The sequence below is a fragment of the Rosa rugosa genome, chromosome 6 (assembly GCF_958449725.1).
Source record: "Rosa rugosa chromosome 6, drRosRugo1.1, whole genome shotgun sequence".
NCBI classification, from domain to species: Eukaryota; Viridiplantae; Streptophyta; class Magnoliopsida; order Rosales; family Rosaceae; genus Rosa; species Rosa rugosa.
Window position 1 is genome coordinate 24,146,201 of NC_084825.1, and position 71,752 is coordinate 24,217,952.

Here is a 71,752-nt window from a genome sequence, read left to right on the forward strand (position 1 = left end):
CAGAGGTCTAACCAAAATAAGGGAAGGAGGGGGCGGGGGGAAAGAGAAAGAGAGAGAGACTTACGTGTGTGACTGGAGGCGAGTTGCAGGGAGCCCCGGTTAGCCGGAACGGAATTTGAAAGAGAATTCCGACAGTGAATTCTGAGGGGAGAGAGAGAGAGAGCAGATCGGAGAGGGATGAGTGAGGGGAGAGAGAGCGTTGTGAAGGAGAGATATTGAGGGGTTTATTAATTTGATTAAGGACAAAATTGTCATTTTGCTTCAAATTGGGTTAGTGAGAATAAAAATTTGTTGCTGGGATAAGTGGAACAATTTTAGCTAATTTTGGTGCTTTGGGTCAAGAACCCATCAAATAAATGTGAGTACAATCAAAGCTTAGAACATCCCTAAGCATATGAGGAATAACATCAGTCCAGTTTATACTATCACTCGATTTATAAGCTTCACTTGCAAGCATGTGCGTTGCTACATTTGCAGTTCGAGGTGTATGAGAGATAACTACACCGTGTCTATTGTGGAGCCAAACTCTGATATCATCAATCAGATTGCCATGCTCCAAGTCTTGATACTCTTCCATGTGAATTTTTGAGATAGCCACGAGGCAATCAGTCTCAATGTGACAATTTGTAATCTACTTGGCTTGCAACAGTTCAAGGCTAGCTTTGAGGGCTAATCAAGTGCATTTTTTCCATTGGGTAAAACCCGCGGGTAATATACCCACCCAACAACCAAAATGGGTATTACCCATGATACCCATTACCCGGTTTATATTTCGCGGGTATTTCCATACCCACCTATCGGGTAAATGGGTACCCAACTACCCATCATCTGATTCCTTGATTTCTAATCTTAATTAAGAAAAATAAAATTTTGTGATTTTTTTTTTTTTTTTTGGATTATGACCACCGTTCATATCGTTCTAGCTCGACGGCAACCACGTCCTCAACACCGCTCTCGCCACTGGCCAGAACACTGACCCCAACGAGACTGCAGGCACCACGCTGGAGTCACTGTGGTCGGATCCGGATGGGCTCATAGGATTGTATCCTCGGCCAAACACCGAAATCGGGCTCGTCGGACTGTATCCTCGGCCAAACAACGAAACCGTCTCTGATTTCTTCTCCGGCCTGAGGTGGTGGTGATGATGCTCCTCGATCGAGTCGCCTCAGCTGCCGACGACGTCGTCTTCCGCCAAGAGTACTTGGAGTGCGCCGCGCGCCGCGATTATCTCGTCCTCCTCTGCCTTGAACACCCGGTGCTCTACCTCCGGGTTGAACCCGTACCACTCGAACCAGAGAAGAAAAGTGTCGAGAACGACGAGGGTGGCACTGTGGCCTTGGAGAGCAACGGAGCGACCAGAATGGTCGAAATGGTCGATTCTCGGACCTTCGATATGAGCTCCCCAGGGGCCGGCGATGCCTCCGACCATGTGTAGGACGCTGGAGCCGGCGAAGTCGATGACTCCGGAAAATTGTATAAAAAAAAAAAAAAAAATTGTGTAGGAAGTTTGGATATAAAAAGAAAAAAGTTTAATAAGTTATATGGGTATGGGTACCTGCAGATATACCCATACCTGAGTGGGTATCTAACACCCATCACCCATTTACCCATGGATAATTTATTGCTACCCATACCCGAATATTTTTACCCAAATGGAATGGGTACCCGTGAGTACCCATACCCGTGGGTTTTTATGCCATCCCCAAGGGCTAAAAACTGAATATGATGAGCAAAAGCCGCAATGCAATGACCTTGATCATCTCGGAGGACACCACCAACTCCTCCTTTAGTTCGACTTGGCAAAAATGCTCCTTCAACATTAAGCTTCAGATAGCCTGGTTTAGGGGGAGACCACCATGTTTTTTGCTTTACTTTAGGCTGTATAGACTGTTGGCCTTGAGCTAGCTGGTAATCATGGTACCAAGCCATTGTACTACAAACTATATCTTGTGCAGTTTGAGCAGAATTAGACCAAAGGGTCGCATTTCTGTTCTTCCAGATTCCCCAAAGTACCACAAGCAACTTTTAAAAAACCTCAGCCTTGAGATTTATTGCTTGCTCAAGCATCCATTCCTTAAAATTGAAAATGGGAGAGACAAGAGGTTGAAGGTTGAATGGTTCTCCTGATAAATGTTAGCAGCAAGTGGACATGCACAAAAGACATAAGCAACATCTTCATATTGGTGAGAGCAGGAGATACATTTCAACTCACCTTGGTAACCTTTTGAAATAAGTTTCACTCGATCGAGTAGGTAACAGGTTCTAACAAGCTCTCCATACACAGTTTAACACCTTTCCCGGTACCTTAGACTTCCACAGTCCTTTTCACAAAGGTTCGTACAAGTCACCATTTGAAGTTGAGGCTAAAACACTACCCATCACCAAACTTCTTGCTAACCAGTAGGCTGTTTTTACAGAATAACAACCTTGCTCTGGCTTCCATACAATTCTATCCTGTAGCACTCTACGACTCAAAGGGAGGCTTAGAATTTTTGTAGCAATGTGTTGTGGGAACAAATTAGTAACAGTAGCCTCTATCCAAATTATCGAGGTAGAATCAATTAATTCAGATACTTTAGTGAACTCACAGTTGGGAGGCTTGCTGATCATGTAATTTGGGTAGTCCAGAATCCACTTGTCAATCTAGAGATCTATCTGTGTTCCATCACCGACTTGCCAATGTACCCTTGCAGTTAGGACCGGTCTACTTTGTAGAATACTCCGCCAAGAGAATGAAGGTTGATCATCTAAAGTAGCATTGCAGAACGAACACTGAGGGTGATATCTTGCTTTATATATCTGAGCAATAAGAGAGGTTGGGTTCTTGATCAATCTCCAACCTTGTTTTGCAAGCCTTGCAAGATTATAAGCATGCAAATTCTTGAAGCCTAGACCTCCCTTATGTTTTGTAAGACACATAATCTTTCCCAACTGCGCCAGTGAATTTTCTTTTTGTTTTCCTCATCACCCCAGAAGAAGCCTGCACACAACTGATGAATGTCGTCACATAATGTCTTGGGTGGTAAGTAACAATTCGTAGTGTACAAAGGCATGGTTTATGCCACTGCTTTGATTACAACCTCCTTGCCAACAGAGCTCAGCAACTTGGACTTCTATCCAACAAGTTTTTTGGTTAGCTTCTCTTTAATATAAGCAAAGATTGCTGTATTGGATTTGCCAACTCTCATAGGCAAACCAAGGTATCTGTCATGCTCATTCACCTTGTTCAAGGTAATTTCCAATAATTTCCATATCTGTATTAAATCAAATCCCATAATATAGATCCACTTTTCGGGATGACATGTAAGACCATTAACCTAACCATTTTTTAGGAAAAATTCATGCAAAAATCCTCGATCTTGAGCTAATTATAATCTTCCTTCACATGCCAACCTATGCCTTTACTGCAAAAATTCACTGATGATATTCATACAATCCAAACATAAAAAAAATAAAGCAACAGAATCTGGGATATCAAAATCATATAGTAATTTAATTCCAATGATAACTGATATTCATGCATGCTCTGCAAAATCATGTCAGCAAATTCCATTTGCCTTCTTTTGCTCTTTCACAGACTATATAAACAAACCCATAGTACCACAAATTAATGTCACAAAAGAAGTTCTCTAATTAGCCATGGCAGCCTTAGCAACAACAGCATTTGCACTATTCCTTCTTTGTGTCTCTAATTTCTCTTCAGTCTCTGCCAAAGGAGGCTTCACCATTGACCTAATTCACCGCGATTCGCCACGCTCTCCCTTCTACAACCCTGCAGAAACTCCATCCCAACGCTTGGAGAATGCCTTTCGCCGTTCCTTCGGCCGACTCAGCCATTTTAAGCCAACAACTTCCCTCTTCTGTAGCTCAGCCTAACCAGGCCGAGTCCACTATAATCAACAACCGTGGTGAGTACCTCATGGAGTTGTCAATTGGAACACCACCGGTTTCGTTCAAGGCCATTGCCGACACCGGCAGTGACCTCATCTGGACGCAGTGCAAGCCTTGTGTTGATTGCTACACGCAAACCGATCCTCTTTTCGACCCTTCCAAATCGTCTACTTACAAAACCGTTCCTTGCTCTTCAAACCAATGTATTGAGTTAAAGGGCAGGTGCTCCGCCGAGGGGAGTGGTTCGGGTTCGGCTTGCCAATACAAAGTGAACTATGGTGATCTGTCTTACACAATCGGAGACATTGCCGTGGACACTTTAACCCTAGCTTCCACTACCGGGAGAAATGTTTCTTTCCCGAATACAATAATCGGGTGTGGTCACAACAATGATGGAACCTTTGACAAGAATGGGTCTGGCATAGTTGGGCTTGGAGGTGGTGACGAGTCACTCATTACTCAATTGGGTACTTCTATAGATGGAAAGTTTTCATATTGCTTGATCCCTTTTGCCTCGGAAGGTGACCAAACAAGCAAGTTGAACTTTGGTGACAATGCTGTGGTTTCCGGATCTGGCGTTCTTTCCACTCCCATTGTCAAAGATCAAACCCGAAAAACCTTCTTCTTCTTGACATTGGACGCTATAAGCGTCGACAACACAAAAATTCCCTTCTCATCCTCAATTTCAGGCTCTGGTGAGGGCAACATTATAATCGACTCCGGCACCACACTAACCATACTATAGCAGTCCTTCTACTCGAAGCTAGAAGAAGCAGTTGGCAAGGTTGTCGGCGGGGTGCGCGTGATCGATCCTCTGATTGGAATACCTCTTTGCTTTAAGGTGAGTCTATCCCAGGATTTTAAGGTCCCAAATATTACTGTACATTTCACCGGCGCTGATGTGAAGTTGGAGCAGCAGAACACTTTTGTTAGGGTGAGCGATGATACTGTGTGCTTTGCCTTTGCTCCGGCGCAGAGTCTTTCGATCTATGGGAACCTGGCCCAAGCGGGTTTCTTGGTGGGATATGACCTTAAGGGCAAGGCTGTGTCCTTCAAGCCAAGTGACTGCACCAAGTTCTAATTTGTATTTAAATGTTGCATTTCCTTTGGCTTAGTTAATTAGTGGTGTTCTGTGTCCAGAATAATAAGATTATTGCTTTTCATTTGATGAATATATTATTTCGCCCTCGTCGCTTTCCTCAAAAAAAAAAAAAAAAAAATCTCTAGTTTATAACATATACATTATTTTGGAATAAATATGTTGAGCAAAACAAAATAAAAGAACAAGACCAAAACTAAAATAAATAAAGATCATTCTAAATGTACCCAGCAAATCTCTTAATACACTCATCAATTAGTTTTTTTTTTAAATATATTAATTAACTTTCCCAAAATACCCATGTATTCACTACCCAGCAACAAAAAATCTAAATTTCTGATCTTTGTGAATCCAATCCCACCAAGCCTCCGGGTCAACTTCATTTTGATCGAGTATTCATCACATTGAAATACGACTCACAAATTCAACGGGTTCATGAAAAATTCATGTGATTATAGGCCCTTTATTCTTGCTCTATGTTTAAAAAACCGTACAGAATTCATCTGTTGTGGAGGATGAATAGTAAAGGTTTTGATAAACTAAAAGATAATTATTATTAGCATGCAAACTCAGCAGCACAACTATTCTATAAATTACTTTCAACAAATGTTTGCTTCTACTAAGTGTCGGTTTTTTTTTTTAAATATTCTTACTCACCCAACTAAAAATATTAGATCAAAGAAAAAATCACTATAATTAATGGTAAATTCACCCAACCAATTGCCCTTGCTATGAATTACTATATCTGATAAAAGCCAAAAAGGTCGACTTTTGCTCTGCTAGGGTTTTCTTCGTAGCTAAAAGAATGATCGAGATTGGTGCAGCGATGGTGGCGGAGGGGATGGTGGTGTCTCTCGCCTTGTCGGAGGAGGCCGTAGTGAGCTTGGTTGGGGGTGGGGATGCGATCTGCGACCCATTTTTTTACCTGTATGGACGTCTACTAACCAAGAAGCCGGTGGCTATTCCGCCATTCTCGGCAGCGATGTCTGGAATATGGAGGATGAATGAAGGGGTCCTAACCAGTGAAGAGGAGGGGGGGTCTTCGTATTCCAATTCAAGGAGCAGGAGGTGAAGCACTGTGTTCTTCATGGAGGCCCTTGGTACTACAGCAACTTGATGTTATTGCTGGTAGATTACGATGGTGTTGGGGATCTGGCAGAGGTGCCTCTGTACTTTCTAGAGGTGTGGGTGGCGGTGACGGGTCTGAGAATGGCCATGCGCAACGATCGGGCTCTCACCCGGCTTGGCAACATGTTGGGTACTTTTATCAAGGCTGATCAAGGGGCGTTGCGACGTGAGGAAGCCACCCAAAGAATCAAGTTGATCCACGATGTGCGCCATCGCATCTGGGCTAGGCATAGGGTATGCTTCTCGCTAGAGATTTCGGTGGAACTCGAATTCCAGTATGAAAAATGCCGTGGGATTTGCAAGCCGAGTGTGACCGGAAGCTGGTGATGACAGCGACGGCGGTGGAGGAACCGAGTCTGGTTGTGGAACTGCTGGAGTCCAGTTTGGCTGAGATGGACCCGGTGCTGGTTTCTGGTGCCGTGCAGGTTGAGGCAACGCAGACGGTGAGGATGAGAAGAAATCTAGCCCAGATTTTTGGCGGGAAACCCTAAATTTAAATTAGGGTTGACTGTTGGGCTGGGTTTAACTAAGGCTATTGGGCCAGTTTGTGCTGTTGGGTCCGGTTTGACTAATGCTGCGGAGTTGACTAGTGCTGTTGGGCTGGGCTCTGGATCAGTTGAACTTGAAGGAGCCGCTGGTCTTTTTGGCCACCTATCTAGGGTTTTGGGTGTGAGAAAACTTTGTGAGGAGGAGTGGCTCAAGTAGGGCTGGGTTCGGTACGGTACCGGCCCTTCAAGGCCAAAACCACCTACCGTACCAGAACTTATTGGTACACAAAATGAAGTACCATTACCAGCCACAAAAGTCGGTATACCAACTTCTCGGTATCGGTTGGTTGGGCCTCCAACCGAGTTTAAGATTGGGCCAGCTTTCAGCTACAACCCAAATGAATGATACATTTCATCACTTAGTCAGTTACAGTTCATAATTCATATCATCACTTAATCACTTCAGATTGGGCCTCCATCAGTTCATCACTTCATAATTCATATCATCACTTAGTCAGTTACAGTTCATCTCATCATCAGTTCATACTATCACTTACAGTTCACACATACGAATGAATGATACAATAACAAAGCGGACAATAGTTGAAAACAAAGTATTCAAAGACTCAAATTTGAAATTTCATCTCATCGTCACTGCATATTTGCTTGTTGTGCTCCCTGCCTCACTCAAAGAGTCAAAGTTTCTGCAAATCCATTTTAGTTGAAAATGATAATTAAAGGGGAAGCTGGTCTAATATTATTAAGATCAAAGTGCAGCTGATGAACTTACTTTAACTCAACTTCTGGCATGTTATGCCTTTCAACTTCTTGACAAGGAAAATTCTGCAGGTGGCATACATCACAAGCCATTCAACAGGCATGATAAGAAGAAGACTTTTTGTGAGTGACAGATATATAGACATAGATATATAGATATAGATAGTACCTGCAGGCACATTGCAACATCTAGAGTGTTGCGTATGCAGGTCAAGTACAATCTCAAAGTGTTTGCTTGAGACCAAAAACACAATCAAAATCACTACCCATTACTGGAATCAGGTGAATTAAGTTCATTCCAGCCACAAGTTGAGAGTAAGATGTAAAAAGATGAAAGCTTTATCAAACAGGACTATGGGGAAACAAAGGAGATTGTACCGCCAACATGAAGAACAATCTGAAATGGAAAAGAGAGAAAAGAGTAAATGGGATAGATCGGATGATAAACTGCCTTTTTAAAGAACAATCTTGAGCAACCAGACAACTTAAAATTAAGACCAGTAATTCCTGTCAAATTAATAAAATCTTCAGCTATGAAACCCAATACATAAAAATCAAAGATAGACCCAATCAATACATAAAGACACAATCTTTTTATAGAGAGAAGAATAGAGAGACTGACTCTGCTCAAGAACACTGCCTTTGGGCTTCTTTGCTGGAGTCTTTGATTTGGGTTTCTTACTGCAGCAATTGTTCAGCTACTTTGAATCGAATCGATTTGACCTGAAATGAAATCGAATGGGTCGAACGATTCGATTCTTGGAACAGTTAGAGAGGCTCAGAACCTCACTCGAGTTCAAGAGAGAGAGAGAGACTGAGGGAGACAGGGAGTGGTCGAGAGAGGGACTGAGGGATTAGGGATTAGGGTTTGGACCAAGAGTTTGAGAGAGAGGCATTAGTCTCGCTCGGGTTCGAGAGAGAGAGAGAGAGAGAGAGAGAGAGAGAGACGAGGTGAGTCGAGAGAGGCAGACTGGCAGAGACTGAGAGAGGGTCTGAGGGAATGGGATTAGGGTTTGCAAAGTTTTAATCTAACGGTTGTTAGTTAATATGGAATAAAATCAACGGTTATGATTAATTATATAAAAAATATTTAAAATAATTAAATATTATATTAAATACGTGGTACGGTACGGTATACCGTATTTCTTTAAAATTTCATACCATTACCGTACCAATTACACCTACTCGGTACGGTTGTACCGTACCACAAGTTCGGTAACCGAAACTCTTGGTAACCGACTTGCTTGGTTCGGGACGGACTCGGTTGGTTGGTTTGGATCGGTAGAATTTGCCAGCCCGAGGCTCGAGGATGGGAAACGTCTGAAGCTGTCTGATGGCTTAGTCGAGGTCCCAGTAACTGATGGAAAAATTTTGAAGAAGAAGGGCAGACCTGGTGGTCAGCGGAACAAGCCCAAGCTTGTATCTACTCCCACTTCAGTAGTGGCTGCTGGGAGGCCGTCTTCAGAGGAGCTAAATGCCCTACCTCAAGAGGGCTAGGGTTACAGATCTACATTGACTCGACTAAGCTTTGGCTATGCTGATTGCAGAGACCTACACCATTGGGTCTTTAGGCGTTAATGCTTCATTATAGTTGCTTTGTTTCGGGTTGTGTAGGTCTGTATTTTCGTTTTCTCTTTTATTTTTCTCTTTTATTTTTAGCTTGTTTGTTTTTTCTTTTCACTTCCTAGTCCTCTATCTATTTCTTGAATGTTCTCATTCTTGGATGGTGTAGGATTAGGAAGTTTTATTTTTCCTTGCAGTTCCTTTAGGTTTTTAGTTTTTCTGGTTAGGAGATTTGGGCTACTTTTCGCAATCTGTATTGTGCTTAAATTTGTACTATGAGTAGTTTCTTGAAACCAAGGACTGAAATTTAGATAATTTCGGCGAAATATCGCCGAAAATATCGTTTTTTTAGAGTCTCGAAACTTTCCTTACATACCCCCATAATATCGCGCGAAACTACCGAAATATCGCGATATTTTGGGAAATATCCGGAAGTCTGGAGAGAATCTCGGAAATATTCCGCATATCACTGATAAATTCCACTCAAATTGCTAAATAACACCACAATGCGGTTGACTAGGTTCGAACCTTGATTGATTGTGAAACGCACAAGCAGCTCAACCAACTCCGCTGCCATTCCATTTGACTCATAGAGGTAACTTATATATATATTTATATAACATCTTTTTTTTTTTTTTGTGACGAATCTGAAACTTTTCTAAATTTAATCAATAACTAACTTCCAATTTTCAAAATTCACCAATATTTCTAGATTTTCTACAATTTTCTAAATTTTACACCTACAGATAATTATAGTTATGGCCAAAATTGAGCAATATTTGTTTGAAATAATTATTAGCACAAAAACCCGCAGCTAATTTCCTCTAAACCATATTGTTCACACACACACATATATATATATATGCAAAACTATAAGAGCGAGGTTCATTTAATGACTATTTCCAAAATACATAGGCTCTATAGTGAGAGATGATGAAGATAGTGAAAATTTTAAATCTCATATGTCTTCTATGTGGTTCTAAGGTACTCACGTAATTCAATATGCAGTGTTCGATTTCTATAAAAAAATATGCATATATGGCTTGATGGTCTAGTCTCCCATTAGGTTTCTACCCATAAAAAAAAATTGAGATGTTTAAAGTGAATTTTTAAGAATTGTTAACGACTCAGCATATACTATATCACCTTATATTACTACAACTCACTATGTAATAATATTTATTCAAGGTTTTCTTTCAAAAGATAGTAGATAATTGACCAAATAAACATCTCCAAAAGTTTCATTTAAAATTTCCACATTTTTCTTCAAATTTCCATCATTTTTCTTGATTTTTTATAGATATCGATATATCCTCGAAATTTCCGTCGAAATTTCCACTTTTCGAACGATCGATATTTCCTCGATACTCGAAATTTTGGTCATTGCTTGAAACCCTCTAGCTTGACGTAGTGACGTCGTAATATATTTGGAACCTGATTCCATTTCCCTAAAAAAAAAAAATTGTCGTTGCCATACCACAATTATGAGATTCCTGCTAAATTGATGATAGCAGATAGGTTCTTTTGAAGAATACCCAGATTTTCTGGGTACAAAAATGAGATTTGCTGGGTATAAGGATGAGGGTAATATGGGGAAGTTAGCAAGAAATAACTAACAATTAGAACTAAATCTACCATACCAATTGCTATCGTTTTTTTTTTTTTTTTTTTTTTGAGATGAATGGTGTCAAAATTTATTAAAAAGGAAGCAGCTAGTGATTACAAAGTTCATGAGTAATAACCTCATGAAGAAAAGAAGGAACAGAAGACTAAAAAAAAGCCTGACCTATAGCAGACGCTTGTGCAAACATCAAATGAGCTGCCTTATTTGCATCTCTTCTTGTGTGCACTATCCGAACATTAGTTAGTGCTTCCAAAAGCACTCCTAAGTCTTCATATATATGCCCCAGTCTAGACAAGTTAACACCAGAGCTAGATAGATGCTGTTTAATAACCAAACAATCTGTCTCCACAATTGCAGGTTGCAAAGACTGCTCAATTATGAGCTCAAGTGCCTCCTTGCACGCTAGAAGTTCAGCATAATCAGCCGAGACCAAACCCAACACTGGCCTTCCTTTACTCACAAGAAAGTTTCCTGAGCTATCTCCCAAGACCAAACCAATGGCACCTGCTTCAGAAGCAATCACAAATGCCCCATGTATATTTATTTTGACACAACCAATTGGAGGACATTGCCAATGAACCTCTCTATCAGCTCCTCTACCATGACCAAGATTACAAGAATTATGATAGATATAATCTTGTATCCTGGAAGTGGAAAATAAAACAACATCCTCACACTCTTAGCTTTACCTTCCTAAACTCTAGTATTCCTTTCTTTCCACACACTCCATAAAAGAAAGATGAAAAGATCAAACAGAGTTGAAGACAACCTACTTGAACAAAAGAGAATCCATTCCAAAATTCCCATTCCATCTGTTTCAGTAATGAAACATACTTGAGCCTGCGTAACAGTTGAGCGTAAGACTCCATGAGTAAAGTGACAATCCCAACACAAATATAGTGTTGATTCAATCATCCCAATGCAAAGTACACAAAGTTGTGAGTCAAGAGTAACATGTTTTGTTACCAACTTCTCCAGAGAAGGAAGTATATTGTGACAAATCTTCCACATATTCACTTTAGCTGTTCCTGCCAGGTGCTAGATTTTCTTCCAAAATTGAGGGGTTGTACCATCCAACATCGTTGGCCTCTCCACTTTATCAGAAAAAGCATGTCTATATCCTATCTCTACCGAGAACTCTCCTTTTTTTTTTTTCTTTTTTTTTTCAAGTCTCCATGCAATTATGTCATGCACTAGACGTCTAGAGAGAGGGATTGCCAAGATAGCTTCTGCCTCTATCCCATTAAACAAGGACCGGATTTTAGCCTCATCGCACAAGCCTGGTGCACAAGTCAATTCCCAAACTATCATATTCTCATTATACATTGTCCGACCAGAAATGGAAATTGAATTTGGTAATCACCCATGCATTAGTCCAAACACTCACAATATTTCTAGCACCCACCTGCCAATATGAACCTGATTTTAACAAATCTTTCGTCCCAAAAATGATCCTCCAAGAATAAGATGGAGCACTGTGGGTCGAAGCATGCCAGAAAGAACTATCAGGAAAGTATCTTGCCTTATAAATTCGAGTAATGAGAGACTCCGGATTGCTAGCTAACCTCCAAGCCTACTTTGCAAGCATAGCTAGGTTGAAATAAGATAGGCTTTGAAATCCCAAACCTCCCTTTTCTTTAGGAAGGTAAAGTTTGTCCCAACCTTTCCAATGTATCTCATATGTGCTTCCCCACCAGAACCTTGCACACATTTGTTCCAAATCCACACAATTTTTTTGTCAATTGAAATACACTCATGGCATATGTTGGAAGGGCTTGAGCAACAACTCGGATTAGAATGTCCTTTCTGGCTCCACTGAGCATTTTCCCTTACCAACTCTTTAACTTCTTAGCCAAATTATCCTTTATGTACTGAAAAGTTGCTGTTTTCTTACATCCCACGTAAGTTGGCAACCCTAAATATCTTTCATGAGACTTCACTATTTCTACTCCCATTAACGAAGCCACTTCCTCCTACAAATCTGTGCCAACATTTTTACTGAACACAACTGAGGATTTATTAAAGTTCACAAGTTGTCCTGAAGCTCTGCCTTAAGTATCAATCACATTTTGTATTTCATAACATGCCTCAAGTGAAGCCTCTGCATATAGCATACTATCATCTATAAAAAGTAAGTGATTCACATAAGGGGCACCATGACAAACCTCAATACCTGGCAGCAAGCCAAGATGTTGTTTCTGCTATAGAAGCACTAAAAAAACCTTCTGCACCAATCAAGAACAAGTAAGGTAACAAAGGGTAAGTTTGCCTCAAACCCCTGCTAGGTGTAACAAGTCCTCTAGGTTTTCTCCTAATCAAAAAAGAAAACTTTACCGAGTTTACATATTGCATTACAAGTTCAATCCAAACCCGAGAAAAACCAAATCTTTCCAACACCCTCCTGAGAAACTCCCATTCCATTCTGTCATATGCCTTGCTTAAATCCAATTTCAAAGCCATATAACCATCATGCCCTGCCCTTTTGTTGTGTATAAAGTGAGCAACCTCATTGGCAACAAAGATATTGTCTGTAATCAATCTACCAAGTGTAAAAGCGCTTTGAAAAGGTGAAATGATTTCTGACAATAAAAGCTTAAGCCTGTTTGCAATAGCCTGCAAGCATATTTTATAGAGAACATTGCAAAGGGCAATTGGCCGTAAATCCGACATCCTCAAAGGATTGTCAACTTTTGAAATTAAACAAATGTGAGTAAAATTCACATGTTTTAACAACAGCCCGGTATGTAAAAAGCTCTGCATAGGCTCTATTACATCCTTCCCAGTATCTTTCCAATAGTGTTGAAAAAATAATGGGGGCATTCCATCTGGCCCTGGTGATTTTGTAGGATACATTTGGAATAGAGCAATCCGAATTTGTTCCTCCGAATATTGCTCACAAAGTTGAGCATTCATTGCTGATGTTACACAAGGCTGTATGGTATTTAGAGTTTGAAGCATGGCATCCATGTCAATCGGAGAAGCAGTAAACATATCAGTAAAGTACTTCGTAACCACTTGTTCCACTCCATCATCATCATCATGCCAAACACCTTGGTCATCGAATAAACCATGAATAGCATTCTTACGTTTCTGGTTTGCTGCCTTACGGTGAAAGAAACCTGTAGTGTTTCTGTCACCTTCTCTGACCCAACTCACCTTTGCTCATTGCCTCCAAAACAATTTTTCTTGGGAGAGAAGAGACTAAAGTTTATCCAGAAGAAACAATTCAATCAAAGCAATCCATTGGTCTTGGTGTGCATCGATGAACAAGCGTTCTGAACCAAAAAAAGAAACAGGGAAGTGAAATTCACACTCCCCATTTTACAATTCACACTTCATACTTCCTTTTCTAATATTTTCAGTTTTGTCCTTTTGTAGTGTGGATTGTAAACATGTGATGTTAAGATACTATAAAAGAAAACATGGAGTGTGGATTGTAATTTATGGAGTACGAATTTCACTCCCCAAGAAACAATCCCAATGAAGAAAATTTAATTTCAATTACAAAGTTCAATGAAGAAATTTTATTTTTACTTTCAAAATTGATGAATTGACACAAATGTCTTTGATTATCAGCATATTTTAACGGTTTTAGTGGTCAAGTTATCAAAATGCTAATGGAATGAAACTTAAGTCATGCAAATGCAAATATTTGATAGTTGAGTATGAAAATGAAAATAGCTTCTTAATTTGGTGATATTTTATAATTAGTTCCTCCAATAATTAGTAAGGATCTGGAGAGTCAATAAAAGCTCACCTCATGAAATCTAGCCATTACAAGAGTTATTTCCATATATGTTTGTTGGAAGTCAAATCCCATATAGATCCAATTTTTGGTCCATTAACCTAATCATACCTTTGAGAAAGATTCATGCAAGTATAATCATCGATTAGTTAAACTTATCTGTAATCTTATATATTCATTATTCAAAAAAATCTTATATATTCTTCCAAGGCAAAGAGCCAAAGACAGTTCATTATACCAAAAAAAAAAAAAAAAAGGCAAAGACAGTTCACCACCAATTTTAACAACTCATGATAAGGTGGGTGCATGGGGCATTAATTCCTCCACATTTAAGCCCATTAACCTAATCATTTTTTGGGTTAAATTCATGCAAAATCCTGGGTTACTTCAGTTAACTTGTAATCTTCCTTCAATATGGAAACTTATGTATTTACAGGAAAAATTCAATGATGAGATTCATACAATCAAAGCATAAAGGGAAAGCAATCTAATCTGGACAATCAAAATCATATAGTAATTTAATTCCGATATTAACTGATATTCATGCATGCTTTGCAAAATCATATCAGCAAAACCATTTGCCTTCTTTTCTCTTTCACCAACTATATAACAAACCCATAGTACCACAAATGTTACAAAACCGGCCAGTTGCCTAATTAGTCATGGCAGCCCTAGCAACAACAGCATTTGCACTCTTTCTTCTCTGTGTCTCTGATTTCATTTCGGTCTCTGCTAAAGGAGGCTTCACCGTGGACCTGATTCACCGTGACTCACCTCGCTCTCCCTTCTACAACCCTTCAGAAACTCCATCCCAACGCTTGAAGAATGCCTTTCACCGTTCCTTCGGCCGACTCAGCCATTTAAAACCAACAGCTTACTCTTCGGTAGCTCAGCCTAACCAAGCTGAGTCCACTTTAATCAGCAACCGCGGCGAGTACCTCATGGAGTTGTCAATCGGAACACCTCCATTTTCGATCAAGGCCATCGCAGACACCGGCAGTGACCTCATTTGGACGCAGTGCGAGCCTTGTGTTAATTGCTACACGCAAACTGATCCTATTTTCGACCCCTCAAAATCATCTACTTACAAAACCATTCATTGCTCTTCAAACCAATGCACTGAACTAAAAGGCAGGTGCCCCGCCAAGGGGAGTGGTTCGGGTTCGGCTTGCCAATACGAAGTGGACTATGGTATTCAGTACACAATCGGAAACCTTGCCGTGGATACTCTAACCCTAGCTTCCACTACCGGGAGAAACGTTTCGTTCCCGAAAACCATAATCGGGTGTGGCCACAACAATACTGGAACCTTTGACAAAAAAGAGTCTGGCATAGTTGGGCTTGGAGGTGGCGACGAGTCACTCATTACCCAATTGGGTACTTCTATAGATGGAAAGTTTTCGTATTGCTTAGTTCCTTTTGCCTGGGAAGGTAACCAAACAAGCAAGTTGAACTTTGGTGACAATGCTGTGGTTTCCGGCTCTGGCGTTGTGTCCACTCCCATTGTCGAATACCCAACCCAAAAAACCTTCTTCTTCTTGACATTGAAGGCTATCAGCGTTGGCAACGTGAAAGTTCCCTACACATCATCATCTTCAGCATCTAGTAAGGGCAACATTATAATCGACTCCGGCACCACGCTAACCCTACTGGAGCCATCATTCTACTCGAAACTAGAAAAAGTAGTTGACAAGGTTGTCGGCGGGGAGCGCGTGAACGACTCTCAGATTGGAATACCCCTTTGCTATAAGGTGAGTCAATCCAAGTATTTGAAGTTGCCAAATATTACTGTGCATTTCAGCGGCGGGAATGTGAAGTTGAAGCCAAATAACACCTTTATTAGGGTGAGCGACGAGGCTTTGTGCTTTGCCTTTGCTCCGGCGGTTTTGGTTCCTTCGCTCTATGGGAACGTGGCCCAGGCAGATTTCTTAGTGGGATATGACGTTAAGAAGAAGACTGTGTCCTTCAAGCCAACTGATTGCACCAAGGTGTAATTTGTATTTAGCTGTTGCATTTCCTTTCGCTTTTCATTTCAATTGTTATGATCGTTCATTTTAGCATCAGCTAAAGTTTCATTGTACGTACGTGTACTTGTTCAATCTAATGAATTTAACTTCGATATCTTCTCCTTCTTCTTCTTTTTTTTTTTTTCTTTTGTCCCTAAACAGTACTTCTCTGTTCTCTATGTTTTTCTTTGCTATATTGGCGGGCAGGGACATAGTCAGGAATTGAAAATGGATTGGGTTAATTTTAGCTATATAAGCAAAGTATTCTAATAGATTATATACAGCAACAGAGGAGCTATGGAAATAGACAATTAATGTATTCAATGCATCATTCAAACAGACTTTGATTATAACCCAAATGAAATCATGGAGGAAGCCATGGCTACTAAGGAAATCAAACTTTGATTATCCAAACATGAATGTATCATATACAAATAGAATCGATTAAAACCCAAATGAACAGCATTAATTCTAATTGACCCTTACTTCAATTAATGTATTCAATTCCTCTAAGTGACTAAGCCTAAGACATTCAATCACTACTAAAAAGAATTGCTTTTGCGACGGAAAAAACTTTTCGCGACGGAAAAAACTTTTCGCGATTGAAAAATAAGCCTTTCGTGACGGCAATATTGGCGTTGCAATAGGTAGCGTCACAAAATCCATTTGCGACGGTAAAATGCCGTCGCAAAAGATAATTGCGACGGTATTCTCTTACCGTCGCATCAGTTATTGTTTTGCGACGGCTATTTGCTACGCAGGCTTCCGTCGCATTGTTTGTTTCAGGATAATCTATGTGGAGGTATTTGCGACGGCAAGGTTGCCGTCGCAAAAAAAGAATTAAAATATATATATATATATATATATATATGGTGCTAATTGCACCATATTTTCATTCTAAGAACATTCAAAAATGAAAACTATTATACATGCATCTGAAGTTAAACTACAATATCAAATCCATTATAACTAAACCAACCAACAATTACAACCTCACATCAGCGAAATAAATAACTAAAGCCCATTGTGGCACATTGATTAGAATTTCTTCATACATAAAGATTGTGGCACTACCTATGTACTAGTTCAGGATCGATGATAAAGAATTGCAGCACCCAAGTAAGTGTATACCAGCTTATGCCTAGGAAACTTTAGCTTTTTTTTTTTTTTTTTTCAGGCTTCTTTGAGTTGTTGTCTCCATGCTTTGGCAAACTCAGTATCTGAATATAAGCACATGAAGTAGGTGAAGTGCGTATGTAGTGAAGAAGTAACAAGATCAGAATCGTAACACCAAGAACTGATGCAACTTGGATTAATCTTGCTTTTGATCAGGGATGGAAGCAAAATACATGTCTCTAAAAGTTCACTAAGATAATTAACCTTAGTAAATTTGTCACCGCCTCACATATAGAATTTTCTCAAGTAATTTGCCAAGGACGTGACAAATGGCAGAAGAACAGTTTGACATGTGAGTGAATGGAAGACTCGAAGCCAAAAAGACATAGATATTCAACTTTGTAAGAGGAGGCCACCCGAAGAGTTTATAAAGATAATTTTATTAGCAAGTGTTTTTCATCCACTTCAACTAAAGTCACTTAACTCCTCAACATTATCAGACAAAGGCCGGCAGAGAGAACATTCATCCAAATCGACATATATAGTCTTTAAATAGGTATAAGTCTGAAACATACCCACCATGAGCTTCAGAACCCGGTTCCCCAGATATACCACCTTCATAAGTCTGGCAACTGCAAAGAAGAAAAAATTTCAGTCAGCAACTCAATGATGTCAAATACAATAGGAAGAAAGTTGCTAATAGAGACCAACAAAGACTAGAAAATATGAGGACTGAGAACCAGGGACCGTTATCCACAATACGGCAGCAACAACACAAGCAAGATTAATCCAAGTATGTTAATATATCTCAACTTATAAAAGTAAAGGTTACGCATTCTCAACTCAAAAATAAATTGGGAGTAAGAATAGACGTTAAGGACATGCACCATCGATGATAATTGCACTAGGAACTTGTGCTTTTTGACCATAAATAGACATTAAACGCAATTGAGGCACCTTACCCCAGAACCATCTGCAACAAAAGTTCCATTTTGAGATGTTAGCGAACAGCACTCTGAAGTCCAACCACAATTGCATGTACAAGCACCAAATAGCAAATCCATTACTTCATCACATTCATTTGAAAAGTGTTTCTCACTAAAACAATGGACTTAACCCTTCCTCTAAGTTACCAAAACTATCTTATCAAACAAATCCACTAACCAAATGAAAACTACAAGCTACACTACCAAGGCTTCAACTTTTGCTAATCTGGTAAAGAAATATTCAAAAGTGGTTCCAGAAAAAATAGCAGAGTACAAAAAAAGTAACTTAACATCTATGGCCAACTAACAAAAGGATTTAATAACAGAAAAAACAAAAGGATTTAATTACAGAAATCAAGGGTGTGATGGGAGCAAACCTTCCCAAATAAATAGGGTATCCAAGGAAAACTCTTGATAAAAAGGCTGAAGCTGCAAGTTGAAGTGGATTGTAAAGAGCAACCAAAGCAGGCCCTAAGTGTCCTCCAACTTATAATTGTTCCTATTACAAAATGAAATTGACGATCCAGTAACAATCATGAGTTGCAGAACAACCATAGGCAACTGGAAAACAGTATGTTAATGATCATATAGTTTTAATTTAGGACCAATGCTCATATCTGCCCTACCTGATTTAGTGTTGTAAGCCCTCCATGGAGATTTTTGGCGCAATTTCTGCTATAAATATTGGGACCTGTTGATACACGTTGCTAAATGTTATGAATATCTTAAAATTTATGTCATCATAAAGAATTAAAACCATCAGTTGGTAAAAAGATTTACCACATAAGAGAAAACTCCAATTCGATATCCAGTTAAAAACCTTCCTATGTCAAGTGACCATGCTCCCTGCATCAGATTTTTAACCTCTTTTAATTAGTGCCTTTAGTAATAAGATACAATTTGATTGCCTTCAATTAAATGCAAAAGTACAAATGATCCAAATTAACAGCATATACCTCAGAGAAATAGATTGCTAGCCATCCTGTAATATAGAAAGTAGCTGACATTCTCACTGCCTGGTTAGTCTATAAAATTTCAAGAAGTTTATTAGTACAGAGTTCAGGTCACAGGTTATTACACTATAATTACCTATTGACAGAAGAAAATCATGAAGTCTACAACTTGATTCACTATGTATAATCAGTGTATACATAGACATAGCATGACAAAAGACAAACACTAGGTGAGGTAATTTCCAAATTGAACCCAAAATTAAAGAGAAATGGGGAGCTCACAAAACCTCAATGATTTGATCCAATTCAATGTTCAAGACTTGGTTGAATTGAGACTCGCTGACACCATCCCTAAATCCAATACATAATAGTCAGTATTGTGGTTTACATTGTAAAAAGAACAGATGCTATATCAAACTAAATTGTAGTCAAAGCCAAACTCACCAGTCACCAGCATTGTGACTTGCAAAATCTCAAAGGCATTGTAAATGAGTCCATTTAATGAAAAACAAAAACACTAGAAATGCAAAATAAACTTGAGAATTCTAATGATGAAAATACCAAGCAAGCAAAGGTTAAGACTTAGAGAATAGAAAGCACATTCTTTTCACTTCAATTTCTCAGCAATCAACAATAAAAGCATGCAATTTTCAACAATATTAAACAAAACTCAAGCGCAATTATTAAGAATGGTGCCAAACTGAGTGTACACTTCCTTTCTAATAACACTTCTGCAGCGAAGGATCAAGATTTTGATTATCAAAAAGATTAATATATTCTCACACAAAAACACAAGTAAAGGACATGGATTGTGTGTCTCCAAGAACTCAAGTTTCCTTGCAGTGCAGAACGTGAGTATTATTATGATATCTAGATAAAGTACTCCAGGTTTTATATGATCCAATTTGGTTTGAGCATAATGCACCAGAGAGTCTTTTCTGTGTTATTTCTTTGTTGGATGGCAAGATATATACAGTTGCAACTGGTGTGAGCATGTTAGCTGGAACACCACCATTGACTTTGAGCCTACTTTGCTTAATTTATATGCTTGGCCTATGTTTAGTGTTAAGTTGCAGACTTGCAGATGCTGATGTAGTTAAAAAGAAAAGATATCTCGCTGTCCTTGATTTATAATCAAAGAAAATGGCTTTGCAGTAGTTGATTTATTAAATAAAGACTTGCAGTAGTAAATATAATGTGTGTGTGTGTGTGTGAGAGAGAGAGAGAGAGAGAGAGAGAGAGAGAGAGAGAAAGAGGCAAACCCGCTTAACGAAAGCCAAGAGCAAATGCTGAAGTAAAACAGGTTGAGCCCGCTACAAATGTGTGTAGGCAGGAACAATCAAACCCGCTGTTAGGACCTTATTGCAGTGGAGGTTCTTTTATGTTTTCATTATTGATATATGCATACTCAACCAGTAGAAATTTTTATAACTAATGAAACATAGTGGGTTTACTTCCTTCAATGATTGTCAGTAGAAATAAAATTTGCAATGACTCTCTGGTCTACAATGGAGCAATTGGATATTAAAGCTGACCAACTGAAATAGAAGAAGGCTTAAACTGAGATTATGTAGAGCCATATTATCAGAGTTTTCAAACATTTCAAGTAATAGTTATGTATCTTCACTTTCCTCCTTGACAAACAATTTCATCGATATTAAAGCTATTACATGAAAACCGCAGGGTACATTATCTTTTGGAAAGAAAGGGACTCACTTGACTTTGGAGGGGATTTGTTTCTCTTGAGATGAGCTGCTGCAATGCTGAATTGCTGATAATTTCAATATATGCAGGTATCAATCTTGCTAAACTAACAAAACTAAGACTAACATTGTGCAATTATCAACCTCCTGATAGCTTCTTATCCTTCCACAAGAAAACATCAGCCACTGCATCATACAGTTCATATCATTAGGCAACAAAATTCAAATTCTTTGCAATTCAATAGGTGATGAAAAATAAACCAAGGTAAATAAATAGGTTCAGCAACTATAAATAACTAGAAAAAATACAAGCCATGCTCATAATGATTGTGTACAATAATTAGCTTCAAAGCCTTGGTTCGATTAAATAAACTGAAAAACCTAAACAGTGAACCCTTTTCCAGTACCAAATCAAAGCTTGAACATATACAGAACACAAGAAAAAAGAAATCAAAACAAAGTATAGCCATTGTCATACATGACCCATAGTAATCAACTGAAAGATCTAACATATATATCAAAACAAGAACCATGAAAGAATCTTACTTTAGCTTCTTTCTCCACACCTTCTTCTTGTATCCAGTGGCACGTCTCTTGAGCATCGAGAGATACCTAAGAAATCATACCATATTTCAAGATTAGCATCACAGAATAAAAAAAATTTAAAAATTGAACAAATCCTAACAATTTCAGCAAAATCAGAGGTACCCATGACTGAAAGGAAGTGAAGAAATCGAAAAGTGGAACAAGAATGAGAGAAGAAGAGCGAAGAAGGTACCCATTTTAGCAGAAGGCGAGTTCCAAGGTTTCACTATTCCAGAAGTTGCTGCAAGGCAACTAGGGTTTGAGGCAACTAAATCAAGCGAGCTATGCTTTTAGTACATGAAACATAGAAAACGTCCAATCCAAACAAAGAAGTTTCGCAAAGTGCTTACCACAGATCTGAAAACAATGCGAAGTATCTTTAGATCCAACTCTAATAGAGAGAGTGCGAAGTGGATAAAGATTTAGAGCCCTAGCCACAGATCTGAAAACGATGTTGGAGCCCTGCCAGTCTGCCACAGATAACGCCGAAAGGACGTCGGCATCAAGAGAGAGAGAGAGAGAGAGGTGCAAAGCTACAGTAAATGGATAGGTGTGAATTGAGTCCTTTTGAATAAACACCAATTGTAATACGACGTCGTGTTCGCCCTTAATCATACTACCCCATTTAATTGCCGTAGCACACTTTCCAAATATATACAACGGAAAAACTGCCGTCGTTTATACCGTCGCCAATGCTAGTTTTTGCTACGGAAATCAATGCCGTCGCAAATTTCTGAAGCGAATGCAATTTTTTTTAGTAGTGAATTAATGTAGCAAACTATGGAGCTATTAATGTTGGCTCTAGCTGGTGGGATGATTTACCTGCCTTCATAGCTGGCCCGTATGGGCGTGATCTGTCCTCAGTAAGGGTTTATAGGTTTCGTTAGGACTTTGTTTTATTTTCAATATGTTTGTTGGATTTAGTTTTTTTTTAGAAGTAGATAATTTCATTACTTATCAATGGCCAGAAGGCACGTACATTATATGCTGTCTTACACCAAGTAATACCTAGTTGGTCTAACCTGTTAAGCACATAACAGGTAACCCCCATTGGGAACATCTGGAGCACAAACAATTAACCTAGCAGAAGGAGACAAATCCAACAACTATCTAAACTGTCACGTCCCGAATTTCAAATAAAGATATTCAAATCAGAAACGCGATAATTAAACCAACTCTTATAATTACAAGAAACTTTTTGAATAAATCTAAGTAACAACTACAAGTGTTTACAAAAATCCAACAAATGGATATTCAAATGTAAACGCTCACTAGGAGCATACCAAAAATAGCAGTACGCTAACAAAAATGGGTTATGAAGCTAGCGCTGCCTGTACTACTCGCCTCGATCTCAGCCCTGGGGATCCTGACCTGCAGGAACAACCGCTACAACATGGAATAGTGCACCGGGATTGTAAACAACAAACCCGGTAAGCTTTTCAGCCCGTATGAGTAAACTAAATTAAAGTGACTCACGTCACGCATGCTTATAATTTCTCAATTCGTGAGATGAATTAAAGCAACAACATTTAAGATCACAAACACAACCAAACATACAATCACACTAGGTAACAATTAGTAATCCCTGCATCGAAAGTTTAGTTCAGGAGATCACCAAAGTCACCCAATTCAAATTATAGTAATCCCTGCGTCGAATTTTAGTTCAGGAGATTACAATTAAAGAAAGCAATAGAATTCATAGAAATCTCAATCTCACGTAAACACAAATGAAAAACCCCAAAAACCTTCCCTGAACAACGACAGACTCGAGCTCAACTGAATCGTAACCTGTCACCTCTGCCGAGGTTCAACCTTACGACCAAACTTTAGACCCTTCGGTCCTCAGAATAGAAATCCAGGTTACCATTGTAACCTTTAAACTTCAAACCCTTCTGTCATCAGAATAGAAATCCAGGTTACCACTGTAACCTTCAAACTTCAGACCACTTGGCCCTCAGAATAGAAATCCAGGTTACCACTGTAACCTTCAAACTTCAGACCCTTCGGTCCTCAAAATAAACCCAAGTTTACCACTGAAACCTTCTGACTCACAATTGTCACATCACAACTCCAAATAACTCTTTCAACAATATAAATCAACAAAATTTCACATATCACAATGCCACACCATCCAGATATATATTCCACGTAAATATATATATATATACGTAGTCATTCACGCAGGAATGACCACTAATACCAACTATAGTTCACACACTTTAAAACCAAGAAATTCATTTTATACTTAAATTCATTTTTTTACCTGGAAGCCGTAGCCCTATGAACCGTAGTCGATCGAGTTCATATTATTTCAAACAAAGCATTAAATTTGAAAACGATTTACAATTATCACACCAATTCCAACAATTAAATAATTCGGTTCGTAATTGAACCATGTGAGATTTACTCAACTCCAATCTAGCTGCGTCTTCTCAATAGCCTAAAAACAACGATCCTAAATCGTCCTCAATCGATCCGTCAATCACCTAATCAACACGATCCTAATTTAGTAACCGATTCAATAAACCACACTTAATAATGATCCAACGGTCGGATCATAGCCCATGACCACACAAAGTCATTGGGACAGTCATACGATCAATATAACAAAATTACTAGTCAATCGGACGGTCCGATCTTCACAGATCACAAATCAAACGATCGAATCGATCGAAATTGTAAAATTCATAACTAAATCATACGATATCCAAAAAATGCGTATAATACATCGAAATGATCGTATTGAGATGTAGAATCTAAAAATGTACGGGGTTAGTGGCAGAGCCGCCGCCGACCACCACCAATGGTGTCGGGGTCGGGCTGCTCCTCTTCATCTCATCATGCTTATCAAAAAACTCTAAAGGCATGACATCAAAAAACATCAAGAAGGGATCGAAATCTACCTTAGAAGCTACGGTGGCCGGAAAATTTCCAGAATCCGGCGAGAGCTCCGATCTGCGTAAAAACCTCCTTCACTCTCTTCGATCCCTTCAGGATATTTGTTCAGCAACTCAAGGTGAGCTCACTGGTTGAAGAATCACTCAAAACGACGTCCTGTAGCCCGAGATATTTGGATCGATAGCTCCGTTTCGATCTAGATCGGGGTTGACTTGCAGCCGTTGCTACGGGCCGCGCCGCCGTGCAAGGCTGCTTCTGAGAGCTTCCGGAAGTTTAGGCGAGCACGAGGATGAAGTTTGGCAAGTAGCGTGAGATATCGAGCTTGGAACCAAATCAGGGTTAAACCAAACGGAGCTTCCAGCAGCCGCTGCAGGCCGTGCCGCGGCGCAAGGCTGCCACTGGCAACTGCGCAAGGTCGAGGCGGAGCCAATGGAAGTTGTCCGGTGTCGATTGATGGCCGGTGGAGGGAGGGAGAGCTCAGTGAAGCTTGCCCTGTTTCTGAGCTCGGTCGCGCGCGAGAGAGAGAGAGAATGAACAGTGGTTTCCAAAAAGGGAGGCCGGGTGAAAAATGGAAAGTTTCCAAAAATGCTAGGGTTTCTTCCTTATATACCCGAGTTGGAAATTTCTTCTAAAAGAGATAACTAATTCGTACGAACTCTGATTTTTGCATTCCACATATGCACGAACTCGTATCGACGCGCTCTACAACTTTCATGAAGGAAGCATTCCCAAATTCCGTACGTATAAAAAGTCAATTTCTAAAATCGTACGTTTCGAGCTTTTGTTATTTCTTTATATTTCGATTTCTCAAATAATACCGAAAGAGCAAGTCTTTGAGACTAAAATTCGTGCAAATGAACTTTATTAATTCCACACAAAATATAAGAAATTAAATTGAAAATCAAGGTCATTACATAAACCCTCTCTAGAGTAACCCTAATTGCCAAGGACCTCAATTGGTGTAGAATCAGAGAAACTAAACTTAAATAGAAATAGACTGGAATCAAATGCTAGGTATCGCTACAGGAAGCTTAGAGATTTCCTTTGCCCTTATTCTTAGGGCTAATCTCATGAGCAACATCAACCGAAGGGTAAGTCAGACGCAAAGTCCCACTCATCTTCTTCTGTGGGCGAGGATGTTTATTCTTGCTTCCTAGAGGTCGACCAATCTTCTTCTTTAGAACTCCTTGTTCACTCTCATTAACAACTTCAATCAACCCTAGGGCATCTGCTTGCAGTATGGGTATAGTACCACCCAGGATTGTCTTGAATTTCTTTGGGGAGGGAGTGCAACCTCCAGTCTTGTTTCTTTTCTTATACACCTTCGGCTCCACTTGCATAGTCTGAACAGATGGGCTAGATTTGAAACCCCTAACCCTGGAGGCTGAACCAGAAGCATCAGTCCCAACCTGCTCCGTCTGCTGTGCTCCTACAGGTTCATCAGTTTCCACAGCAGTCATATCGGGCACAGAGCTCGCAGATGGATCAACTTCTGATAAGGATCTGTCTAACTTTCGGATAATCGGCTTTTTCTTCTTGAGCAAGGCAGAGGAGGGTTGTGGGAGTTCTCGGCTGACCTGGGCTGAAAAAGAGAAAGTTCCACCTGCAGTTGGAGGACCACCAAACGGGATAACCCTAAGGGTGGAGATGGCTGGGTTGGGTGCCATACATTTGACTCCCGAATGCGTAAGCAGACAGCATAGAGAACACCTACCTTTGAGATGCTCAAACTGAAACTTCAAGATTGGTTCAATCCCTGTATCCAAGAAGATCTTACGCTCAAAGAGAATAGGTTTGGAGATGTCATGCAGGAAGAAAATGTGCATCGATCCTTTTCGAAACTCCTTCTTGTCATAATCCAGGAAACCCCCCAAGAGATTCCCAATGAGGACAAGGTTATCAGGCTCTTCATACAGTGGGGGAATACCTGAAACCCTAGCCCAGATCCGAACATGTTTCATGGAAACTTCAGCAATGGGTAGAACTCCGTCGTACTCCTCTAGGCAGACCGGGGCACGATCAAAACACCAAACTCCACCTTTGAGAACCTTATTTCGGTCTCGGGCTGAGCCGAAAGAGAATAGGAATAGATTATCATTCTTTTCTTGAACCCTAAGTTCCTTTTCCATCATCCAAGTTCGAAAGAAGTGAGACTTGAAATTGGCAGAGTCCACAGGTTTGCAAGTGAGAGGTTTCCCGAGAAGAAAGGATTGGGAGGATTTCTTCACCGGGCCTCCACCAATTTTGCCAAGGTCAGGGGCTTGACCACCCTCAGCAAGAGCCAAGGAGGCCGTAAAGCTAGCTGCGTTAATGGACGCCATGAAAAGACGTGAAGGAGAGGCTGGGATGAAGGATCAGCAAGGAGGCCGCTAGGGTTTTGGAGAAAACCTAGTTGAGAGAAAAACTCTTTTTTTTTTATATAGCAAACTACATATACCCCCTTGATAGGATTTCAAAACACAAAAAACTCTACAACATTTGGTTTTGAACATTTAAGGACAAAAGTTTACACTTAAGGACAATATACTCTCCACTTGCCACATGTCATGAGTTAATTTACTTTTTTACCCTTAACTACTTATTTTGACTTGTAATCCCTTTATAAGGATTAAATCTTACAAATAAGGACAATCTGCTCTCCACTTGCCACATGTCATGAGTTAATTTATTTTTTTACCCTTAACTACTCTTTTTGACTTCTAATCCCTTTATATTACTTTTTTTTGTTTTTCTGAGAATAATCCCTTTATGTTACTGTTTTTTTTTCCCTGAGAATAATCCGTTTATGTTACTTTTTTCCCCCTTAACTACTCATTTTGATTTCTAATCCCTTTATATTACTTTTTTTTTTCTTTTTCTAAGAATAATCCCTTTATATTACTTTTTTTTTTTCTGAGAATAATCTGTTTATATTACTTTTTTTTTTCCTGAGAATAATCCATTTATGTTGCTTCTCAAAAGAAAAAAAATATATATATATATCTTTCTTTTACACGTTGCTAAGAGAAAGAATCTCAGACCTCACTCTCCTACTACTCTTATCTCATCGCCTAATCCTACTATTGCACTCGTCCAATCCTGCTACTGCACTCGCTGCACTCATACTCGTCAAGTTCTGCTACTGCACTTGTACTCGTGTCCAGTTCTGCTACTCATGTTCTGCTACTGCACTCGTCATTGCCTAATCCTGCTACTGCACTCGCTGCACTCATACTCCGTCTAGTTCTGCTACTGCCCTCGTACTCGTGTTCTGCTACTGCCCTCGTACTCGTGTTCTGCTACTGCCCTCGTACTCGTGTTCTGCTACTGCCCTCGTACTCGTGTTCTGCTACTGCACTCGTCATCGCCTAATCCTGCTACTGCACTCGCTGAACTCATACTCGTCCAATTCTGCTACTGCACTTGTACTCGTGTCCAGTTCTGCTACTCGTGTTCTGCTACTGCACTCGTCATCACCTAATCCTGCTACTGCACTCGTCATCACCTAATCCTGCTACTGCACTCGTTCAATCCTGCTACTGTACTCGCTGCACTCATACTCGTCCAGTTCTACTAATGCACTTGTACTCGTGTTTTGCTACTGCACTCGTCATCGCCTAATCCTGCTACTGCACTCGTCATCACCTAATCCTGCTACTGCACTCGTCATCACCTAATCCTGCTACTGCACTCGTTCAATCCTGCTACTGTACTCGCTGCACTCATACTCGTCCAGTTCTACTACTGCACTTGTACTCGTGTTTTGCTACTGCACTCGTCATTGCCTAATCCTGCTACTGCACTCGTTCAATCCTGCTACTGTACCCGCTGTAATCATACTCGTCCAGTTCTGCTACTGCACTTGTAGTCGTGTTCTGCTACTGCACTCGTCATCGCCTAATCCTGCTACTACACTCGTCCAATCTTGCTACTGCACTCGCTGCACTCATACATGTCTAGTTCTGCTACTGCACTTGTACTCGTGTTTTGCTACTGCACTCATTCAATCCTGCTACTGCACTTGCTGCACTCATACTCGTCCAGTTCTGCTACTGCACTTGTACTCGTGGTCTGCTACTGCACTCGTCATCGCCTAATCTTGCTATTGCACTCGTCCTAACCTGCTACTGCACTCGCTGTACTCATACTACATGATGTTAGAACTACTACAGGATGTTTGGTACTGTGTTGACCGTTGCACATCTGCTACAAATTTGGCAAACTTTGAAGTAAATATATAACTTATAGTGTACAAACACTCCATCTCGCTAAGTACAGACCACACACAGAGAAGCAAAAAAAGAAGCTCACAATCTGAACAAACAGTCAACTACAACTAAAGCACAATGAGTTCGGGAATAAAAGCATCCCCAAAGTTGGACCTGCCTAGCAAACAATGCTCTTGAAGGATAATATTACATTATAGCACTAAAAAATGGAAACAAACGACTCATAATTTCTTGCAATGCAGATTGCATAGCAGCCTAAACAACAGCAGCACTAATAACAAAGCAACCAAAATCAAAAGGCAAAACCATATATGGCGAGACACGAATTGTAAATAACTATGCCAATACCATTCAACCTGCTGGCATACGCGCATAATTTACAATGATTGAAGAGTACTTATGAACCCGAAGATTCAACCCAATTCCTCTACCATTGATTTACCATAATTTTCCTAAAGATTTCACGATTTTAAAGTAGCACCTCTTCTTGCTCTTCAATTTCAATTTTGAATCCTGTTTCTGATCATCATGAAGTGGGTCTGGGTTGTTAACAATACCAGAATCAGAGGAAACAGAACAAGAATAAGAAGCAGTACCTGTAGAGGCAAAGACACAGCGTTTGAATCAGACAAGCAAAGCTGATTAAGCTCGGCCAAGGAAGAGTTCGTACTCAAGGATGCCAGAATTGAATCGAGAAACCCAGAACAGCCGCCGGAAACCACGAACAAAGCGACAACCAACACTACCCAAAAACACCAATTGTTCAAAACACCAGCAAAACCAAAAACTAATTATAGCACGAGGTGGAGCACGACGAGAGGATAAATTTTCCTACCTCATACACCACCGGTGATTGCCGGATTGGCCGGAAAATTCCCAGAAACCGACTGAAGATTCAGGCTTCACTCCGTCGCCGTCTGTTGTCGCACGAGAAAGCCGAGACCAGAAATAGATCGGCGTTGAGGAGACGAACCAGACGTCGGTGGTCCGCCTTCACTTGGTCGCCGGAAAACAGAAATTTCGGTCGGGTCTTCTTCTGGGTCGCTGGGTCTCGAGAATGGGTCGAGTTGTCTCGATGCTTATCTGTTTTGGGGTGTTTGTATTGGGTCAGTGGCATACGTGTAAATATCTCATCAAACTAAGCATTTTGGTCTTTTTCCATTAAAATTAGGAGTCAGGCTTGCATCATTTCACTTTTGGGCCTGGGCTCATGTCCTTATTTGTATAAATCTTTTTGAAAGTAGGTTTTCTGTGTTTACATCTTTGGTCATGTGCTACTATGTAATTTTCTATTTTTTATAATGACACTTTAAAGTATGTTTGTTGGATTTAGTTGGTTCTTGTATTAGTGCTTTAATGTTTTGGTTTGTGTATTGTGGAAATGGTTTAGGCCTAGTCCCCCATTTATTTGTATTTTTTTCTATTTATTAATAAAATTTCGAATGAGGATGATGAGTTAGCCCTTATTTGACTTCCCTTTTAAAAAAAAAAAAAAAAAAACTCCAAACGAAAACGGAAAAACAATCGATTAAGATTTAAGACGACCTTGAGCTCTAGAAATAGGAGGCGTGGCCGCGTGGGGGTGGAGGTGGCTCGGTGGTAGGACTGAGCATCTAAGCCTCAGAGAGTTAGAGGGAGTCGCGGTGAGGACTGAGAAAGTCACGGCTGGATCGACTAAGCCTCAGAGGGAGTTGCGGTCGTTGCGGTAGTGATTCTCACTTCTCAGACAGTCAGACGGTGACTGAGACACAAAGTGTGGAGACCCCTCGAATCGATCACTGATGGGCTTAGACAGTTAGTATTATTATTATTTATTTATTTATTTGAACTATACCTGTACTTGCAATCTTTGGTCCAAAATCTCCCTTGGGCTACAACCCAAGTAGCCACGGCTGTAGCTACATCCCTGTTGGTGGAAAACGATAGATTTTGGTGGCAAAATTCAAATACATCCACCGAGGACTTTTATGATTAAAACCCAACACCTAACGGGTGGTTAAGTTGAGACAGTATCGGTATAATGGTGGGCCACGGGCCATACTTGTCGCTGTTTAACATAGTATCAAAGCGGATCCCTCAATCTCCAATTGCGTCTCCAATTACCATGGGCCCGAATTTGGGTTCCTTATATCGCCAATTAATTTCACATGCAGTCCTAAAGTTAGGTTGAGTGTGATCGAGGGGGCGTGTTGGAGAGAAAAGATTCCATATTAGAAAAGTGACAAAAGAAAATATAACTTATAAGTGGGTGACACTAACCCAATTGTACGGAGGCTTGTTGTGATTAAAACCCAACACCTAAAGATTAGTTAAATTGGGATAATATCGGTACAATGGTGGGCCACGGGTCATGCTTGTTGCTGTTTTTGCAGTAGCTCTTACCCCAGCAAATTAAAAACACTGCTCTTAGATCCGAAAAATTTCAATACTTACAAAGAGGTTTTTGGCCCCTAGTCGATGTTAATCTGTAAGTGGAACCTCTTGCTCAAAAGATATCTGTAACTAGAAAAGGGTGTAGGGATAGATGATAAATCCTAGAATAATAATGGAATTGTATCGAGAGAGACGACCAACTTTAGCTCGACTACTTAATTATATCGCCAGTTTCACTCTAACAAATTGTAATTGGTTGTGGGCAAAATAACAGTGGACTCTTTAACGAAAATGGATCAGGCATGATTGGACTTGGACGTAGATCAATGTCCCTTATCTCCCAAATGGATTCTTCAGTTGATGGGAAATTCTCCTACTGCATTGCTCTAGCTCTCGGGTTTTGGGTTTTAGGATTGGGGTTTTGGTATTATATCTATTTGTTTATTCTTGTTATTATTTCTTTTCCGGCGGTGTTATTGATACACTCTTTTTTTTTATTCACACACCCCCTTTATTTTTTAATTATTTTAATTTAATTTTTGTTTATAAATTATCCTAATTACCCTCTCTTGCAATTATGTTTCTTTTTCTTTTTTTCTTTTTTATATTTGGTGTGTCAATAGAAAAAAGAATTATGCGATATTAGTCTCTCAATAGTGGTCTTCACAATGCTTTTAATCTTAAGAACTTTATGTCGAACATAGTAATTTAAATTGGAAATTAATTATTAACTAATTCAAATAATTAGATGAATCTAAGAGTTTAGAGCATGGTTAGCTTATTATAGTGAAGCTAACATGTTTAGAGCGATACTCACCAAACCAAATCGCAAACTCTAGCTAAGAATTTACCTTAAAAAAATATTAAGGGCCTTGACCCATTGCCCAAATTTTACCTAAAACAGTATCACTCACCCCACCAGAATATTAAAATTCTCAATCACCCCATTTAAAAATAAAACAACAATTTTGAGCTTCAATGAATTAAAAGATTGCACCCAGTGCCACTAAACTAACTCTCTCTCTCTCTCTCTCTCTCCCTGACAAACTCTCTATGTCGAATTAAGATGTCGCCATATCAGCGCTCCAGTCTGTCGTTCACCGAGTCCGATAGGCTGTAGAGCGGTGGGGCTCGAATCTGGGTCAGGTAAGGCCGGCAGTGGTGTTGAAGACGAAGCTCATTCCTCTCCTTCGGCGAGTCTACAATGTCAGCCATCGGCAAATTGAGTTTGAGGTCATTGCTTCAAACTGGGTCTCCAATTATCGGTTCACTCCATTCTTTTCACACTGGGGTATACGTTTGAAGCAGTGGTTCTTGGCGGCACATTTGACTGATTGCACAACGGCCACATCCTCTTTCTCAAGATTTTTCTCTCTTCTTCTCTTTTGGTATTTCGTTTGGTGGATCTGTGCAATGAAAGATGCTAACTTTGTTTTCACTATCCCACCTAGTCACTCAACAACTCAGGGTGAGTTCAGATTTTCGGTACGTTTGTCTTTTTTATATGATTTGCTGCCACTAATTGCAATCTCGTGCTGTGATCTGAATGTTTGATCCAGATTCATTGTTGTCATTGCTGCTTAGTTTGTTCATTCTTGATCTTAAGAATCAGTGAGTTATTGATTTTGTTTGGTAAATGTTTCATTTGTGATCAATTCAAGTTGTGTTTAGGAATCAAGGAATAAATTGGTTTTGATATATGATTGTTTTTCAGTACTAGATTGCTAATTCGTACTCAGTTTACGATTTTGATTTTTAACTAGGGAAAAAGTCACAAACAGTACTCCAACTTAAACTCATTGTATACTTTGGTACCTTATCTTCTAAATATATTGTTGATGCCACATGGGTGTAGAGGTGCAAACACCAGAAATACACGGCTAAATGGCCAGTAAAAGAGGCTTGAGTCCTTACTTTACAAGGTAGGCCCAGGGGCCAACACACATGCTAGCCTCACTTTACCAACTTTAGTAGCCACACCTAGTCCCACATGGGAAAAGTAAAGGGTGACAAGATCTAACCTACACTATAAATACAGATAAGCCACCACTCTTCACTTACCCCTACTTTGTCTACACTCTTTCTGACTTAGGCATCGGAGAGTCGAAGGCTGCCAACCCCGGCTTTCCCTCTAACTTCTGTTCATGGTTGACAGGTATGAATCCTGAAGATGGTAGCCCTCACAGTCATCATTTTTGTAGATAGCGGCATAGTGACACCGCATCAACATATATCACTTTGGTACCTCTACTTATTACTTATGCATAAGATTTATACACACAGTTAATAACACCGTTAACTCAAGTGTCATCTAGCTTTCTGTTATGGGTATTTTCGTCAATTTATATTTTTCCACAAAAAATCAGATGGTATTTGCGACTTAACAAAAACTCACTCCGTTAATTCATATTTAATTTTATTAAAAAACAAAAACACAACAAAAATACTTGCTTCATCATTCTTCATTGCCGATGAAACCAAACAACCATGAATCTATATTTAATGAGTAAGCAAATAATTACAACAACCATAGATCCTAAAAGTTTCTAGCAATTTCTACAACTCTACTAGACAATCTGCTATGATTGGTATTGAAATTGATTATGCATAATGAATTGAACAAGCATTTTTCCTTTTTTGTTTGAAGAGTTCTTCAATTAAAAGGGGAAAGGCTCAAATTACAGTATCTACCCAACAAATTACACTTGAAGTGCTAAGATAAGATGATATAGAATCAACAATTAATAAAGCTAGCAGACAATCTAATCTTATCCAGGCCACTCTCTATTTGTGGATTAGCAGGCTGAAAAACGATAAATCTCTCACCTCTTCTCATTTTAATTATTTTCTTTCCTGGGATCATAGCAATAAGTCAAAATTTCCGGTACAATAACTTAAATTGATCTTCCATAGACCCAAATATAACATTTTCCTTGATGACAAATTTTATTTTCAGGAAAGAGAAAGGAATTTTAGATCCTCTCCCATGAAATTTTTGGTGGTAAAACATAAATTGACGAAAATAGCCATGGCAGAAAGCTACATGACACTTGAGTTGACGGTGTTATTAACGGCGTGTACGAATGTTATGCATAAGTAATAAGTTGAGGTACCAAAGTGACATATTTAGAAGATAAGGTACCAAAGTATAGAAGGACTTTAAGTTGGGGTATCGTTTGTGACTTTTTCCCTTTTAACTATGTTGATTGTTAAGAATAGTAGACTATATAGCTAGTTTTTTATTTTATTTTTTGGTTCCACTAAGTGGGGACTCGCTTCATAGTGGTTATGAAGAAGAAACGGTATGATTATGCCTCAGTTTTCAGTCCGATTCTGTAATTAAACAAGTTTGGATGTTGATTACACGCATTTTATGCATATAATTGTATCTAAAACATTAGAAATAAGTTAATCCTCAAGTCAATTATTATGTAATTAATCTATTTTTTATTTATTTTGTAGTAAATAAGCGGAGGTGTGGAAACGAGATAAAATATTGCCAAAATTAAAGCAAAGTGGAATTTTCGACAAAAGAGCAAAATGATGGATATCTCAATTAAGCAATTAAGCTTAATTAGCTAGTTAGCTAATTAAGCTTAATTGACAAAACGTGCAGCATGCAAGGATGATGGGTTAATTACCCATTGGTTAATTACCACTTGACATGTGGCAATCATTAACCTATTCACTCATTTGCCAAACCCAACAGCACGTGCTCTTTCCCTTCTTTTGACATCACTCACATGACCTTATCCCTCTCATTCACTCTCTCTTCCTTGACGCATATAAGCCACCCATCAATCAACCACAATTCTCTCTCTCTCTTCTTTACGAATCCGAGCCACATACCACACTGACCATATTTTATTCTTAAATCCCAGCCATCCATTCATCAGTTCTTCCCTCCTCAGCAGCCCACATATATATTCAATTAACCCTTGAGCATGCGCGGGGGGGGGGGGGGGAGATAACGAACAGTAGCCGCACCAAAAACCACAAAACAGAGGCAGCCCCTTTGGGCTGCTCTCTTCTCCCATCTCCTTCCTCCATTTTCCTCTTTTCTTTATAATTTCTTTTGAGATTTGAAGAACTACTCACACCACTACTAGAATAATGTCATTAGACATCGCCACTATTAAATCGGTCAGGATTGCACCTGATGTTAAAAATCGTGCTAACATCAGTTTGTGAAATAACCGATTTCTATTGTTATTATGGACATCAGTCACCAAATAAGCCGATATGAAAAGTTTCGTTCGAAAATTTTGTAAAAACGCGGAGGGACTAAGTTTGAAATGTTTGAGAAACGCGGGGACTAAAAATTTAATCCCCCCACTTAGTTATTTTTCCCACACGACTTGGATCGACTTTGAGTCATTCCCAAACCCTAGCTCATTTTCACCCGAGCTCCTCGTCTTCCTCCTCCGCCTCTGAGCAACACCCTGCCCTTATCACTCGCAACCCTTATAACCTAGTCTCTGAGCTTCGGCTGCTCTGCCTCCTCAACACCACAACCCTTCAGCACTAGTCCTTCTCTCTCTCTCTCTCTCCCCTTCTTTCTGTTTTCTCTTGTTCCGAATCTGAACAAGCCTCTGTTGATTTCGTCATCTAACAATCTGTTTCTTCTATAAAACTCTAATTGCAGGCGTCGGAAAACCTCATGAGGGAAATCAAGGTCCAGAAGCTCGTCCTCAACATCTCCGTCGGCGAGAGGGGCGATCGTCTCACCAACTCCGCCAAGGTCTTGGAGCAACTCAGCGGCCAGACCCCTGTTTTCTCCAAAGGTGAGATTGTTAGGGTTTCTCTGTTCATTTTTGTTTTCTCCAACATATTTCTTCAACTTCCCGGCGACCAAGTTGAAGGGTCTGTTGCTGCCCCGGCCGCTGTCGTCAAATTCTCTTAAACGGCTTGAGATGCTTCTTGAGAACTCCGTCCATTGAGCCTCTGATTCCAGAGTCAAGGTACTGCTCTATTTCTTAATGTTGGGACTTTTGTTAATTTTGATTTGGTGTTATTAATCCTGTAAATTAATTCTTGACTCGTTTTGTTTGGCTGCTGTGAAAGATCAAATCGAAAGAAATAAAGAAAATGAGTGTTCATCTATATTAATCTGGTTTGTTACTAGTTCACCAACTAGCTTTGTCGCTTGCAAATTTGTTCAGTTGAGGAAATATGTTGTCTACTGAGAGATCTTGTGGTTTCTGTTGAAATTTTTTGATTGGGTATCATTTTCCCTTGGATTTTGTTGACTGCAGCTTTTGATCCTGGACTTGCTTTTGTCTTGCTATAAATAAGTTGATGATATGTCTATGTGTAATATTTATTAGACAAATGCACTGGGAAAGCTTGTTTTACTCCGTATCATTCTGGTTACTCTATTTATCCATTGAAAGGTTCTTTTCATAATGCATCAACTACAAGCATTCTTTTTCTTCTTCTTTTCCAATAGGTTGGAACTGAATGACTGGGCTTTATGTCTTGTTAACAACCTATATTCTTCTTCTTTCTGCCTGTATGTGTGTGTCTGAGCATGCTTAACTATGGCACCCTCTTGAGTTATGTTTGATTGGCACTTACAGTTTTTACTTTTGTTTGCGCGCGCTAGCTAGATACAAAATGGAGCAACTTATTTTTCCATAGACAAGAGTTCTACTCCATGAGATGGGAAGCCAGCTTTGTTAATTCAAGGTTAGCCTACAAACCTTTTGAACCTTTTGCTAGTTGCTAGTAACATATGGACAATATTCTCATATGAACTTTTGGCTTCTGAAAAATTGACAAAAAGATGATGGCGGCAAAATGGACCCAGAGGCTATAAGGCGCTGTATGAGCTTTGGATTTACATATAAGAAATCAAAATTGACCATTGGACAGTGTATGAATTGTATTGAGGCCATTGGATCTTTTTGCATAATGTACTATGTATTTTTATTGATCAGCATCCTTTTAGTCTTTCAGATGGAAATGATTTCAAGACCAGCTCTATGAGACTTGGAGCAGATGTTATGGTCTTCAGTCGCCACAGGTCTGATGACTCCTTAATTTCGTATTATTTCACTTATTGAAGATTGAAGAATGCTTTTGTATAGCAGCATAAGTGAAGTATCCATTATGTTTATTCTTCATGTCAACATACTACTTGTGTGCATTATATAGGACAATGAGTTAGTCCAGTTGAAGTGTGAAGCAAGGCTGAAAGGAGGATTCTGTGCTGAGCCAGAGTCTAAGCTTTTGTTTATCATTCGTATCTGTGGGTAGGTCACGATGCTTAAGTTGTTTATATATTGATATCTTTATAGTTCTGATTCTTTTGCTTATACTTTTGATTATTGTATTTTCAGTATCAATGCCATTGATCCAAAGACAAAGAAGATCTTGCAGCTTTTGTGATTGAGACAGGTAATACTCGTACCTTTGGAAATATTGATGGTTACCTGCATTGTAGCCATGTTGTTTGTTTGGTAATTGATTGGAATCTGCTATTCCTTCATGGTAGAAGTTGGAAATGCATCTAGGAGTATGAAAATAAGAGATTGTATTAACATGTTGCTGATTCCTTGTCCTCAAAACATGCAGAGCTTTGATCAAAAGAAGAATGGAATGTTCCGACTAGCTGACTTCATATCCCTTTGTATATTTGTGCAGTCTGCTCGGTAGGTTGCACTTATTTTAGGTTGAACTAAGAATTAATGAGTACCACCACATCCTAGGTTTTGATTAGACAAAATTCCATACACGTATGCACTTTCTGTACTCAAGTTCCATTTCGACATGCTTGACTTAAAAGTGGACCTTTCAAAATTTGAAATTTTTATCCACAATTTACTGATTTATTTGTTTGACACTTTGTTTGCTGCAGTAATCTGTTCAATTCATTTGATACAGCTAAGCAAGGCAGAGTGACTCTTGATCTCAACCAATTCATCTATTGCTGTGAGTGCCTTTTCAATTTGACAGAAAACTTTAGCACATTACTGTTGTCTTGTATGGTCCATAAGTGTTTTGTTTGTCATTTGATTAGGAAAGTTTTATAGCACCTACACTAGCGACATCTATGCTGTGAAACTTATCATTCAAATATAATCTTGTCACAAGTAGCTTTTTGTTAGCCCTCCCCTTCTTATATGTACATCTCTGGTCCAAACTCTTATCGGTTCAACTCGAGTGAAGCAAATGATGTTGCATTGAAACAGTTTGATTCTTTGCTGTTGGTCTAGAAGCTCATAGCTCATTTATCTGAAAATAAAAAATAAAATATGCAAAATATCGTGATTTGACATATTATTCATACCTAATTTTTGTATATCTAGTGTGCTTATTCCTTTCTTGTTCAGCTGCCAATTGCAGAATATAAACTGCTGCAATGATGGGTGCTGCGGAATTCCGACATTTCTATTCAAGTTTTTTCTTTCTGGATGTATGACCAGCAGAGTATGCATCTGCTTCTTAAGATGTATCACCTAGAATGGGATACGGCAGTGTAAAAAAGCAAAAGCTTCAAATGGAAAAGTTGTATGCTTTAGTGTGTTAAATTTTCTCTTATTGATGTTCCAGACACATCTTTTACATAATAGAGGAAATATGTTACAATATAATCTCTAACAGATGATGATATCAGATAAAATACCTCAATATTCAAATCACTCTTGTCAACTGTTGAAATTGCAATTTATAGCAGCAGCTACATATTTTGTGGACATCATCTTTTTTATAGAATCTGATGTCTAGATATAAAGTTGAAATCAGTTTTAATCATAAAAACTGATGTCCATTAATAGAGATACATCAGTTCCAAAATGAAAATCGATGTTACTAAAATATACAGACATCGATTTTTTGTCCAAAACGATATATTACTGAGTACCAGACATCAGTTCCAAAATGAAAATCAATGTTACTAAACTATCCACACATCGGTTGTTTGTCAATAACGATATATTACTGAGTACCACACATCAGTTCTAAAATGAAAATCGATGTTACTAAACTATACAGACATCAGTTGTTTGTCAATAACGATATATTACTGAGTACCGGACATCGTTTTTTCCTTACCCACCAATGTTAATGTAAGTAAATATATCGGTTCCTACAATACTAGACTTTGTATATTGAATCTAAAATCGTGGTATATGTGGCAAATTACGCTTCAAAATCATGAAGAACAAGAAATGTTTATGGGAACCGATGTCTGTAACAGTATCAGTCATCGGTTCTTAAATCAATAACGATGTTAAAACGCAAACTTGTGTTGTATAATCTATATTTCTTTAAGCATTAAATACAATAAAATGTGGATTTAGCAATAGTAAAACATGTAAGTTTGTTATCATTTAAACATATTTACATCGATTTATAATTAGGAACCGATGTCTACACGAATACTAGACATCGGCTAAAAACTGATGTCTGCATTTTCCGGATCTTTCTCATCACCCACAAAGACATCGGTCTGGTTTTTGTTTCTCATCAGTTTTTGGCCGATGTCTGGGGCCATAATTCTAGTAGTGCACAAAGCTTCAAGGATCTATCAAGGAGCTCAATCTCTACAAGATTCAAGATTTGGGTATTTTGTGGGGTTGTAATTCAAGGCTAGTCATGCTAGCTTCATAGCTATTTGTGACTATCTTTGTTTTCTCCTACACTTCTCTACTCTTTACTATTTGAATTTTGTAATTTTGATGTTCATGAATATGGGTTGTGAGTAGTTATTTTTGGGAGCTAGGGTTTCTAACTCTAGCTCAATTTTGATGTAATTGACATATTTTCAAGTGATAAATAATGTATTTTCATTTGGGTGCACTCTAATTACTATGTCAATTGATTCTTGATGCATGAATTTTAGGGAATTGACCACTCTCTTTGTTATGTGTTGAGATTTGTGTTGTGTGATACAATTGGTGGTTCTTTTGTTCACTAGCTTCATGTAATTAGTGTGGTGTGTCAAGTAGTTGCTTAATCGAGAATTAAGGATTGCCTACGTTCCTATTTTCTTGTGCCCTTCGCCTTTAATCCTAGATGTTGTGGCCCTAGCAAGGCATAATGATTAGGGTTAGAGAGTTCATTCTTGCCTTAACCGGAAGAATGGATACCAAATAAGAGAAATTGACTTAGTGGCCCTAGTCGGCATTAGGTACGGAATTTGGTTATCGTGATATTCTAGGTTGTAACTATTGCATGCTTAAATCCCTAATTTCTAGAGCTCTACGCCTTTGGTTCATGTTTTGGTAGCCCTGATAAGGTACTAATTCCTGAGTTAGAGAGTTCATATTTGTCCTAACCGAAAATGTGAATACCCTTAATTAAGGAAATTCGGCTTAGTGGCCTTGACCGGCATTAAGTACGGGATTTGGTTCTCATGAAGATATAATGTTTGTTTGCTTGAAATGTGTTCGTTGCATTGAAATTGCTAGAGAGTGATCCCTAGTACCCAAGCCTATCTCTCTTGTATTTTATTTTTCTTCATTTTTAATTGTTGTTGTTAATTTAGTTTTTGACTTAGTCTTTTAGAAAATTAAAATCACAATTCCGAATGACAATTTCTATATCATTGTAAATAGCCATCACTAGGCTCTTAGTTTTGATTAGGCTTCGGTGAAAACCAAAGCCGAGCATTGCTAAGGCTTGGTGCCTTATAATAGCATTTTTATTTATTTTCTTTTTCTTTTTCTTTTTCTTTTGTTTGCTTAGTGACTTTTGTTCCGACCACCCAAGGATTGTGGGTTAGCCACTAATCCCCGTGGTACGATAACTTTGGGCATAATATTTCCCTATCTTGACAATGATACGTACGCTTGCGTAAAAGTATCCGAGTCAGATGTCATTAGGAATCATTAAGCTAAGCAGGGTCTTAATTCTCTTTTGTTCATGTATAAATTTTTTTTTTTTTGGTAATGGTTCAATAAGAGTTGAATTTGAGAATATAAATAGTCTCACAATATTCAAACTTTTATTGGACGTCAATAAACTTCCTAAAACTTTCAAAATCAAGAACATCTTCATTTTTCTCTAATTATTGACCATCAATAAAACTTTTATTAGGGTTAATAAACTTTTATTGAATGATAATAAACCTCTTACACCTTTCAAAACCAAGAACATCTTCATTTTTCACTAATTATTGACCTTCAGTAAAAAATTTATTGAGGGTCAATAAACCTCCTAAAACTTTCAAAATCAAGAACATCTTTATTTTCACTAATTATTGACTCCCAATAAAACTTTAGGTGCAACTATTGCCACTTTACTAACTACTTTGTTCACATTCCATTCTCTTATCACCCTACACATGTTTCTTTAGTTTGATGTTTACTTTGTTCACCCATTTGCAATACCCAAAATACCCTTTTTCATTATAGGATTTAACTCAAATTCTTTTTTCTATTTGGCTTCCTCAGCGTCTCTCTCAGTTGTTTTTGACTTCGTCCTCGTCTCCCTCAGTCAATCTCATGAAGTTTTAGTCAATTAGCCTGACCGGGTTTAACGATGAATGAAAAGATTAAGAATGAAGTTTAAGTACATATTCTATAGGGGATAATTAAAAAAAAAAAAAAAAACCTATTGTAATTTTTAATAAGATATAGTTCTTTATTGTAATTTCATATTAGGATAGTTTATTATTTTAATAAATCAGAAACTTGTACGGTGAACAAAGTAATTAGTAGGGTGGCAATAGTTGCATCCAACTTTTATTAGGGGTCAATAAACCTCCTAAAATTTTGAAAATCAAGAACATCTTCATTTTTCACTAATTATTGACCCTCAATAAAACTTATTGAGGGTCAATAAACCTCCTAAAACTTTTATGAGATCTCTGACGACCTCCCCAAGGATTTCCAGCGACCTCTCCGGTGACCTTCGATGACCAGTGACCTCCAGCGAGGTTCCAACAAACTCTCCAGTGACCTCACTATCTCTCTCTCACTTTATCTCTATGTGACAAAGGAGGAGAAGGCAAAATAATCCTAAAAATAAACAAAAAATAAAAGAAAACTTAATTGGGTATTAGGGAACAAAATCAATTAGGGTGCGGCTATTGCCACCATACTAACTACTTTGTTCACCATATATTCTCTTTTCACCCTACTTTATTTTTAGTTAAAAGTTTACTTTGTTCATCCATTTGCACTACCCAAAACATCCTTGTGTCTATTGTCGCCCACTAACTACTTTGTTCACCCTACATTCTCTTGTTACCTACAAATATTTTTTTCATTTCCAGTTTACTTTGTTCACCCATTTAGCTACCTGCGTCTCTCAGTTATTTTTGGCGCATCCTCTTCATCTCTCTTAATCAACCAGTATCATGAAAATTGATGATAGTCAGGGTACTGAGAGGAAGAAGAAGGGTGGGTTTCAAGTGGGCAAGAAGAAATTGAAGACCAAAATGACTAGTAGGCAAAGGCTAGAGCTGCCCAAGTGATGGAGGTTGACAAATGAGGTTCGATGATAATGATTCTCTGTGCATGTTAAGAATTGGTTATGAGTTTACTTTTAGATATGCAATTTCAGTTTCTCTGATATTGTTGGTCAATATTACTATTTTGCTCACCATTTTTTTTAAAAAGACGATGTCTTGTGGTAGTTAATAGCATTGAGTTGTTAAAACTTAAAACAATACCAAAAGATTGTGCTTCACCTTTTCTGGTTTCTAATGCATCAACAGTTAATACTTAGAGGTTGATCAACTAAAAAAAAAGAAACAAACAGATGCTAGTTGCAGGGGATGAAGAATAAGTGCATAGTAACTAAAAGAATAATAATAAAATCAAAACATTAATATCATTTAATAAGATATTGTCCTTTATTATAATTTTATATCAGGGTATTATAGTCTTCCAATAAATCAACAACTTGCAGAGTGATTATGAACCTTGAATCAGAGCTTTGTTCTTGTTGTGTTGATCAGAAGTTATTGAAATGAGTTTGGTTTAGCTCGGTGGAAATTGGAGCTCCTCTGGTTATCGATTTGGTCAGTTTGTCCTAATCTGGGTGTTTGGAGTTTATGTTTGAATTAGGAAGTAAGTTTGAATGAGTTGTGGAATCTGTTGCTGCTTTTGCAATTGTGGATTGAGTTTTGTTATGATTAATGAAATGGTTGTGAAGAGTGAAAATGGTCAAGTGTGACCTGGGGTGTCCTTAGTACTTTGGGGCACACCTTAGTCAGAATGGAACGAGGTTGGTTGGGTGTCCATAGTAATTCCGATTACTATGTGACATTATTGCTAAGTATACTCCAACTTAATTGTTGACGAAATTGGGAATTGTTATAACGTTGGTTTGCATAAGCATGATGTGAAATGATAACAAGTAAAGAAAAGGAATTAATATATTGGGTGACCTTAGTAAATTTGGGTGCACCTAATATATTTGGTCCACATCATAATTTCAAGTAAATGTTCAGTAAGTTGGGTTAATTATCGAGCTTGCAATTGGTTGGTCAAACATTGGTAAAAAAACAACATTGGTCAATGTCGGTCAAACAAAGGTGAGATTTCAGTAATCGTTGAGATTATTAATCTTGGTCAACTCCTGGTCAAACCAGGAAAAGTGGTTAGACGAATTATTAATCTTTGAGATTTCAATTACTAGTTCAATGAGATATTAACTATCGAAATGTCAGAACTTAGGACTCCAGTTACCTGAGGAACAGAAGGTTCGCGACTTTTGGAGTACGTGAGGAAAAGCATCGAAATCCAGGTAGGGGATTCGGGACTCTCCTCGATTAGTGGTTTTACTATATTACACGTTTTATATAATGATGGATGTTAAGTATATGTGGTTTGGTTATGTTAAAATGCAATGCATACTAACCAAATCATGAGAGATGTGATGGCTTGAGAGCGAAAGTTGGCACTGACTTCCTTGAGTTCGATCCCCTTAACCTCTGGAGCGTTAATTAGTTACGCCGGTCGTCCGGGTATTCCGATCATAATGACGGACTCAGTACGTGTGTGTAACTAGGTAGTGGACGCTCTCGCTACGCTTACCTGGTTATAAATTAATTTGAGGTAAGGTCGTGTAGTGAGTCTATGGGACCAGCCATTAGGTAATACTTGGATTTGGCACTGTATTTATTTAAGCATCATGCATCAGTTTTCAAGTTGAAAAACATTATCAAGTTTGTCATTCCTTGAAATCTTTGGTTTAAGCATGTTTTCATAATAGGATCCCAAAAATATATATTTATTGGTTTCAAATCTAGTCGAGGTAGGGTTCCTGTAGAGCAGCGAGGATGAAAGCTCACGCCTACAATAGTGTGGATGCAGGTACTGTGCACTGGTGACGGGACAATAGCGGACGAAGTTAGATGTGCAGAACAAGTTCGGTAAACCGTCTTCTGGACTTTATTCTGATTTCTAATTCTCGAACTTTGTATCTCGGAACTTGTATGAAACTATTCTTGTGTTGAACCTAGTTAAATTCTTATTCCTTGAATTTTGTACCTCCCGAGTGAGCATTCATTTCAAGTCTAGATGAACAAATTGAATTTAGTGATTCAAGGATTTTCACCTCAAAAATATTTGTAACTTCCGCTGTGTTTATGCAAAAAGTTTTTCAAACAAAATGCCTAGAGGTTCTATAGAATGTAAATCGAGCGTTCGGTTTATGTTTTAGAGACTCGTGGCACTGTGACGTGCTTAAGCTGGTGAGGTGCAGCAATTGGGGCGTTACATTTTTTTTTTCGTTGCTATCTAAATGTGAGAATTAGAGGATAAGAAAATGTATAGGCAATTTTGTTCAATTTCTATTTCCTTAATATTAACACAGAACTAATATGAGAAAAACATGGAGCTAGGGTTTCGAGTTTTTCAGCACCTTTCTTCTACCAATGGAGATATTGGCCTGGAATTGTAGAGGAATTGGAAACGATGCTGCTGTATAGGCGTTGTGTGTTCTCATTCAGAGGCATTGTCTGGATTTCATCTTCCTTAGTGAGACTAAGGTTTCTGATGTTGATTATATGGCAAACCTGAGATTGAAGGTGGGCTATCTGAACTGCGAGGCAGTTTTCAGCCAGGAACAGTCCGGCGAACTGGCTCCATTCATATGGAAACGAGGTGGCATGAAGTGCTGACTGGACAGGGCGGCAATGTCAGCATCTTGGGTGGGTTTGTTTCCAGCTGCTAGGGTTACACACCTGGCCTCGATTCATGGGGATCATCTCCCAATATTGCTGAGCTGTGGGGCGGCGCCGCAGCTGCAAAGGTCATCACGAAGGTTCAAATTTGGGTGCTTTTGGGCACAGCATGATGATTGTCGTCAAGTTGTTGAGCAGGGATGGGCAACCCCGGTCGATGGTACTACCATGTTCTAGGTTAAGGAAAAAATTATGCATACTAGGTTTGCTTTGAACCACTAGCAGAAGGCAACTTTTGGTAATAGGAGAAGAGAAATGGAGATGTTGCCTAGTAGGCTGCAGACTATGCTTTCTTGTTCTCATTCCATTGAACTATAGCAAGAACAAATGGAATTATCTTTCAAGCTTGATAACCTGTTAACTGCTAAACACAACTACTGGCAACAGAGGTCCAAGGTGACATGGTTGACTGAAGGGGACCGTAATACAAAGTACTTTCATTCTAAAGCTTCAAAATTTCAAATAGAAGAGCAAAGAACATATTGCGGTTTATTTGGAAGTAATGGGACTTGGCATTCCTCGGAGGTGGGTATGGAGGAAGTAGTTTTGGAGTACTTTTCTCCTATGTTTAAGTTAGGTGACTTTGATCGATCCTAGATGCATGAGGTAGTTAATCTACTGCAGCCTAAGGTGATTAGTGAAATGAACGATGATTTATGTGCACCTTACTCTGAGAATGAGATCAGGGATGCACTTTTCCAGATGTACCCTACCAAGGCTCTTAGTCTGGATGGGATGCCTCCGCTATTTTTCCAGCAGTATTGGGAGGTGGTTGGGCTTGATGTAGTAGCAGCAGTACATGATTTCTTACATTCTTAGAGGCTGCTTGGTGCTCTTAATTACACACATGTTTGCTTGATTCCTAAGGTACCCAATCTTGAGCATATGCCTAATTTACGCCCAATTGCTTTGTGTAATGTGGTCTATAAAATATGTTCTAAGGCTGTGGCTAAGCGGTTGGGGAAGATTCGTGATGTCTTGATCTCACCTGCACAGAGTGCTTTTATTCCTGGGAGGTTGATTACTGATAATAAAAAAAATATAAAAAAGATAGAAGTCTTTGTCTCTGTTAAATTTGACAGCTCAATTCATCATATCATTTACACGTAAGATAAAGCCTATGATTGGAGTGGTTTCATATGTCTTTTCTAACCGTTAGAAGTATCCACGTGGATTTGATTACTCTGTTAGAGCTCTATAAAACTAAAAAGAGTGCTCTCCTATAGTTCATAAAAAATTAAAAAATTAAAAGAAAGTGTGCATTTCTCCCTAAAAAAAAAAGAGAGAAGAAAGAGGTTTATGATGTCATGCCTCAACGGTCTGATCACTAACCTATAAAATTTTAATTACAGCCTTCCTCACCACGACACCGTTGATGACAATTTGACTCTGGCGACAGTTGGCAGAGAAACCGCGTGAACCGCCTTAGGCCGTAGAGCAACGATCATATTTCCCAATCTGTCTATAAAACCCTTTCACTTCACTCACTAACTCATAATTCACAATTTACAATTGCAATTTCTCTCTTTCTCTCTCTCTTTTCTCTGCTTCAATTCCCTGTTTCAGTCTCTCTAACCCGGAATCCCCAAATCCCAACCCAGAAAACCCTAATTCAAAACCAGAAAGGAATTTAGGGATATGGATCGTTGCCTTCCGGTGGGTGTGAGATTCCACCCGACTGATGAAGAATTGATCGGCCACTACCTCTACCTGAAGAATAATCCCAACTTAGCCTCGGTGGCACCATCCTTGTTTCTTCCTGAGTTTGATTTGTACGGTGAGTCCGAACCCTGGATCATTTGGGAAGCCTATGGAGGACCCAATCTGAAACAACAAGATCTCTTTTTTTTCACTCTCCATAAGAAGAAGGCCAATCCCCGCGGCGGCCATGCTACCCGGCATAGTCGAAGGGTTGGATCGTCGGGCACATGGAGCCAAGGTGAACCGTCCAAACTCGTTTTTGGCGAGAAGAACCAGGAAATCCCAATTGGGCGAAAGACGAAATTGAGGTATGAGAACAAACTGGTGCCGGAACAACACGGTTGTTGGATTATGGAGGAGTATAGCACTGTTGATGATTCAAGTTCTTCTTCTGCACATGATGATTATGTGATTTGCCGACTCCGACGGAACAACACCAACAGATCATCATCATATGGACAACGAGGAGCAATAAGAAATAATAATGATAACAAGAGGAAGCCTCAAGATGATGATGATGATCACCATCCAAAGCATAGGAAAAAGCCCAAGTCTTTGACAGTTGCTGATCCACAACCTGCTTTTACAACCAGTGAGGCTAGAAAGACTGTGTCTTTAAAAATGAACCAGAGTCCTAATCCTGAGCAGCAATTTGATACAGTGGAAATGTTATATGATGAGCTGTTTGGCAATGATGATGATCACATGGTTCCTCATGATCAGGAATATGAGACTCAGCATTTGCTGTTAGAGGGTAGTACTGATGACCACATTGACTATGCATTGGAGGTAGTAGAAGGGGATACACTACCCCTTGCCCTCTCAGAACAACACACATGTTCATCATTAACTGTGCAGCCTAGTCCTACCGAAGAAGATACATATACAGTACCTCATATTGGTTCTGACTTGCACCAACCAAGAGACCAAAATGAGTTGATTACTTATGAGGCACAAAGCAGTACAAGTATTGGTATCGGTATGTCCGAGGATACTGACTGGCTTGATCTTGCGTTGGAAGAAGTGCTCTCATCGATACAGCTGATGGGATGACATCGATACAACTTTGGAGATGAGTTCTTGTCAGAAGGGGATGACATCGATACAGCTGATATACTACCACTCTCATCATCATTCCCACAGCTGCTTGGAGATTAGAATCATGAAGTATAGCTGCCTAGTTAGCTCCTTAGTTCAATTAGTTCAATCTCTGAACATGATTTTTGGACATTTCACTGTAAATCATGACACTAGTTGTTTGATTATGTACATTTTATTGTTATATGCTTTTTATGGAAATTGTAACAGCTGCCAACAGCAGCATATCCCTATACAAAATCAATAAAACTCAGATTTTTGTTTCCGTAAGTTTGGTGTTCCTATCTTTGTCAGACATTTGATTTGAATTTAACTGTATTGTTGGCTTCAACTCCATCTTCTCCCTCCCCCTCTAACCACTACTATTGGGGCCAATTCTTCCATCTCAATTCTCTTTTGAATGAAGCAATTGGTTTAGTTAGGTCTTTTAGCTAGATTCTATTGATATCAGAACCAAATAATTGGTAATACACAAAAATACTGTAAATCAGTTTTTGTTAAATGAAATTAACTTTTCACTGTTCGTTCTTTATCTATTTAGTTATTGCACTTGATCCTCGATCTATTAATTGATCATGTCTGGATTGGGCTATCTTCATGGTAGTTATTGAGGTGCTAAGTGCTACATTTCATACGGATGAAATTAAGGTTTCTCTGTTCAGTGGCTAGGCCAAGACCTCTTTGTTGGATTACACTGACTCGTAGTGTTTAGTACCAGAAAATTGGATACCATTTTATTTTTGCAAGCCATGGATCTTGAATCTTTCTATTATAAAGTGTTCCGAGTAATAGCATCATAACAATGACATTTTACAGCAGCAAATTAAAATTTTGAGCACATATCAAGTGCTTGCAATGATACCTCTATTAATAAAAAATAATCCAATCACACGTCTTGGGATGAAAAAAGCATTTCAATGACATACTACAACAAATGAATTACCATTTCACTCTTCAACTAGAAAGAAATAAATACAAGATTGAATTTCATAAAGGAATCAAGCCATCTGTAGCACACAAAAAATGCCAGTAATGTAACACAACTTGGGAAACACGAAAATGTGTTTGGCAGTACAAAACTTAAATACAAGAAGTCAATCCTGAAGAATAAGAGCCCTTTCCACTACAACAAAGATAAACTAGAGAAGCTTGTATATAAGTTGGCAAGATGTCCAGAAGGCTGTTTTGGCATCTCTTCTGATTACAGGGATTTGATATACCCTGTCAACAAGAGAGTTCAAAGACCAATAAAAAAAATGTAAACTGAGACCAAGGAACAGTGATCTAAAACACAACATTACGAGTTGCTAGATGTATAAAACCATCAGAATAGCAAAGCTTCTCTCATGGTGCTACGTGATTTATGACTTTGCTTCCACCCATGCCTTTCGAATATTTTACTATCTTCTTTTTTACTAAGAATGTCTAGTCAAGGGGGGGGGCTACACAAGAATTTCGGAAATGTAAGATTTCACTCCTAAATGTGGTAGCAAACTAATTGAAAATAAAGCATATGCTTGTGGAACTAAAAGATGTGGAGTCAAATACAAAATTTTTTATTTCCATTATTCTAAATCTGGGAAGCAACATAAAGACAAACATTATGGATATGAGTAGTTCTGACTAATTCCTAGGTGTGAAAATCTAGCTCATAATAGAATGACTATAGCCTGTGCATCTCCATGTTTCTGAGGAACAGGATTCATAATATCAAAAGGGAGGAGAGTCCATTAACAGAAAATATCAGAAATTATCTAAATTTATTTTCTAGTATCCACCAAGTTTGCAACAGGTTCTTATCTCTAGTTGTGCAGCTTCTGCTAGTGACTCAACTCTCTCGAACCAACCAAAAACTTCGGTCACCGGCCTTCCTGCTGCTAAAGATTCTATTTGTTTTAGATCAGCAATGTTCTCTAGAATTATAAGAACCTTTAGCACATTTTTCTTATTTGAACACTCCATAGGAGCATGTGTATGTCATTCTATGTGATCAATAACGTAAAGTTGTGTCTTCCAGACAAAAAAAAAAGCAAGTGGCCTGGTACCTGCACCACCAGATTGTTGATTTCGCTGTTGTAAATGTGCTGCAAAATAATTGGATAAGAAAATTACAGTGAAAATAACAAAAAGTGAAAAAGGTCATAAGGGGGATTCATTGCAAACAAGGGATGTGTTCATCAATCCAACACAGTTGGGATAATAACGGACCCAAAAACTCAATAACATAACATGCTCGTCTTCACACAAATCTGAGTAAGCTGTAGAAAATGATATATAATGACTTATATATCTTAAGAAATAATCCTTCTTAGTCCTTACCATCTTTCCTGGATCATCTTCGTCTTCTCCTGTTGCAGACTTTTATATTGCCATGGCAAGTTCATTCCCTGGTTTCGATAAGTCAACAGCACTCTTTGTGGGAGTTCTATCCAGTACACCAAATTAACTTTTTGAGCCATTTGAAGCTGCAGATTTAGTACAGAATTCCATCGTTTTGCATTTTGCAAATGTAAAGCACTTGCTCCTGAGACTTTGCTCCTGTAGAAGGGAAAAATAATTTCCTTGGTTTGCATTCAACTTGCAATTCTCCAAAACAGCATCAAATGCCGGATTTTGGAGTCACTACAGAGAAGACTTTCTTTTGCGCATAGGATAAGGATATGCCGGTAAACACCATTTTTACGAGAAGGTTGACTAGCATCATTGTCTTTCCCACCCAGCAAAATCAAGGACAATCATTCAGTCATAAGTAGCTTGCTTATTGCTTCATCCCTCTATAACATGAACAGAGAGAGATCTCTTTTGGTGCTAGTTGTGCAGAAATATTTGACTTTTGCAAATAAATATCCATGGTTTTTATGATGCTGTCTCTGTTGCTCAAGCACCAGGCTCTTTCCTGAAAACAGAGGTTATTCAGCAGAATAAGCTGTTTGACAATGTAACAAATAAAGCCATCTCAGTACAGATTGAAACCATAAGCTTTACCTTTGTTCACCCTAACGACTTTTAGCATCCATTTCTTTGGTGGGAAGATACTTTGGCAACTTTGATAGATCACAAGCACTAAGGGGTTCTGAAGTTCTGTAAGAAATGAAGCCATGATAGAACATCAAATCAGAAAATATTCAATTTTACATATGAGAATGTATCGTTAATCATTATAAAATGTTGTAACTGATAACTATGTAAACTGATTAAAAAGCTACCTCTGAAGTCATTATACCATAGCCACAAGGGAAGGGTTGGTAGTCCTGCACTTGTAAAATCAGTGTGTGTGTGATTAGTTGTTAAAAAAAATACCATTTGAAAATTTTATAATCCAATGCAGTTCCATGTATTGTTCAAGCCGGTCTGAGTACTAAAAGGATTCACATTAATAACGTAATTACCTCAATTGTTCCTTTAAGGATAGGCTGCCCTGGGAAAGGTTCGGCATATACACTAGCCAATGCTGCATCTATATATGCAGGGATACTTCTTACTTTCACTACAAGAAAAGTAGTCTACCACAACATCATAATAACAACATGCTCTAAATGATCGTTGTTACTTATAGTATTCGACAAGGGGCAAAGAATGTGCGTTGTAGTAAACCATTTAACACTATATGCGTCATTTGCACGTTGTTAATTTTGTTATCAACAACCTACTTTGCGTGTTGTTATCCGCAAGTTGTCAATTAACTTATCAACAAGCAGGCGTGCACGTTGTTGAAATTTTTTTAGAATGACAACATGTAACGAACGTTGTCAAAACTTTGAGAGAAAAAAAGATAAATAGAAAATTATGAGGGGATGGAGTTGTCCGTTTTATCCTAAATTTTAGGAGAAATTTGAAATTTCATTGACCTAACTTCTACAAACTCACTAAACGCCCTCAAAGCCAAAAGCTCATCTCCCGCCACCAACCCTAGTCGACGGTGACCTTCATAATGTTCGATGGGGTCGGAGCCACCTAGTCATTTCAGACCTCAAGATACTTTTCAAGCCGTCAACTCTCTCAAGGTAATTATCAAGCAGTTCTTCATTCTCAGTTTTCAATTTCAAATTCTCTCAAGGTATCAAAATCAAAAGCTCAGATATCTCAGTTTCAACTCAAACACTCACTCACTTGCTGCATCTCTCAGATCAGCCCGCTTCTCTCTCTTTGATTCCCAAGAAGATCAGCTCGCTTTTCTCTGCGCATTATTCCCTTTAATTCCTGCAATGCTTCTCCAATTCTGATTGCAGGTACTATTTTTGACTTCTCCAATTCCATAGACTCCGACTCGCCGACAATGGTGGTTCTCCGTTCACTCCCTCACCGCCTCTCTCTTTTTCCGGCGACCTCTGTTCTCTCCGAAACCTCTCTCCGTCCGCGAAAGATCGGCGTCCGATTCAAGCATTTCCTTCCTTGAGTATCGTCGGATCTTGTATCTCACTCGCAGCGATTCGTGCATAGCTCGACCTCCATGGCCATCAGAGGCGTCGATTTCAAGTGGTCAGTACCTTTCTTCTTGCTCCGCTTAGTTAACTGTGCCAGGTTTCTGATTTCGAATTGTGGTTTCTGGTTTTTTTTTTTTGCTTCGAAGTGTGTATCCTTTATTAGGGTTTCGATTTCAATCTCTGCAATTCGTTTTTCGTTTCGGATTATCTGTTTGTGTGGTTTTCTTTAATATGATTTCTGATAGAGTAATTGTTGCGATTAATTGGAAGCGGGTACCATACTTGTACATATCCGTTGCATATCCGTTGCGATTAATTGGATCGTGTTAGGTTAATATGTGGTTGCTTTGGATAATTATGCTTTGAATTTCATCTGTGGTGATTATTATCATTAATTTTTACTGGTATCTTCATGTTGATTACACTACAGTGTTTGTTTTTCGCTTGTTGATGTTTGCTGATAATGGGCTGGCAGCTGGAATGGATTTGCAAGTCCATTTCCAGTTCTAATCTTTATGTTAAGTATGAGTTTGTAGAGATGTCAGATTGCTCTCAGTGAAATGAAACTAACAAAATGGAATCAGACTAAATGCAGTTCTTGGTTTTGTACAAAGAATATTAATGCAAGGAATTGTTATTACATTGGCATGTTAATTGTGTTGAACTGAATTGGAACTATAGACTAGAAAGTAAGGCCGCAATGTTCTTCTACCAGTTGTTTTCTCGAAGATTTGATTACTAATCAGTTTAAAATTAAGGTGGTATTTCTGGCGAATTGATGGTATCATAATCACGAACCCTAACTCAATTTGAGCCAAGTCTGATGATGGCATTGGAATTTGAGGAATGGGGCTATGTTTTTCTTTGTTGGGAGTCACTGTCATTCTATGTGGTTTATTTGGTTCCTGGGAAATTTAGAAGAGTTGAAGGAAAGGAGCATAAAGTTTGTTCCTTTTTCGGGTTTTGGTAACTGGGTTTTAACTTTCTTGTTTCTTGGGTTCAATTTTGTTGGGTGATTATTCGGTAAGTAAAAGTAGTTGGGAGACATGGATTAGCCAAGCTGTTTGAGCTAGAATTGGATGGAAATAAGTAATGTTCTATTTTTAGATTTGGATTAGCCATTGGCAGCATATGCTTGACACATATCATGTCAGCCAAATGTTGTTAAACTCTTTCTGCATTCATCGTTTTCTTCGAGTTGCCTTGGGTTGGCAACAAAGCAAGACTCTTTTGATGGGTTGGTAGGAAGCTGAAACTTGCCAGCAGAATGCGTGCTTCAGTATTGACTAATAAACATTTTTGTTTGGTGTTGTCATAATATGTATCCAAAAGAACCCTGTCTATACTTTCTGCATTTGTTTCTTCATTTTTTTCTGCAGAAGATGAAAAGGAACTCTTTGTAATTTAATTTATCAACGCTTGAGGATTGACATGTGTGTGCTATTACGCAGATTGTTGCTGTGGCAAATTTGACGCCAGCTGATGATTCAGTGGACGAGCTTGATAGTTACATGTATCAAACTGTAAATCTCCTTCCTCTTGTCTATATTTCACCTTATTTGAATGTTTCTTCTTTCAAAAGCAAAGAGTTAAGTTATGTATGTATGTATGTATGTTAAAACTTAATAGTCATTAACAGATCATACACAAAACTAGGAGATTTTGAGAAATGAGAAGCTACCATTGTTTCCGCAGATTGGAAGCATGCATTTTCCTTACTCTGGCATTTTCCTTACTCTGGAAATGCCAAATAATACACAAAACTAGTTCTGCAAATTGTTTAGTTTCGAAAATATATGAGGTAAATTGGAAATGCCATGTGTGAGTTTGATTGGGGGAAGGCCTTTAGTTTGATTTAACACATTTAGGCTACATGTAATCAGAATACATGTGAATGCATACAGAACAAAAGCTTTTGGATTGATTATGCATACAGAACAAAAGCTTTTGGATTGATTTGTACAACTCTAGAAGATGTCTGAGCATGGTGAGGTGAGTAAATTAATACCAGCAACTCTGTAAGGGTATTTGGTTATCATGTTTTTGTATTCATTGTTACAACTCTATATGATTCTGTATTCATTTAATCTTCTTTTATTCAAGTTCGTGGGCTTGGGTTTGGTGCTACACCATCTCGAGTCAATGCTACTATTCAAGGGAGTGCAAAGGTTAAAGAACTTGAAGCTACTGTATTAAGTCTCCAAGTACAAAAGTTCATTGTGTGCCTCTTGGACGAGATTGTTGGAAGGTTTGGGTTGATGTGGTGTTTGATGAGTATCAGAATATGGAAGTGTATAGAGCAACCATGGATGCCAAACAACTTGGTGAAGTTGTAGGAAGCACTCTTGCATGGCCCAAAAGCTCCATTAAAATGCTCCCTTAGTAGTTGAAGTAGCAGGTACATTTTGCTTTACTAGAGAATTTATGTAGGTCAGGAAGTACCATGCATGTTTTGTGAATGCTGATGAACAAAGAATCCAGTACTTTGTCATGCTTGTTTTGTAAAGCACATATGTATAAGAGAATGTGGCACTCCTAATGAAATGTATATTTTTCATACATGGTTAGTGTGTACTAATATTGGCATGTGAATGTGTTTAAGTAATGGTGAATGTTTATAGAGGTACAGGAAAGCATAGCCCAGCAAATTGGGTGCAATAATATGTACTGAAATTTTATAACAACGTATCCAGTAATATGACAACATACCATGTATGCTGTCGAAAACTAAAGACAACATGCTGAGAGTGTTGTTAAAACTTACAACATGCGCTTGAAACGTTGTCGAAAATTTATGACAACGTGCATGGCTCATTGTTGAATGATTACAACAACATGCTTCGCCTCTTTTCGACAACGTGCAAAGCGCGATGTTAAGGACTCGTGGACTTTTAATGACTCTGGCATCTACAACATGCGCCAAACGTTGTCAAAAGTGATTGACAACGTGAATTGCATGTTGTTAAACATGTTTTTTCTTGTAGTGTTTACTGGCCCCATAAGAAGTTCAGGAGGACACTACCACAAGGTTATGCCACTAAGTTGTTGGTGGTTGCTTGTTAGTCATATTTACAACATTTGCCAATCCAAAATCTCCCAACTTATTACTCGATCATTACAAAATATTTGATGCTTTGATGTCGCAATGCATATACCTCTAAAGCGACAGTGCTTGGCTGCAGATAATAGTTACTTCATATACTCCAAGCTACACAAAAAGAAAAAACTTATCAACCAAACTAATCGACTTGTATGGCAGAGAAAAAAGAATGCTTTTGACAAAGTTAATACTTTTCTGCAAAATCTGTGAATAAATTATGCAAAATCTAACCTGCATGTCATGGAACTTGATGTCATTAGCAGATACTACTCCAGCGAGACCATGTTTGCCACAATACGAGGTACATTTTACTTGAAGAACAAGATGTTATTATTCCCTCTAGTTTCATGCTGTTCACATGATCAAGCTTCAAAGAACCATGATTTCCCATGTGATAACTCTTTATCATTTAAAGTTGATGTATCAGCTCTCCCAATCTACATGGAATTGGTTGTATTAAAAAAAAAAAACTGTTCTCACAATGAGGGGGAGGGGGAATCCTGCAAACCCTAGGAGAGTTTTTCTCTCAACCCTAGTTTGTCTACGGCCTTCTTGCCTCCCTCAACAATTGCTTCGTCCCCTCCTCTTCTCGTCTACTTTCTCATTGACTGTGGCCTCCATTGATGCGGTAACAGTGAGCTTTGCAGCCTCGCTTGCTCTTGCTGAAGGGGGTTGTGCCCCAAATCTGGGGAAGATCGGTGGAGGTCCTGTACGCAAGTCCACCGTGACCGCGACAAAGGGTAGCGCACTGCCCTTATACCATCAATTCGACAGACGATCAGATGGATCCAAGAGAGCGTTGATCGCTGTTTGGGCAGGGTTGTCAGCTCAAGGGATCTAATATGGCTCTGGGATCCGGGTCCTAGATGGTGGCTTCGCTGTTTCCTTGCAGCTATGTCATTGATGGTGATGGTAGTGGTGTGGGGTTTTGCACACGTGAGGATGACGACGGAGGATATGTTGTGTGTCGTGATGGGGTTTGGTGGTCGGCTAGAGTGGTGGTTGACCACTGCGACGTTCAGTGCGGCTACGTCGGAGATGCAGACGCGGTCAGTGCTGATGGCCGCGTGGAGATGGTGTGATTGGATGCCAAACAGAAGTTGGGTGTCCAGATCAAATCTAGCAAAGGCTTTGGGTTGCTGTTGGGATCAGATTAGAATCCATTCAATGGGCTTAACCTCTCCAGGGGGTGGATTTGGGACCCAGGAGATGCGATGATGTTGTTCAATTCTCATGTTTTCTTTTCGCTGGGGATGCTGGTTTTACTTTCTGGTAAACTGTTCGTTTCTATATTCTATAAAGAGTCTCAGTACATTCACGCTGTGAGTACCACAATTGTGTGCCTTGGCGAGCAGTGTGTTTTAGGCTGGGACGAGTCTAGATTTGATTGGTTGACCGATTTCTTGCATGCTCAGATTGCAGATTCTGATGGTTTGATCTACAAATCTCAAGGTCGTGACAATAGTTATATTGTTGGTAATTATCTTGAGGAGGCTGAGGATTTACCTTTAGTTTCTGCTAGGTTTCCTATAAGTGTTTCAGAGCAATGTTCTATTGTACATGGACAAGTTATTGGTGTAGTACACCTTCTAATTTGTTCTACTTTAGCTCTAGGGTTAAGTCTTTCTTGGCCTTTGTATGCTCCCCATTGGGATGCCCTCATGAGCGATTTCTATCGCTAGTTCAATGAATTTCCTTTCCTCAAAAAAAAAAAAAAAATGAGGGGGAGGGGGAAATCTGTTCAAAAGCAGATAATTTCATGGGGCAAAAAAGTTGAGAAAAAATAACAATAACCAATATTGCAGAAAACCATCGTAAACGAAACAGAAAATAAAGGAATTAGCACCATATACTACTTTCAATGTCAACATGAACAAACAGAGAGAACATCACAAAATATTGAAACCCTATCTTACATGATTATCCACTTCAGTTTCAGCATTCACACTACAATGTTTCATTCAAACTGATGGAGAATAGCACAAAATCCCTAATTAAAACCTATGCTACATGATTTTCCACTCTTACTAGCTCCCCATATATGAAAGCACCTAATCCTGAAGCTGCTAACATAGCCTCAAGCAATGGATCAGTATTTCAATGTTGTAAGATCAAATATGGACATAACACATATCATCATAAAGTAATTGATGATTAGCTTAATATCAATCCTAGTTTAACATGGATACAAACAGTAAATCAATACTAGTAACTTAATGAATAGTGTATCAATTCATTAAGGATAGTAATCCATTGCTTAGTCGACAAGAAAGGCTATAAGTTGTGATACATTAGGAATCTAATAGTGAAACCTAAACCGACAAGGAATGCTTTAATGGGAAGCTTCTTGAGGTTTAAGTCTCATATATATACAGATGAATTGGTCCCTGATTACTACCACGACTATTGCATAAGTTCTGTCCATTGAGAAGCAAGTTGGTAAGTAACAGAAGACTATATTCAGTGATCGAGTTAAGCAGTTGCATAAGATGGAATCCATGACTGTTATTGCTGAAGGTAAGCCTTAATCCTATTATGATTGTTGTGCATATGTTGTGAGCATGTAACTATGGTTTTACAATTGGTATCAGAGCATAGGCTCACAAATATGAAAAATCGTTTTAGGGTTTTGAAAACAAACATAAAATTTTTTAAGAGTTTTTTGCTTTACGGGTCAAGTAATTGATCAGGTTACTGACCAAGTCACTGGTCATGTAACTGGTCAGGTATCTGACCAAGTAAGTAACTGACCAGGTAACTGACCAAGTAACTGGTCAGGTACCTGATCAAGGTAAGTTACTTAAGTCGACTGCTGCATCTGGTTAATTATAAAATTCACGCTTCCGCTATGATTTTTTTAGCAGCAAATTGGGGAAAAAGCAAAAACAGGTTTTTCTGTGAAAATTGTTTTCGATTCATAGCATGATAATTAAGTTTTGATTGTGCCCAAGAACCCTAGTTGCATTCCCGGCGTGCGTTAGGCTAGAGTAGATGGTGACCGGATGAAATTTACAATTTCTTGATTGTTCTGTGGTTTCTTGGAATCGAATCAATTTTGGTTATGCTTGAATATGCATGTTGAATTGATTGATGATATGGTATTGTATCTGTGATTGTGTAAAATTGTATGAAGAACAGAAATCTCCCAGATTTTGTTTACACGTTAAAGTTGACAGATACAAGAGCTTAATTTTCTTACAAGGATGAATCTGGATAGAATGTAAAGTAAAAGAGCTCATATGTTTTGTGGTTTTCTGTTGGCACAAGTGATTATGATGCACAAAGCATCCTTCATTGATGTTGGCAGAAAACATTGATCAGGTACGTGTAACTGGTCAAGTAACTGACCAAGTAACTGTATCTGATCGAGTAACAAAACTGAAATTGTGTTTTGTGTTTTAAAACTACGCTTCAATTTTATCTTCCAAAGAAGTGGTCAAGTGTGGTTTTAGAATACAAAACAGCAGTATGCATGCTTGATGAAAATAAATTCGGATACTTAGAAATTTTTCTTCTGTCTAAAGATGTGGATAAATTTCTTTGGATAACTTGTTTTCATTGAACATGGCATATTGATAAAGAACTCCAGGATATTAAGTTTCTGCTCAAAAGTGATGCTTAATATTGTTTTTGTTATGGACTGACATGAATGCAAGTATGGTGTTTAGGTTTTCTCTATGTTCTTGTTTTGGTTACTTAAAGCTAAATAAAACACAGAAAACTTAAACATATTTTCTTTACAAACTGAGAACTCACTCAAATTTTTGTTTTGCTCCTTAGGTAACTCTTACATGAACTTGAACAGTGTCTTGATGTTAACTGGAACCAACTATAGAGCTTGGCTAGACTCTGTGGAAAATTATATGGGAATGCATGAGAACATAGACTACTGCTTTACTGAGGATAAGCCTGAAGAGTTAAATGAAAAGAGCACCAAGAAAGATACTGACCTTTACAAGAAGTGGCATAGATCCAATAGAATGGCTAAGAACCTCATCAGAACATCTATGTCTAAGACTGTCAGGGGAAGTATAGAAGAGCCTGAGCTAGCATCAGATTTTCTGGAACTCATAGGTGCTAAGTTTAAAGAAAGTGAAAAAGCAGAAGCAGCTAGGCTAACCAAGGAGTTTCATGATTTGAAGTACATGGGTTCAGGGGGAGTTAGAGAACATATTATGAAGATGATCAATATAAATGGCAGACTCAGGGAACTCTTAATGGGGGTTAGGGATGAGCAAGTAGTGCATTATGCACTACATTCCTTGCCTAACAGTTTTAGTCATCTTAGGACCAGTTACAACTCTCAAAAGGGAAACTGGACTCTAGATGAACTTATATCCATCTGTGTGGATGAGGAATCTAGGATCAAGGAAGAAAAGGAACCTGCTACAACCATTAACCTCATTGAGAAGCCTAAAAGGAAAAAGCCCCAGAATAAGCTCAAGCCTACCAAAGCCATAACTAAGAGTTCAACAGCTGTAGTGGCCAAGGAAAACAGGCCATTCAGGTTCAAGTGCTACTTTTGCAAAAGAGTAGGACACATGAAAAAGGACTGCACTGGCTATAAGAACTGGTTAGCCAAAAAGGGTAAGATTTTTTCTAATACAGTTTTTTCCTTAGAAATTAATCTTATAAATGTTGAACCACAGTCTTGGTGGATAGATTCAGGCTCACCTATTCATATTACTAATTCTTTGCAGGGATTCATAAGGAGGAGAATCCCAAAAAGTGATGAAGTGAACCTGTGTGTAGGAAATGGCATGAGAGTAGCAGTCAAGGCTATTGGAACCTTAAAGCTCGATTTAGGATTAGGAAAATTATTAGTTCTGGACAATGTTTTTTATGTACCTTCCATGAGAAGGAATTTGGTTTCAGTTTCTCTTTTAGTAAAATCTGGTTGTAGACTTGTTATGGATAGTAATGGAATTCTTATTTCTAAAAATTCTGTTCAAATTGGTTCTGGTGTTATTATGAATGATTATTTACAGTTAAATTGTTCAATGGCTCAACAAGAAATTTTACTTGTTGAAAATAACACTAACAGTACTAGCACTTTAACAGGTGTTAAAAGAACCAAACTAAATGAAAAGTCTGCATTTTTATGGCATAGAAGACTCGGCCATGTTTCAAAAGAGAGACTGAAAATTTTGGTGAAAAACAACATCCTAAATGAACTTGATTTTTCTGATCTAACAGACTGTGTTGAATGCTTTAAGGGAAAAATAACTAATACTAGAAAGAAGACTGCATATAGAAGCCAAAATTTATTAGAACTCATACACACTGATATATGTGGACCATTTAGGCATCAAACTATCTGTGGAAATGTGTATTTTATCACATTCATTGATGACTTTTCTAGATACAGTTATATTTATCTACTTTCAGAAAAGGCACAAGCATTGAAAGCCTTTCAAATCTTTAAGTCTGAAGTAGAAAATCAACTAGAAAAGAAAATCAAAACAGTAAGATCAGATAGAGGAGGTGAGTTCTATGGCAAGTACACTGAATCCGGCCAACAAAAGGGTCCATTTGCCTTGTTTTTACAAGACAATGGAATTAAAGCTCAATATACAACACCCTATAACCCACAACAGAATGGTGTTGCAGAGAGAAAGAATAGGACTCTTTTGAACATGGTTAGATGCATGATGTGTACAACAGGTTTGCCTAAATTTCTGTGGGGTGAGGCTTTAAAAACTGCAAATTATATTTGCAACAGAACACCTAGCAAAGCCATAGAAAATACTGCTTTTGAGCTTTGGTGTGGCAGAAAACCTAGTCTTCATCACTGCCATGTTTGGGGATGTCATGCAGAAGCTAGGATTTATAATCCAAGCTTGAATAAACTTGATCCTAAGACAGTTAGTTGCTATTTTATAGGTTATCCAGATAAATCTAAAGGCTATAAATTATATTCTGCTTATCATTCACCTAGAATTTTTGAAACACATCAAGTAAAGTTTCTAAGTGAAAAAGTTCACAATACAAACCTTGAGGATTTATCCTCAGATTTTGAGGAAATTGTGTCGGATGAGAATATAAGCGTAGCATTGCCTTTAGAACAAGAAGTAACTGATCAAGTCACTGGTCGAGTAACTGACCAAGTAACTGATCACGTACCTATAACTAGTCAAGCAACTGACCATGTCACTGACCGAGTAACTGTCACTGGACAAGTCACTGACCATGTAACTGGTCAAGTATCTGACCAAGTCACTGGTCGAGTACCTGTAACTAGTCATGTCATTGACCAAGTAACTGGTCAAGTACCTGTCACTGGTCATGTCACTGACCATGTAACTGACCAAGTAACTGTCACTGGTCAGGTAACTGACCACGTAACTGACAACCCTCAGCCTAGAAGATCACAGCGAGCAAGAAAACCAACTTATGGGGGGGAAGATAGTGACTACATTGTTTATCTGCAAGAAGCAGAAATTGAAATAGATTGTGCAGAGGACAATGATCCAACTACATTTAACCAGGCCATTGAAAGTAGTGAATCTCATCAATGGCAGCTAGCAATGGAAGCAGAAATTAATTCCATGAGTCAAAATGCAGTTTGGGAATTAGTTGAACCTGACCCAAATCAGAAACCTATAGGTTGTAAATGGGTTTTCAAAACCAAAAGAGATGCAAATGGCAATATAGAGAGACACAAAGCAAGATTAGTTGCCAAGGGTTTTACACAGAAGGAGGGCATTGACTTTACTGAGACTTTTTCTCCAGTTTCTACAAAAGACTCATTTAGAATAATCATGGCTTTAGTTGCTCACTTTGATATGGAGCTACACCAAATGGATGTTAAGACAGCCTTTTTGAATGGTGAACTAGATGAAGTGATTTATATGAAGCAGCCAGAAGGTTTTGTGCAAGCTGGAAGTGAAAACTTAGTATGCAGGTTAAGAAAATCAATTTATGGCCTTAAACAAGCTTCTAGACAGTGGTACAAGAAATTTGATTCTGTGATTTCTACTTTTGGATTTACAGAGAATCTTGTTGATGAGTGTGTTTACTTGAAGACAGTTGGGAACAATTTTATTTTCCTAGTACTTTATGTTGATGATATACTTTTGGCTAGCAGTAACATTAAACTGCTTAAAGACACCAAGAGCTTTCTGTCAAAGAATTTTGACATGAAAGACTTAGGAGAAGCATCCTATGTACTAGGCATTGAGATTAAAAGAGATAGAGCACAGAGACTACTTGGTTTGTCTCAACAGAATTATATTACCAAAGTTTTGAAGAGATTTGGTATGGAGAAGTGTGCAACTGGAGAAGTCCCCATGTCCAAAGGAGATAAACTAACCAAGAAGCAAAGTTCCAAAAGTGATGTTGTGAAAGAAAATATGGAGTCAAAGCCTTATGCTAGACTTGTAGGAAGTCTCATGTATGCACAAGTCTGCACTAGGCCAGACTTGTCTTTTGCAGTAGGGATTTTATCAAGATTTCAGTCTAATCCAAGCCATGAACATTGGGTAGCTGGGAAGAAAGTGTTGAGATACCTGCAGAAAACTAAAAGTCACATGCTAGTTTATAGGCAAGTGGAGGATCTGAACCTCGTTGGATTTTCAGATTCTGATTTCGCAGGGAATTATCCAGACTCCAAGAAGTCAACTTGTGGATACGTGTATATGCTAGCAGGAGGTGCAGTTGCTTGGAAAACCATGAAGCAAACTCTAGTTTCAACCTCCACCATGCAAGCTGAATTTATTGCAGTATATGAAACTGTGTGTGAAGGACTTTGGATCAGGAATTTCTTGATGCAGACCAAAGTGTTAAGTCACATTGTGGCAGACACACTTGTGATTTATTGCGATAATGAAGCTGCAGTTTTCTTTAGCAAGAACAGTAAAAGATCAAATAATTCTAAGCATATTGATTTAAAGTATTACAGTGTTAGAGAAAGGGTTAAGCATGGTGAGATAGCTGTTTTGAGCATTGACACGAATTCACAGCTAGCAGACCCCTTCACCAAGGCATTGTCAGTAGCAGCATTCCAGAAGCATACAGCCAACATTGGAGTTTTAGCTAGTCTAGATGCTTAGGTTCAGTAGAGAGTTAATCCAGTTGGAGCAATTTAAATTTCTAAGGTTTTTGAGTTCTTGTATTTTTAGTTGTGATCTTTTGACTTTATTTATCACAACTTGTTTGTAATGACAGATTTTATTATTATCAATAAACTTTTGAGGTATTTCCAGTTATGATTTTGCTGCAGCTTTATTGTTTTATTTTGGAAATTATCATCTTGTTTTGAATATCATACTTGCTATCAGATGACTTAAATCATGTGAAGCATGATGTTAAGGTTCAAGCAATATTTTTTAAGCCATCAGTGTTCAGTGAATTTGCTTGAGTTTCTGGTTTTAGAAACATAAAGTAGGACCTAATATATGTTTACTTGTTGATACACATTAACATATATTGTATCACTTCTGGTTGAACATATGTAGATTGCAGAAGCTTGTGTTAGTGGTTTTGAAACTCTGCATTTTTGTTAAAATGTATACTGTTTCTTGCTCTGCATAAGTAACTGTGATCTGACCATGTTGGAATGGATTTTCGATTTGAGTTTGTTATCTGGCGCGCACTTCAGTAAGTTAAGTAGGTTTTGATGTTCTCTGGTGCAAATCATCGAGCATGATATGTGTGAGTCCAAGGGGGAGATTGTAAGATCAAATATGGACATAACACATATCATCATAAAGTAATTGATGATTAGCTTAATATCAATCCTAGTTTAACATGGATACAAACAGTAAATCAATACTAGTAACTTAATGAATAGTGTATCAATTCATTAAGGATAGTAATCCATTGCTTAGTCGACAAGAAAGGCTATAAGTTGTGATACATTAGGAATCTAATAGTGAAACCTAAACCGACAAGGAATGCTTTAATGGGAAGCTTCTTGAGGTTTAAGTCTCATATATATACAGATGAATTGGTCCCTGATTACTACCACGACTATTGCATAAGTTCTGTCCATTGAGAAGCAAGTTGGTAAGTAACAGAAGACTATATTCAGTGATCGAGTTAAGCAGTTGCATAAGATGGAATCCATGACTGTTATTGCTGAAGGTAAGCCTTAATCCTATTATGATTGTTGTGCATATGTTGTGAGCATGTAACTATGGTTTTACAAATGTCACATTCAAAATCATAAAGAACAGCACCAAACCCAATCCTACATGATTTTCTACGTACTCTCACCATATATGAAACCACCTAATCTTGAAGCTACTAGCATAACCTCAATGAAGCAAAGAATCAGCCTTTCAACTTGGAATGGACAATATTCATGACCCTTCGAATAACAGATGTCGGTTTCCCCTTTAAAACCTCCCTCATTGCCTTTGCATTAGGCACAAACCCCTTACCCATCATCACCTCCACAAACTCTTTGCCTTCATCCTCAGCTGCCCTGCCTTCCTGCCTTGCAAAACCCTCTATCACCGCAGTGTAGGTAGCTGCATTGGGCCGCTTCCCCTTGTCCATCATCTCAAGCAAGTACTTCTTAGCATCTCCAAAGAAGTTGCGGTCAGCAGCGAGTCCCTCGATTAAAACTGTGTAAGTGTAGGAGTTGGGAGCAACCCCAGCAGCTAACATGGCCAGGAATGCCTCCAGAGCACCCTTGGTCTTGCAAAACTTGAGGTAGGCTTCAATAACAGAGGTGTGGATTAGGACTATGGGCTCTATGCCCTTCTGTTCAATGGTGTTATAGAACTCCGTGGCCTCATCCACATTTCCATCCTCTAGCAAAGCACTGTGCATCTTGATTGACAGTTCAATGAGGTTCTTAGGGCAAGCGCGCGATTTCTGGACAAATTTTTGCACATACCATTGCTGTGGACGAGATCAATACACATGTGGATCACCTGCATTGCTTCAGTGAGGTGGCCATCTTTGTATCGAAAACCATTGTGGTAAGTGCTGAACCCCTTGGCCTTTCTCTGTTCAAGGAACCCCTTGGCCTCCTCCACCGGCTCTTGGTAGGCAATGGCATTCATAACTTTCGTGTAAGTTTGAGAACGGGGCTTCATCCCCCTATCCAACATTTCAAGGAAATGCTTCTTCGCATACCCGACGAAATCCAAATTGGAGAAGTCTTGTGCAAGTCTGGAGATAAGTACGGTGTACGTGTAGGAGGCAGGGGTGACACCAGTGGCTATCATGTCATGCTGGTGGACCTTGAGAGCATCCATGGTCTTGCCAGCACAGGCGTAGACCACAATGGCCATGGTGAAGACTGCCACTTCCGGCATCGTGGCTTGATCAGCAAGTGGCTTGAAGAGCTCTCTTGCTTCATCAAGGAAGCCGGAATCTGCCATAGAATTGAAAAGATGAATAGCACTTGCATTAAGGGCATCGTAGTCCCCAACCATGTCAAATCGTTTTCTCAACTTATTGTCCTCACAGTCTTTGGTCATATCTCTAAAAATCTTCATTCCATGTTCCCTGAGTTCTTCTTTACTTGTCAACTTCACGTGGGTTGGGTGTCAGCCATTGATTTGGTTATGCTCTGTAGCTAGTTTAGTTGAAGCAGAAAGTAAATGTGAAACAACACAAATCAGAGCTTGATTCAGAACTAACTGTACAAAAGGAAAGCTACCCAAATCATTCAAGTTTGTAACAAACATTAAACTAGAATCCAGTGTAGAAAAAATCATAGAAATGGAAGTTAGCTTTTCTATTTAGCACAAAAATAACTTAACCAGTAGCTACTGTGTGAGATTTTTTCATCAATAACGCAAATCAGTCTAGATTGAGTTTCCAAAGAAAAAGAAGACAATGAGATAACAGAAGAAGAAGAAAAGCTAATTGACCTTTCCCTGATGATTGCTCTGCAGGAACACCAAGCAGCAAGACAAGTACAAATTTCAATGGAAGACAATACGCGCTTCCAGGCTTCAACAATAAGATTCCTAGTTTGGTCGATTGCAATTTTGGTCCCTGCGTTTTGGTCAAATGGCTACTTTGGTCCTTGCAATTTCATTCCTCATGTTTTGTAATGTTCGCAATTTTGGCCCTCGTATTTTACAATGTCAAATTTTGACGGTTGTTTATAAAATTAAGACAAAATTCTTTTTTTTTTTTTTTTTAGAACAAAGTCAAAATTCATTTGAACTTACTTTAAAACAAACCTATTTGGGACTGCTTTTGAAATGCATAAAAGCGTTTTTTTTTTTCATATTTGACAAAAGCACTATTCAAAATCACTTTTTAGTGTTTCTACCACTTGATTGGTTGGGTGATCAATAGCTTTATGACAACTTCTTTGAGTGCAAAATGATCTTTAAGCACACCACCTTCCCCAACCCTTCCATTTTGAGTTATTCTAGCCCCCTTAACATTTTTAATTTGATCCATCACAGATTAGGCTTTAGCCATTTCAATGACAGAGAGCAAGAAAAACCATGTATACGCAGATAGTTATTATTCATTTGTTTTTCCCGTTGGGCTTCTTTTTCGGTATCGACCTATGACAGATGTTCAGAGAAACGTAGATGACAATGTTGTATATCGGAAACTGGTGCTACTACCATTTCACCTTTTCTTTTCGATATCTGCACTAGTCAAGCGGGTTCAAAACCAAAATATAAAATCTTAGGTTAATCAATGTCCTGAGATGAGAAGAGGTAAGAACCAAGTCTGAGACAATCCTTCCCATGATTCATAAACGTGCAATGAGCGCCTACTTAGGCCGCAACATGACGGGCGGCCACATAAGTTGCCCAAAAGGAACATTACACAAGAAATTGTTTCAAGTGACCCTTAACCTCCTTAGTCAAATGCTCATTGGAAGATCAGCACCTATCTAATGATCTATATTCAACTGTCTGAATACCATTTTACATTAAACTATCACAAATCTGAAGTAAGACGTGTAGTAGAAGCTCCTGTTTCTGATGTTCTCAACTGCAAAACTAAAAAGTGTATTATATGATTAAAACATGGGAAAATAACCATGCCCGCCAAAGTCTAGACATCTAGTTATCAAAGCAGCAATAGCTGAAATTGGTACTGAACAAAGGAGCATAAAAATGGTAGTGGTAATAGGTATAGAGATAAGTGGCACAAAATGATAGTGGTATGAGTAAAACTGTTGTCCACAGCTCATGTCTAAGCCACGGACCTAAACTAAAAACCCATTTCTAAACCAAACATTAAATTACCCGAGACTAAAATTGAAAAGTGAAACTGTAACTTTCTAGATGCTAGATGCTTGTGAAAAGCCAGAAAAATACTTACCAGGTGCAGATTCATATGAGATGGTTATGTTGCCATAAGCTCCTATCTTGGTCACAAGTTTTTGGTGCATATTCATATAACTTCCTGGCATTAACAAGATTATCTTTACAACCATCAGATGCAAGGTTCATCCAATTGAATACAGAATTACAGAAGAAACCCCAGAGTTCAGTAAAGCAATATAGCTGCAATAAACACAATAATAAGCTCAGAAATATGTTGGATTGTTGGTGAGAAAACTGCAGTAGCTAAGACAGCTGAAAATTATACACCAACAAATTTCAGCATAAGTAAAATGTAGTGTTACTATCAATGTGAGCACTGCATAGGGGTACAAAGTCTAGCTGATAATGAAATGACATATACATCTTTCTGGAATGTGGAACTGTAGCCACCATCTTTAATTATCCACTGATTTAAGATTTCTCAACCAGCTTGTCAAAATAAAGTTTTTGCTGTCAAAAGAATTTGGTCAACAACAATGTGAGAAAATTCTAACTTCGTCCTCAATAAGATACTGCATCAGCTATTTACTCATGCCATCCTTGACAATTGGCTATAGATATAATACTATTAGCTACATGCTCTTAGTTTCAGAAATGGACATGTAATCTTGTCAAAATATCTTGTTAGGAGTTCAAAGATGAATAGCAGCTCAGGTTTATGCATACCAAAAGTAGTCCCTTGTAAAATGCCTAATTTCTACTGGAAGCCTTAGTAGAGCCAATGATAATGGTTAGTCCTTCTATAGGTATGCCAATTACATCTTTGACATACCTAACTATATATCAAAAATGCAACACATTTTTTCTTGCTGGCGCAGTGCAGTAGTGGGTCCCAAAAGGCTCAAATAATTGGAATGCAGGAAGTCAGCAACACAGATTTGCTGGCTTTCAATGGGCAGGAACCTAGTTGAATTCCTCCAACCAACTCGTTGCAGTTCTATCTGAAGTTGTAAATCGAGAGGATGTAACCCTTCCAAACCATAGAAACAACAAAACTAGAGTCAGGATCCACGTCCACAACTTTGCAACCAAGCTCAGAGGCAAGTCTAGGCCATGGACATATCCTAAAGGCCAGTCTCCAAAACCAGACGACACCACAACACCCCCCTCCAGTGCTAATTATCCCAGGGTCGAGACTGTAATGCCATTAACAATCAATTTCACAAAGCATAACCTAACCTCGATATAACCTGGATGTCATTGAATGTGATGTCATTTAGTGGCAACCACTGGATGAATGAGATGTTATTAATCCCTCCATAAGATTAATGTTTAAATGATGCCTAGGAAGACATTCTCTTGAGTGCAAAAATCCTCCTAGTTTTTGACGTGCTCCGGATACACTGCTGTATGTACCTTGCCCAATCTTCATGTACAAATTGAAGCAGTTAAAAACGATTATTGTCCAAATCAATCAAGTGTAAGAATTTTATAAATTAATCAACAAAAGACGAGTTTGCTAAGTTTCAGGAGAAGAGAAGAATGCACCAAGAATTAAATATACCAACTGCAAGGATTTCATAATCCACAAAAGCAGGATTATGAAATCCTGCTTTCTATCCAAAAAAAGCAGGATATCAAAACAGTATGATTTTGCTAACAAGTAAAGCAACTGGTATTTGAATTCATTTCCTTCATATACAACAAGTCACAAGCAGATAATATAGTGGCTACAAAGGAAAATATGAATGCAGAACACCAGGAAAAAAGAAACACAGGCCTACATGAATTAGCACAACAGACTACTTCAAGGTTAACAATCACAATTATAAATCCCAGATTGAAACCCTATCCTACTATGATTTTCTATCCTCACTAGCTCTCGCATATATCAAACCTCCTAATTCTGAAGCTATTGGCGTAACACTGATGAAGAACAGCATCAGCCTTTCAACTCGGAAAGTACAATATTCATGACCCTTCTTATTACATCTGTTGGCCCTTCCTTTAGAACCTCCCTCATTGCTTTTGCATTAGGCACAAACCCCTTACTCATCATCACCTCCACCAAGTCTTTGCCCTCCTCCTCAGTTGCCTTGTCCTCCTGCCTTGCAAAGGCCTCTATCACCGCAGTATAAGTAGTAGGCTAGTAGCATTGGGCCGCCTCCCCTTGTCCATCATCTCAAGCAAGCACTTCTTGGCATCTTCAAAAAAGTTGGGTCAACAGTGAGTCCCTTGATTAAAACAGTGTAAGTGTAGGAGTTGGGGGCAACCCCAGCAGCTAACATGCCACGGTAGGCCTCGAGAACTCCCTTGGTCTTCCAGCATTAAGGTAGACCTTAATAATGGAGGTGTGTATTACAACCATGGATTCTACGCCTGTCTCAAGGGTGGGCCTAACAATCTCCTTGACCTCGTCTACATCTCCATCATCTACCAAAGCAAGGAACATCCTCAATGCTTCTTTCTTGAGACCACAGATGCGCCACTTGCAGAAGACCTTTCTCAAATCCTTGTCGGTGGTGTTGTTGATGAGATCATTGTACATCCTGATTTCCTTGACTGCTTCTGTTAGGTGCCGTTCTTCAAAGCGATAAAGATTGTTGACGGGAGTAAACCCCTTTGCTTTTATCTGCTCAAGGAACACCTTGGCCTTGTCCACTGACTCACGATAGGCAATGGCGTTAAACACAGATATATAGCAACCAGGATTGGGCTTCATCCCCTTATCCAACATTTCCAAAAAATACTTCTTAGCATAGCCAACAAAATTGGACTAAGAAGATGAGTCTTCTGCGAATGCTGTGATGAGTGCATTGTAAGTAGCGGAGGTGGGGATGACACCAGTGGCTATCATGTGCTGATAGGCCTTGAGAGCAGCCTTGATGAAATTACAGAATGGATGTATGTAATTCTCAACTAATGGAACTGATCAATATGTCAACACCTTTAGAAATCAGTCTTAGGAGTGCAGGCCAGTTCGCATCCTAATATAGGATTGCAATAGAACTTGAATCCTAATTGAAACTGCAGATCTTTGATCACGTTATGATTTATTCAATTTGCCAAACCATCCAAAGTAAAATCATCACACATAACACAAGATCTGTTGACGCAGTAAAACCCTCCAAAGAGGTAAACAACTGCGGGCACTATGCCGGTGAACAATCCACTATATGAATATGAAAGTACATAAAGATCTTACACAACTCATCTACTAGAACCAATCTAGTGGGCAGCGGTGTCTCCTCGTCTTTTCTACTTCCAAATCAGCGACCTTGTTCTCCTTTGTCAATCTTAAGATGGCACAACTCTCACCTCGGTTGTCAATCACCTCAAGGCACAAATCATGCATGAACTACCAACACACATGAAGCATAAAACCAGAAAACTTTTTTGACAGAAAAAGCTTGGGATTTGATAATCCTTCAAAAGCTAAACAAGGAACAGCTTATGAAGAATTCTCACATGAAACTTTAGCTTAATGCTTTCTGAAGATAAAGGCAGAAAACTCTCAAGAAGGCAACGACCAAATATTCTGATATATTCCACCACTTGAACAACCCTAAGAGAAACATATATATAGGAGAGGACGAGCTAGGGTTTCTGATGTACATGGGCTTCATGACGTCTTTTAAAAAGCATGGATTAAAATAGAATCATCATTTAGAAAATCCCATAAACCAATTTAAGAAAGTTTGAACGCTTTGGATAAAACCTACCAAAAATTCGCATATCAGTACATTAGGATTGAAAAGATTTTCGCATCCTACAATAGGATTTAAAGACAAGTTCAGTCCTAACCTCTTGACAAGCATGCACATGTATGCAAGACATACCTGATTGATGAGAGTGGTACATGAAGCTTGAAGCATTCCATTCTTTCAAGGATCCAAGAGTAGAAAGCTATTACAAGAAACGATGACTCTTGGTTGTTGCGCTTAGG

The 71,752-nt window shown here is 38.7% G+C and overlaps 4 protein-coding genes, 3 long non-coding RNA genes and 1 pseudogene across 14 annotated transcripts; 5 read left to right on the forward strand and 3 right to left on the reverse strand.

The window, feature by feature from the left end:
• Positions 1-3,639: 3,639 nt before the first annotated feature.
• LOC133716439 (aspartic proteinase CDR1-like) lies at positions 3,640-4,972 on the forward strand (annotated as a pseudogene).
• A 10,005-nt stretch (positions 4,973-14,977) lies between these two features.
• LOC133716440 (aspartic proteinase CDR1-like) lies at positions 14,978-16,309 on the forward strand. Its single transcript, XM_062143150.1, has one exon. It carries the CDS (start codon positions 14,978-14,980, stop codon positions 16,307-16,309), a length of 1,332 nt encoding a protein of 443 aa, XP_061999134.1.
• A 913-nt stretch (positions 16,310-17,222) lies between these two features.
• Positions 17,223-22,184, reverse strand: LOC133713793 (sugar transporter ERD6-like 8). Its single transcript, XM_062139825.1, has 12 exons — positions 22,015-22,184; positions 21,858-21,932; positions 21,626-21,672; positions 21,224-21,265; positions 21,093-21,139; positions 19,664-19,727; positions 19,380-19,448; positions 19,204-19,269; positions 19,050-19,114; positions 18,801-18,922; positions 18,013-18,069; positions 17,223-17,541 (listed from the first exon to the last, which is right to left on the reverse strand). Exons 2-9 carry the CDS (start codon positions 21,859-21,861, stop codon positions 19,055-19,057), a joined length of 399 nt encoding a protein of 132 aa, XP_061995809.1. The 5' UTR covers positions 21,862-21,932; positions 22,015-22,184; the 3' UTR covers positions 17,223-17,541; positions 18,013-18,069; positions 18,801-18,922; positions 19,050-19,054.
• Positions 22,185-35,109: 12,925 nt separating this feature from the next.
• Positions 35,110-38,786, forward strand: LOC133717395 (uncharacterized). Of its 6 annotated transcripts, none has more exons than XR_009849592.1 (9): positions 35,110-36,104; positions 36,749-36,831; positions 36,929-37,018; positions 37,094-37,168; positions 37,300-37,397; positions 37,485-37,542; positions 37,720-37,796; positions 38,003-38,076; positions 38,478-38,786. It is a non-coding gene; the product is annotated as an uncharacterized LOC133717395 (long non-coding RNA). The 6 variants fall into 6 exon arrangements; XR_009849593.1 differs by having other exon boundaries at positions 35,111-36,104; positions 36,753-36,831; positions 37,102-37,168; XR_009849590.1 differs by having other exon boundaries at positions 35,112-36,104; positions 37,102-37,168.
• Positions 38,787-46,801: 8,015 nt separating this feature from the next.
• On the forward strand, positions 46,802-48,316 carry LOC133718564 (NAC domain-containing protein 101-like). Its single transcript, XM_062145425.1, has one exon. It carries the CDS (start codon positions 46,922-46,924, stop codon positions 48,035-48,037), a length of 1,116 nt encoding a protein of 371 aa, XP_062001409.1. The 5' UTR covers positions 46,802-46,921; the 3' UTR covers positions 48,038-48,316.
• Positions 48,317-50,789: 2,473 nt separating this feature from the next.
• Positions 50,790-51,567, reverse strand: LOC133713570 (uncharacterized). Its single transcript, XR_009848094.1, has 4 exons — positions 51,472-51,567; positions 51,289-51,333; positions 51,068-51,163; positions 50,790-50,978 (listed from the first exon to the last, which is right to left on the reverse strand). It is a non-coding gene; the product is annotated as an uncharacterized LOC133713570 (long non-coding RNA).
• Position 51,568: 1 nt separating this feature from the next.
• On the forward strand, positions 51,569-55,065 carry LOC133713568 (uncharacterized). Of its 3 annotated transcripts, none has more exons than XR_009848092.1 (3): positions 51,569-52,086; positions 52,209-52,561; positions 53,958-55,065. It is a non-coding gene; the product is annotated as an uncharacterized LOC133713568 (long non-coding RNA). The 3 variants fall into 3 exon arrangements; XR_009848093.1 differs by lacking the exon at positions 51,569-52,086 and having other exon boundaries at positions 52,094-52,561; positions 53,958-54,498; positions 54,610-55,065; XR_009848091.1 differs by lacking the exon at positions 51,569-52,086 and having other exon boundaries at positions 52,094-52,561.
• A 9,814-nt stretch (positions 55,066-64,879) lies between these two features.
• Positions 64,880-66,039, reverse strand: LOC133716441 (pentatricopeptide repeat-containing protein At5g65560-like). The gene is made up of 2 exons (XM_062143152.1): positions 65,451-66,039; positions 64,880-65,364 (listed from the first exon to the last, which is right to left on the reverse strand). The coding sequence occupies exons 1-2, from the start codon at positions 66,037-66,039 to the stop codon at positions 64,880-64,882; spliced, it is 1,074 nt and encodes a 357-aa protein (XP_061999136.1).
• Positions 66,040-71,752: the final 5,713 nt, after the last annotated feature.

Excerpts from the sequence above, each read along its gene's own strand:
- LOC133716440 (XM_062143150.1), top strand. The coding sequence starts at position 14,978 with ATGGCAGCCCTAGCAACAACAGCATTTGCACTCTTTCTTCTCTGTGTC.
- LOC133713793 (XM_062139825.1), bottom strand. Across the intron at positions 19,449-19,663 it reads AATTGGATCAAATCATTGAG|ACTAACCAGGCAGTGAGAAT; the intron begins GTTTTGTGAGCT and ends GAAATTTTATAG. Across the intron at positions 19,115-19,203 it reads TTGGAGTTTTCTCTTATGTG|GTCCCAATATTTATAGCAGA; the intron begins GTAAATCTTTTT and ends GTGTATCAACAG.
- LOC133718564 (XM_062145425.1), top strand. The coding sequence starts at position 46,922 with ATGGATCGTTGCCTTCCGGTGGGTGTGAGATTCCACCCGACTGATGAA.
- LOC133716441 (XM_062143152.1), bottom strand. The coding sequence starts at position 66,039 with ATGACCAAAGACTGTGAGGACAATAAGTTGAGAAAACGATTTGACATG. Across the intron at positions 65,365-65,450 it reads TGATCTCGTCCACAGCAATG|AGGATGGAAATGTGGATGAG; the intron begins GTATGTGCAAAA and ends GTGCTTTGCTAG.